Source organism: Henckelia pumila, chromosome 4 (assembly GCF_033568475.1).
Source record: "Henckelia pumila isolate YLH828 chromosome 4, ASM3356847v2, whole genome shotgun sequence".
In the NCBI taxonomy this organism is placed as follows: domain Eukaryota; kingdom Viridiplantae; phylum Streptophyta; class Magnoliopsida; order Lamiales; family Gesneriaceae; genus Henckelia; species Henckelia pumila.
In genome coordinates, this window is record NC_133123.1 from 150,451,603 (window position 1) to 150,523,691 (window position 72,089).

At 34.9% G+C, this 72,089-nt stretch overlaps 4 protein-coding genes and 1 long non-coding RNA gene across 7 annotated transcripts; 4 read left to right on the forward strand and 1 right to left on the reverse strand.

The window, feature by feature from the left end:
* Positions 1 to 2,751: 2,751 nt before the first annotated feature.
* On the reverse strand, positions 2,752 to 10,150 carry LOC140863268 (transcription initiation factor TFIID subunit 5). 2 transcript variants are annotated; one of them, XM_073266576.1, is made up of 19 exons: positions 9,858 to 10,150; positions 9,473 to 9,551; positions 9,054 to 9,132; positions 8,880 to 8,977; positions 8,735 to 8,791; positions 8,110 to 8,197; positions 7,735 to 7,844; positions 6,876 to 6,983; positions 6,626 to 6,774; positions 5,997 to 6,107; positions 5,829 to 5,898; positions 5,715 to 5,754; positions 4,819 to 4,983; positions 4,667 to 4,743; positions 4,063 to 4,179; positions 3,495 to 3,760; positions 3,289 to 3,384; positions 3,133 to 3,211; positions 2,752 to 3,045 (listed from the first exon to the last, which is right to left on the reverse strand). In XM_073266576.1, the coding sequence occupies exons 1-19, from the start codon at positions 10,028 to 10,030 to the stop codon at positions 2,992 to 2,994; spliced, it is 2,016 nt and encodes a 671-aa protein (XP_073122677.1). In that variant the 5' UTR covers positions 10,031 to 10,150; the 3' UTR covers positions 2,752 to 2,991. The 2 variants fall into 2 exon arrangements, with proteins under 2 accessions (XP_073122677.1, XP_073122678.1); XM_073266577.1 differs by having other exon boundaries at positions 3,133 to 3,208; positions 9,858 to 10,149.
* A 963-nt stretch (positions 10,151 to 11,113) lies between these two features.
* LOC140863695 (uncharacterized) lies at positions 11,114 to 16,036 on the forward strand. Its single transcript, XM_073267296.1, has 13 exons — positions 11,114 to 11,409; positions 11,488 to 11,554; positions 11,719 to 11,829; positions 12,141 to 12,336; positions 13,037 to 13,122; positions 13,353 to 13,548; positions 13,759 to 13,870; positions 13,992 to 14,119; positions 14,326 to 14,532; positions 14,651 to 14,760; positions 14,917 to 15,046; positions 15,270 to 15,419; positions 15,503 to 16,036. The coding sequence occupies exons 1-13, from the start codon at positions 11,316 to 11,318 to the stop codon at positions 15,725 to 15,727; spliced, it is 1,812 nt and encodes a 603-aa protein (XP_073123397.1). The 5' UTR covers positions 11,114 to 11,315; the 3' UTR covers positions 15,728 to 16,036.
* Positions 16,037 to 21,389: 5,353 nt separating this feature from the next.
* LOC140862058 (pectinesterase inhibitor 1-like) lies at positions 21,390 to 21,977 on the forward strand. The gene has a single exon (XM_073265063.1). It carries the CDS (start codon positions 21,390 to 21,392, stop codon positions 21,975 to 21,977), a length of 588 nt encoding a protein of 195 aa, XP_073121164.1.
* A 16,278-nt stretch (positions 21,978 to 38,255) lies between these two features.
* On the forward strand, positions 38,256 to 39,778 carry LOC140867561 (uncharacterized). Of its 2 annotated transcripts, none has more exons than XR_012145183.1 (4): positions 38,256 to 38,388; positions 38,781 to 38,842; positions 38,923 to 39,011; positions 39,164 to 39,778. It is a non-coding gene; the product is annotated as an uncharacterized lncRNA (long non-coding RNA). The 2 variants fall into 2 exon arrangements; XR_012145182.1 differs by having other exon boundaries at positions 39,566 to 39,778.
* A 3,146-nt stretch (positions 39,779 to 42,924) lies between these two features.
* On the forward strand, positions 42,925 to 43,443 carry LOC140862059 (pectinesterase inhibitor-like). Its single transcript, XM_073265064.1, has one exon. The coding sequence runs from the start codon at positions 42,925 to 42,927 to the stop codon at positions 43,441 to 43,443; it is 519 nt and encodes a 172-aa protein (XP_073121165.1).
* Positions 43,444 to 72,089: the final 28,646 nt, after the last annotated feature.

Below are 72,089 nucleotides of genomic sequence, written 5' to 3' on the forward strand. Positions count from 1 at the left end.
TAAAATGAATTAAGAAAGATACATGCAAATTATAATATGTTACAATTTAATTGCAGAATAATACATGCAAAATATAATATGTTTTACAATATAAAAATTACATTGTTACATTCTTTTCCCACCAGTACATTTAATCAATATTTTCGAAATCATTCAAAAAGTAGGCAGCATCTAAATTCATTGAACCACTTGCATGGTCAATGTTTTCAGTAAAATTGGTCTCTTTTTCTTTCCCCTTTATTGAATCTTTATAGAGCTTACACAGATGCTCAGGGGCTCGACAAGTTCTTGACCAATGTCCTGGAGTGCCACATCTATAACAAACACTCTCAGTTCTTTTTGGATGATTTTCATTTTCACCCGTATTATCATGCTGCCTCTTTTGTGGGTGGTTCGTGACGTTCCTTTGAGATGAGTTATTGAAATAACTATCTCTTTTATTTTCAAATCCACGGCCTCGACCACGACCGCGATCATTTCTACGCCCACGTCCACGCCCACGTCCTCGTCCACGACCTCGACCAAAATCTTGTCTATATCTTTGATTTTGGTTTTCATTTTTACTTACGACATTTGCTTCAGGAAATGCCGTTGAACCAGTAGGTCTGGACTGATGATTTCTCATGAGCAATTCATTATTCTTTTCCGCCACGAGTAAACATGCGATGAGTTCTGAGTATCTTGAAAATCCACACACTCTATATTGCTGTTGTAGAGTTATATTTGATGCGTGGAATGTGGAAAATGTCTTTTCAAGCATTTTCATCTCAGTAATATTATGCCCACAAAATTTCAGCTGTGAGACAATTCGATACATCGCAGAATTATAATCACTCACCTTTTTAAAATCTTGGAATCTTAAAGTATTTCATTCATCTCGTGCGGTCGGAAGTATAACTTCCCGTATATGCTCAAAACGTTCTTTTAACCCTTTCCACAAAATCATTGGGTCTTTTTCGGTCAAATATTCACATTTCAACCCCTCATCAAGATGTCTGCGTAAAAATATCATCGCTTTTGCTTTATCTTGTGAGGATGATATGTTATTTTCTTTGATAGTTTCGTTAAGACCCAATGACTCGAGATGCATTTCTACATCGAGGGTCCATGGCATATAATTCTTTCCGGTTATATCAAGTGCAATGAATTCGAGTTTCGCCAAGTTCGACATGGTGGTACTAGAAAATAACAATGCATTTTATTAGTTAATTTCCATAAATATGACAATACAAAATAATGGAAGAACGTAAATTACAAGTGCGTATACAAATAGAGAAAAAATATGTGTTGGAAAATCGCTGGTGAGTAAAAGACTCGTGAGCATGATGATCATAGTCGTTATGAAAAATATCCTTATAAATGTCATCATCTCCATCTTCGAAAAAAACCGAGGATAAAATATTTTGAGAGAAAGAATGAATTTGGTGTGATTGAAAATGAGTTTGAGTGAACATATTTATAGGGCAAAAACTAGCCGTTTTGTTACCGTTTGTGACCGTTGGGGGTAAAGAAAAAATTGAGTATGTGTTGAATAAAAATTCGTGATAATCATGTAATGCATATAATGATAATCATAATTAAATAATTATGTATATCATATCACATTATTATAAGGTCAGTGTCGTAGACAGCCTTTTATACAATGTTGTGAAATTATACCAATATAGTTAGTATAAAGTCAGGTATAGTATATCATATCACATTATTATAAGATCGGTGTCGTAGACAGCCTTTTATATAATGTTGTGAAATTATACCAATATAGTTAGTATAAAGTCAGGTATAGTATATCATATCACATTATTATAAGATCGGTGTCGTAGACAGCCTTTTATATAATAACATGAAATTATATATTAATATAGTTAATATATATACATAATAAATATATATCACGTTATTGTTTAAAAACCTTAGAGGCTTTTATACTTGTCGTATCCCTTACCGGGAGTGTGGGATGTCGTCTTAACATCCTCCCAGGATTTATAACAAGTTTTGAAAAAAACTTATTTTTTTTCATAACATGATATTATATATTAATATATACACAATAAAAATATATAAACAGTAAAATAAAAATTCTTACTTGTTGAATATTTTTGACTTCTTCTTGTATTTTGGAGCGTCGGAAAATATAGAGAACCTTCGAGCGATCGTGCTGATAACGTGTTGTGAAAAAGTAAAAATTTACGGTAAAAAGTAAAAACTCAAAAACTCAAAATTCTACACTTTATAAAATTTTTCTCTCTTCACAATTGTGTTTTTCTACACAAATGGAAAGACCTATTTATAGATCTCAATTGGAGATTAGTCAAAAATTAATACATCATTAATTACATCATCACACACTAATTTTCAATATTTTACAACTCAATTTTCAACTTTCAACCTTCAACATTCAACAATAAATAATAATATATATTTATATATATTTTCAACAAAATGCCTATTTTATTTAACACTATTTTTGTTAAGATTGTAGTGAAGCATTTGTAACACGTCGTGGGGTGCGCCCAACTTCGAATTCTTACATCTTTTATAAAGCAAGTTAATGGAAGATCAATGATCATATTGATAATGATGGTTATTTTCCAGAATTTTTTTAATTCATCCTCTATATTTGGCGTATTTGACACTCTTGATTCACATTCTTTATTAAATGCAAAATTATAACATATAAAAGAAGTGATACAAATTCATCCTCTATTTTATCACTGGCTTCCTTTAGTAAGTAAACTTTTGCAAGCACAATGATTCTATAAAGTATAAACCACAAATTCAAAGAATCTTGTTGTATAAAACATAATAAAAACAATTATGCTTCAAGAAAATGAATTAGGCTACGACGCTTCAAACTGAAACTACATCTTTTTAACACTGCATTTATGGTTTGAATTGATACCAAGAGTCGACTAGATTTACAAGAATCGAACCTATTCATTGGAAGAAAAACTCGCTAACCAACGGAATCAGATAAACTTAGCCATGAGATTACGACTGCTTTGAGAGAGCCCCGGCAGCAAATAAAAGATTCCTTCGAGAGAACTGTTTTCAACCATTGACTCAATCGTTAGTTTTTCAAAAACGACTACGTATTTAAAGAGAGGAGAGGTAGAGAGTAGCGTGATTTACCTGCAAAGCATAGACAGGAGTAGATTTGGTAGGCAATGTCTTCAGTGATCTTAGCCTGTTGGCGCTTCCACTTTTGCTGCTACGAAGAGATCACGTGAGGATAATTCATAATCATCACCAGAAAATTTACTTCAAATGAACCCATAGCAAACTTACTTTTCTTCATTTTTTGCCACTTTAGAGCTGGCAGCTACGTCCCATATTTTCACAGTGCAATCGGCAGAACCAGATGCCAAAAGTGAACCTTCGCAGCTGAAATAACAGTTATCGAAATCCAACCATTTATTGGCATGAAAAAAAATGTGCCATTTACTAGCGATAAGACCATAAACGCTAAATGGAATTACAAGGTAATTTTCAACCTGAAAGAAAGTGACCATACGCAAGAGTTGTGACCAACTAAAGGGGAAATGCAGCGACCACTGGCAAGATCCCACATCATTATTGTGCCATCTTCATCACCAGATGCCATGTAACGACCGTCAGATGACATTGCTAAAGATAAAATCATACTCCGGTGACCAACGAAAACTCTAACACATTCTCCACTCTGGACGTCCCACAATCGCACTGTTTTGTCACTAGATCCAGTTGCTATATAGTTGCAATTTGAATGCCATCGCACACACTAGAAGATGGAAAGGTTTTTAAAATCAAAATCTTGTGACTGAATGAAAATTATATAAATGCGACAAAGATGAGGGTGATTAACAGTCCCATTATATCTTGCAAAAGATGAAATTTACTCCCACAACAATGTCAAAACATGTGAATTCGTGCATATGGTGTTTCACGTACACCCAATCCAAACACATAGATATACATACTGGAGTGTAGAGTTCCCTTTTTTTTTTTTTTTTTTTTGTTGGGGGGTGGGGGTTGTGTGTGTGTTGGGTGGGTGAGTTCACATGTTAGAGAATAGTAACTCACATCTACATCAGATAAATGACCTGCCATTATTCGTAAAGGCTGTATTCTCTCCACGGACCAGATCCTTGCCGTCCGATCATGTGAAGCACTAGCAAAATAGTGTCCTACTGGACTAAACTGCAATATAGTGGTGGAAGTATGAGTCGGATGTGTAGGCAAGAGAAGTAAAATATAAAACATGCAAGTATGCATTGAATTTGATGAAGTCTTCCCATTCTGTGGCTCTAACCAGACAAACCATGTAACAGCAAGAGACGTCAACAAGTCATGTAAATGAAATGCGCATTGCAAGGATTAAAAAAAACAAGGACAATTATTACTATAAGCTTCCATGTTCAAATAAAAGAAAAAATGTTAAGGTCAAAGCTGATTTTAATTTCAATAATAAAGCATAATACAAATGAGATCCAAGTTTGCACACTATGCGAGTCATCTCCTCATTTTTGTATACACAGTAAATCTGCAAATTTAATAATCTATACAAAGGTCGACTAATGATCAATGTGAAAGAAGGCAATAAAGTCTATTCATATGCTTCTATCAGTTGAAGCTGTTGATGAACTAAGTTATGCAATAAACATTAAGTTCAACCGAACATTTTTACCTGAACATCCCACACAGGATAATTGTGACCTTTGTAGCAAACAAGATTTGCATTAAAATTCATGCTCCACAATCGAACTGCAATTGGAATCACACTTTCTTATTACAGGTCAAGAAAAACGGATGAAGAAGCATTCGCAAAAGGTATCTTACTCGTTGAATCTGATGACGACGATAGAAGAAAATCTCCAAATGGACTAAATGTGGCGGAATGAACGGGTCCACAATGTCCTCGAAATAAGGTATATGGTCTTTCCCCGGCATTATTGCTACGTATCTGCCCATTGGGAGCTAACTCATTTTCACCCTGCAAAGAAGCTGATATTACTCGAGTTAACAACCTCGGGTTCATTAATAAGCATGTATCCTGATAGATGTATTAAATTGGACAGAAAACAATAAGTTACATTCTAAACTATACTGGTTTCATGGAGAATGTAAAACTCTTCGCTCGATATCTTGCTAAAATCATGCTGAACAATAAATCTTGAATGATTAACCAAAAGCATGGCAAATCACGAAACATCATTTCTTAGACTGGTGAGATATTAGACTGGAGAAAGTAAACATACAGTCACACAATCCTTATCAAATTCAAATGCATAGTATGGATGTCTGGTTATTTTGTCCACCTGTTTGCTTTCCAATTCAAGCAGTTTGGTTGGTAAAAGAGACCATGCATATTCATCAATGAACGAACATTTTGTAATCAAGTACAACCATACAGCTATGACTCTTTTTCCCCTAATCAAATTGTTCTTTTTTGCTAAGCATATGAACCGTTTCTTTCAATGATTCATCAACCAAATAACTGATTCCTGCAACATTAATTTTGGTCCAAGTTCTCATAATTATTTCGACAGAAAATTTTTCAACATTTAAGTGAAACTAATCCAGGTGTAGCCCACAAGCTAAATACTAAGTCAATTGGTTACATACTTTATATACAACTTGGAACAACTCAAGACAAAAACAGTATTAAAAAGCCAAGATAGAAAATAAGATATTTTTGGTTGAAAGTGGAGGGAAACACAAGAAAATCAACTTACAAAACTCATTTGGTTGCCCAAGCTTTGCCATGTCCCAAACCTGGAAATTACAGTGACAGGTTACCAAAGAAAGAGCAATAGTGAATACATAACAAAAACAGAAAAGTAAACAACCTTTAACGATGAGTCTGAGAATCCACCAGCTACCAACGACCCATCATTAGATATCGAAGCACAATTTAAACTGTGTAATACATAATACAGTTTCACAGAAAATAAGTAAATTATAATGAAATTATACCTCGTCAATTAAGTATAAATCTTCAAAAGCAATAAGCATACCCATCATGTGTGTTGATAAACGTATAAAAGCTGACGGAAGGCAATGCCCCACCACTCAACTGCACACGGTTCCTTAAGTCATCAAGAATAGAATGTTCCACCTCTGGTGGTCTAAGAAAAGACATAAAAATAATATAAACAACACTTGCCACACCAAAAACAGCAAACAGCTAGACCTAATTGATAGTTCAATATCATTCCCTTATTGTGCAGGACACAGGCACAGAAGGATGGGTTAATTTAACATCACAATGTTAATCTGACTGGGATCTAACTTATTCTTTCTGAACTCACATTCAGATGATTAACTCTTCCGAGGTAGTATTTTCCCCAAGGAGTAGGGACATGTCCCTGGATAAGTGAATGGGGTTAAACTCCTCTTCTGGCAGAGAGATCATCTCCATAGCCATAACATTTAATACATTGAATATTGAAAATGTGGTTTTTGTATAAAAAAAAAAAGTAACAATCACCCAAATTTTAATTCATGTAATGCACACTGCAACAACGTAACAAGTTAGTAGAAAAAAAGAAGTTAACAAATTACTAAATTGCATCTTTTGAACTCCATTGTCTTCCTATAATCAATAGATCACCATGAAAAACAAAAAGGGTACTCCGGAAAATACATTACTGGCAAGGCTAGCTCTGGTTTGACATGTGGAGCTCCAGATACAGCAGTACTCTCTGAACGAGCCTTTGTTGTTGCACTGCCAGCCTTGTCTTTTTTCAGCTTTTTAAGTGTCGAGGCTTGTTTTCCCCCATCAACAGATTTTTTCTAAAATTGGAGAAGAATATATTTTAAATAGCTATAGTAAAAGAATCAGCCTACTCCGTATCATAATTAAGTGAACTTAGTGGATCCAAAAAATTGACTACCTTATTCTCTTCCAGTTCCCCTTCCCTCAGTTCTCCATCTGCCTTTTCCGAATCCGCATTGGAAACACCATTCTTCTCCAACTTTTCTTCCAAAGAATCTTCAAGCAACTGTGCAATTTGAATGGAATAAGAAAGGTAGGGTTGACACCTTTTATCAATATCTGACAAAAGGCGAAGGGAGAAAAAGAGAAAAAAAAAACTGAAAGAACACAGGTATTAAGAAACAAATCGAAAAATAACTAAATCCAGTTCATTGACTGTCAAATTGCACAACCACTTTGACTTGTATGATATGACAAACAATACATTACAAGGACAATAACAAAATAATTTTTGAAGGATCAAGTTAGAACAGTATCTGTCCTAATTACAAACACAATAATGCAACCATATTTCGTATAACAAAAAGGATAAAGTGACGAGTTCAAGTTCAACCATGAATTTCTAGAATTAAGACTACAATATCTGTAAAAAAAAAAATTAAGCATGGTCTTGTCACATTTTATGCTCATTAGCTAGTGTTTAAGCCAAAGACAACAACAATATCCTACAAAGCAACAAATGATCTTGCATTTATTGACGAAATAGACATGATTCCTGCTACATGTACAACCAAAAGTATATTAGTAGTGGAATATGATTACAATTTCATCTATTCTTAAATGGTCTTGCTAAAAGAGTAACACCAACTACATAACTTTACTTTAGAAGTTGTTTGTTAAGAACATATTAAAGAATTCATTCATGTCATGACCCGACGTTCAAAGATGTAACCTAGAAGACCATACTTACATGGACATACAGTTTGTGTGTGTGTGTGTGTGTGCGTGCTTGTCATCATTCTAACAAATAGACTAACCCCCCAATGGATTTCTTTCTGATTTATCAAATCAGCTGCATCCTGGCCACTTCCATAAAGTGCAACAAATTCAGTATCATCAGCAATCGAGCTTGGTTGTCCGGGAGAAACTGTGCATTGAAACTTCATGTTAATATACCCAGGCGGAAAAAGAAATGAAGAAATGGGATGATAAATGTAAATATAAATTAATCATGCATTCAGGAATTTGTCGACATGAATTGTGACTCAGCTTTGTTTTTTTCTTTTCTTATTAAAGAGGAGTGCTCTCTTCAGTCCTATCCAGTGAGTCGATTGTATGTCTAAAGAGCCTTTTTGGTGATTAAGGAGTCCAATTTCATGAATGAACTATATTATGCTTTGAGAAAATTATACCTTGGAAGTTGATGTGCTCATTGATGATTCCAAGCATAGTAATTGATTGAGACTTGTGTAAATATTGCAGAAGTAGATCATATGAGTACTGTAATTAACAAATGATAATATTTTCAGTCATATAAATCCAAGATATATAATCCAGGTGAGAAGTCATTGACTCTCTTTTTCATATCACTCCCAAAACATCCCAAATTCTGAAAAAAGAGTGTCGGTGCATGAATTAATAACTATAAATCAACTAATATAGATCCATCAATAGGTCAACTCAAGAAATTGAGTTTAAGCACAAAATCATTATCAAAACCCTAACGATTCATAATTGATTCTTCCGTTCTATGTGGGTAAGATTCTTCCACTTTTCTCTTACAAATTAATATCAGATCAGAGTCGTTTGTTCTTGTAAAACTTTAAAAAAGCTGTCTCCTTTACTAATCTTTCATATCATTTTAAAAACATCTGACTTATTGCAAAGTTTACAATTTTCCAGCTTGAACATTTTAACTTCATCAAAGATATTTTAGCTGAGACGTACAGAAACTACTCAGCTTTGTACACTTCGAACTAATGTAGCTCATAATAGATAAGAATAATACGAATGTATTATGAGAGGTAAACAAATTACTTGACATATCTTCATGTTGACTTTGCTCTGTCTTAGGGCACGTGCAAATTCCATTTCCTACACAAATAAGCAATCTTTTAGAGAAGATGGTGTTCTATTCGACGATTGATGAAATTCAGAAATGATCCGAGGAAAGTGGGTGGACCTCCAGATGTGATGGAGAAAGAACACCCTCTAATTTTTGGAGGTCACGCGCATGGATAATCTCATGGTCTCCTCGAAAGCTATTAAAAAAAACTCTGGCTGAAAAAGAATGGAATGGTTTAAGAAGTCACAGTGTAAACATGTTATGCACACTATGAAATATTAATGAACAAACCTTCTGAAATGTGACCTTTACCCACAAGATCCATAAATCCATGAATAAATACTGGAAACAACACGCGAACCAACTCGTGCTGCAAGGCAAACATACATAAGGAATATAAATAAAAGTTTGAAGCTTTTTTGTTTTGAGGCATTTTGGGAAACCACTTATCATTAATGCACCTTATGCTAGGAAAAAATGAAACAAGGCCACAGCACACCAACACATGGAAATCAGTTTAACTATCAACTATTGAAGTCCCTATTGATTTAGAATAACACCGAGGGTGAGTAGCCATTCTCAGAAATAACCATCGTGTTTTGTTATTATTGCTTCGTCAACAAACTAAAAGAAGCACTCGGCCATCAAATAAAGCAAAATGCTTTAAGGCAATGCACTAACAACTATCTATAAAAACAACTGATAATTACCTGGTATTGATCCAATGAACTATACGCCCACGATCGAAGTTTGCTGTAACCTTCTTGGTACTGTGCAGGACCATCCACCCTGAAAAACCATCGGTAAAACAATCAAACCCAATCACGATACACACGAATAAAATTAGATTAAGCACACACCAAGAAAACATGCTGCCCTCTAGTGTTTCTCTCCAAAGTTAAAGCCATCAACAAGGTTCCAACCGTATGAGTTGGTAAAAAAAAGGGCTCTTTACAGTAATTATACATAACCTCAAAATTAATATAAGCAAACATTCAAGAGTTGAATCCTAACTTCTTTCAAAGTTAAAAAAGTAGACATGAAATCAATGAAATTCGGATAAAGGAGTAAAAAAGCGGTAACTTTCGCTCATACTCAGAGAATGCAAGGATTTGCTTGGCAATCTCGGGATCGATTAGTGCAGTTGAGGAGATGTCGCTGCCTTTGCTATTTTGCTGCTTCTCTTGTTGAAAAGCGAGGCCAGCTTGCTTAAAGCCCCTTCTGTCTAAATAAGCCAGAACCACTTTATCTATTTCTTCTTGATCCATTCTCTCAATGTTAAGAACCCTAAACCCCAACTTCAGTTTACTCTCCCCCGAAGTTATTTGTATGTGATGTGGTAAACGGTGAAGAAGAAGAAGATGTGTTCTTTGTTTCCAGTGCCGAACTTGATTCCGCCAGACCAGGTTTGCCCGTCTTGACAACTTTGCCCTCCGTGCCGTAACAAATAAGATTTTTTTTATTTTTTTTAAATAAACTATTTATAAAAATTGAAGCTTATATTTACTCAATTTTAATTTTTATCCTATTTTTATATAGAAATTAATTAATTAATTAATTTTCATTTTTTAACATTAATTAATTTTCAAAAAAACACAACTAAATGTAAGTAAGTTTAAAACGAGTTTAAGTGTAAAAAATTGAATACTATGAAAATTTTTTAATAAATATTTACGTTTAATGTAATTACGCATATTTAATATACACTTACGGCGATTAAATATAGTTTCCCCGTTTTTATGGCTTTTTTTTAATCAAATCAAAAATTTCAAGGTATTAATAAAGATAATATAATCAAACCAAATAAATCGATTTCGTTCCTAACTAACTATCTTGTTTTTTATGAGTTAAAAGAGCTGAAATAGTCGGTTTTAATTGAATTAGTTTGTTTTGTTTTTTCATAAAAAAAATGGTAGTAAGTTCATTTAAAAATCGAATATAAAAATATTGAGTTCGTTACAAATTCGATTTAACTGATCAAAACCAATCATAAATTTTTATTTAAACCCATGATAACTTTTTTCATCTATAATTGTAATAATATTATAATTTTTTTTTTGACAAGAATAATATTATAATTTATTATTACTATTTAAAATTTTAACATTAATTTATTATGATTTATTTATTCTTATTTTGTTAGGGGTGATTTATTGTTTTTTTTCAATATCTTGTTTAAACAATTTAAACAATATTTTTTTCCTTTTTTTTTAGAATCATAATAATAGGATAAACAATAATTATATTCACAAACCCCGGTTCTTTATATTTAATATTTTTAATTAATTCATTTTTTTGGTATTATATTATTTAATTAATTAAAAAACCCTCCAATTGTAGTCCATGTAACAAGCAATCCAAAAATCGAAGAAAAAACGGCCGGCCACGAGAAGTACGAGCTAAAACCTCTGCGCCGCCGTGCGATCCGAGCATCCGCCGCAGCCGGAACTTTTGGAGTATTATTTGTCTTCTTTTTGTACTAATCCATTCGGTTCCCATTCTTGTAAACGCCTCCGGTATTCAGATCTCAAGTTCGTTTTACGAATTATTTTAATGGCGAAGGGAAATGATGCGGCCGCTATGGAGATCGACGATCAGAATTCATCCCTATCTGATCAAACTAATAACCCTAAATTCTCGATTAATGGTATTTTTAATCTTTTGTGCGAGGCAATCTATTTTTGCTTCGGTGTTGAATAATTTTATGTTTTTCGGGGATATACAGTATTGCAGCTACTGAAATCGGCTCAAATGCAGCATGGATTACGCTTTGGTGATTATACTCGCTACAGGTATAATACATGAAATGTGCATTGTTTGATTTATATGCAATTCTGCATGTGCGTGCTTTTTTTATTTTGATGATTGTGTTAGGGGAGTTTGGTTGGGAATAGGTTGACTTTGTGCTGGAATTGGCGCCATTTTGATTGTGATGTTTGTGCCAATTGAATTTTAGGAGGTACTGCGGTGCACGTTTGAGAAGATTGTACAAGTCACTGAAGTTCACTCATGGCCGTGGGAAATATACGAAGAGAGCTATTACGGTAGCTATTGTCACTGAAGTCAGGTAGGTATTTGTGGGCATATATTTTCTCATTGTCTGTGCAATTAGCTTTACTCGGATAAATGTTCTCTGGGGATTCTTCTTCTTTGTTCCTTACAAGAGAGCATTTAATGTCTGAATTAGGTGCAAAATATGCATGCAGGTGTGTGAGTTGTGATTCTTTTCCATTTTGTTAAAAGTTTGCAGCTTCTGAATGTATGAAGGAGAAAGAATGAAATTTTTGTTGCCTCACAAAAACTATTATTTATTTGGCCGTATCTACTGCCACAAGGATATGCCAATTAGATAGATTGATGCTCGTGAAATCAAATCAGGTTTCTCCATTTGGTTCTGTATACTGCTGAAAGAGCATGGAGCCATGCGATGGAGAAGAAAACGTTGCCGGATGGTCCAAATGCACGTCAAAGGTGTTACCTCATTGGCAGACTGAGGAAGGCAGTGAAATGGGCTACCCTTTTCCAAGAGTTGTGCTCCATCAAGGGAGATTCAAGGACATCTCTTGAAGCAGAGGTTTGATCTCATTAGCTTCTAAGGCTTGAAGTATTGCTATCTGGTGTCCTACAATTGGAAACAGTTTAATGACTTTACATCGACCGACAAAATTAATTCTTTTGCTAGCACACCGCTACTTATTTATTGCTGTAGAATTCCTTCTCTTATGATAGCTTTCCTTTTTGTCATCCATGAATTAAATTTGGTCCCTGCTTTTTTGCAGCTGTAAAATGGTGAAAAACAAAAAAAAAATGTATTGTCTGCGTTGTGATCTCTCTTTGAAAAGCTGTAGATGCTCATGTAGCTATGTTGAAACAATCTGAGGTATCTGAGATATAAAAGTGGATATTAGAATGTTCGTCCATCGACAACCACCAAGCGATTCATTTGAGATGCAGTCTTTTGGTGAAACATATCCAAGTAGTCCTTTTATAACATTATAATAACATTATAATAAAATATAATTGCCATTATGCCAATAGCATCATGATGAATTGTGCGTGCACGATATGTTGACAGAGGTACTTAGCAGCATGTTATGACAGTGACACACCATCATCTTTGTCTGTGTCAACATTTCTAGGGATTCCAAAATCTTCGATAATTTTCTCCATTTGTGGTATTAATGCTTTAAGCCACAAAATTTTCTCATACTTGGAGAGTTAAATTTTACAAAATCTGATATTTCTGATAGAGCTGATCGTGTTCCTATTCTTAGGCCTATGCTTCATATATGAAAGGGAATTTGTTATTTGAACAAGATCGGCACTGGGACATTGCACTGAAGAGTTTCAAAAGCTCCAGGTACATTCTAGTCTTTAAAGATGTAACTTTCTGATGATATGTAAAACAATAGGGTTAGTTTTCTTCAACTTATGCAAATATGGAAGTCAGCTCTATAACTAATTCTGTTCCTTCTCTCTCATTTCCATATTCGTTTATGTTCTTTGTCACTCAGTTTAAACTATTCCTAGAAACATCAGTGGTCCTAATTTATGCTCGTTGTGTTCGCATAACTAAATTGATTTTAATAGAGCGGTTTATGAGGAACTTGGCAAGTATGGGGATGCAGAGAATCAAATCCTTTGCCGCGAGCGGGTTGAGGAGCTTGAGCCTAGTTTACGATATTGCATGCACAAAATTGGGGAGTCGAATTTCCAAACTTCCGAGCTTGTCCAGATAGGAGAAATGGAAGGGCCTGCTCTGGATCTTTTTAAATCCAAACTGGAGGTTCGTTTGTTCTTTTGAGTAGGCAATGCTCAATGCATATGCAATGCCTTTAATTTGATAACAATGGCAATGTATACGAAGTGTTACTTCTTTTCCTGAGTTATATATTTATTGTTACGTAACTTTTACTATGAATGGATAATTCCATAGATGGGTATCTCTGCATGGTTTTTGTGACGTATATTTTGTTATTTTCGCTGTCTATGGCAGGCTGTAATGGCTGAAGCTCGATCTCAGCAGGCCGCATCTATGACAGAATTTCATTGGCTCGGTCACAAATTTCCTATTTCTAATGCAAAGACTCGTGTTTCCATCCTGAAAGGTCAAGTTTTACCCGAGAACATTATATGAAGATTTCGAGGGATTTACCTTTCGCTCCCACCCCCCCAAATATTCTTGTGTGAAACATGTCTAAAGCTGTCTGTGTATTGCAAATTTATCAGCCCAAGAGTTGGAGAAAGATATTAATGGTCCGACAGCAGATTCACTTCCCGGGGAGAAAAAGCTTGCCATATTTGACAAAATTTTTGCAGCCTATAATGAAGCCAGGAGCTGCATAAGAAATGACTTGGTAAGATTCCATGAGGAATTATTGTTGTCTTGTCTGTTTTTTTTTTTCTTTTGTAACACGCCTGAAAAAAATCAGTGTGTTATTTGGGGGAAGAGATGATAGTGTCTGGCTATTTGTCTTAGGAGATTTTGGTTTTGTCCGGGATTTGCATCCCAACTGTCAATTTACTTTTAAGGAGTCTGATTCGTGTATTTTGGATGCAATAGGCTACTGCAGGTAATACCGAGAACATGAAGGATGATCTTAGCGGCCTTGATAAAGCAATTGGTGCTGTTTTAGGACAGCGGACGATTGAACGAAATCAGATGTTGGTGAGCATGGCGAAAAGTAAACTCAGTAAGAGTGGGGATGACAAAAGTGAAAAAGTCACCAAGCCTGAGGAACTTGTCCGGTTGTACGATCTCCTTATACAGGTAATGATTTTTTATTTTCTTGTTAATTTTGATTCTGACATTCATTGCACCGTTGTTGTTCTTAATATCTAGGCTAAAAAGCATGATAGACAAAAGTAAATGTTTCTGATTCTTTTAGAATACCTCCGACCTCACGGATTTGGTTAGTTCGGGAAGAGATAGAAAAACCGAAGAAGTTAACTTTGCCGAGGAATGTGAACTCAAAAGCTCTGTATTCCAAGCCGAAAGGTTCTCCCCTTGTGCCTTTTTTACTTCTATTCTGCTTGATTCCAGTCTTTAAAGTATTATTTGCACACTCCATTAATTTTAAGTTTTGTTTCTTAATTTCCTAAAGGTGGACTTATCTCGAATTAGATTGAAGACTTCTTTACCAATTTATTGCAGGTGCTTTTACTTGGCTAAATCCTACAGTTCGGCTGGAAAGAGGGCAGAAGCATATGCTTTATTCTGCCGAGCTCGATCTCTGGCTGATACCGCTCTTAAGAAGCTTCAGAGTTCAAAAAGTGTTGATCAGGTATGCCAAGCGTTTTACTCTTCTCCAAACGTTCTTGTACTTGCTTCATGTAGATTTCCTGCCACCAATGCCTTACTCATGCTGTCACTTTGCATGTGAAAGGTTAATGCATATTGTTCTCGTGGTAAACTGGAGATGGTAAAGCTTGAGAGTTGGTAATGCTCCACTTCACAGAGACATCGTGTTTGACCTTGTACTCGACTTGTTTCTTGATTATCTGTAGGTTGCTGTCAAGGATTTGAAGATTCTTTATGATGATTGTCGAGCCAACAGTTGCGTAGAGCATGCAAATGGGGTTATGGAGGAGGAGAGGGCTCCAGAGACTCTTTCAAAAAAGATTTCTAATGTATCATTAACCAAAAATCAAAACAAGGTATTACTTGCAGGTTTTTCCTTTTGTCTGCAATTTTAAAACTGCAGAGTATGCTTACAAGCTTACCCGTGCGTCTGCCTCAGGTAGAGAAACTGCTCACGGATAAATTGGACTCCTATGAATCGGCAGTTGGCGATCCGACCACAAAGTCAATACCTCACATTGAAACTTTCCCACCTCTCTTTCAAGTGGTTCCCCGTAATCCCATCGTTCTTGATCTCGCCTATAATTTAATCGATTTCCCATCACTCGAAAACCGGATGAAGAAAGACAACAAAAAGGGTTTCATCAGTAGGCTTTGGGGATAAAATCGGTTTAAGGTCACTGTGAAACCGATGAGCTTGATGACAGATTTTGGCAGTTTTGCTCATGTAGTGCATGCATTCCAACTTCGCTTATTTTTTCGTGTTTACTTTAAGGTTTAAACTTTTTTTTTTTCACAAATTTGGTCAGTGAACCTGGATAGAACAATTTACTGAGGTTGAGAAAATAGGAAGACTTTATCTGAAATGCATCTAATTTTTGCTGTTGTGCCATATTCCCCACCTTGGTCTCGCTGAAAAATTATAGGCTAAGGGCAAAATTTCCCAGTTTAAAGGAAAGGGTGAACAAGGAAAGCAATTCCCTATGATTAGCTTTAAAGCAATTATCTTGATTTTATAAAAAGTTTGGATAACACCTTTTGGTTGGATTGACAGGATGAGTGATTATTTATTATTCGCTTGTATTAATTGATAAATAAAAATGTCCACATTTTTGTGAAGACTTGGGTACTATCCTAAGGGTAATATCTCATCTCCCTGAATATATGTATATATATGAACTTTATATTTGGAACTTAGATAAACAAATTTCACCCAAGAGAGTAAAGACATGAAGATTTTTATTGATATCCACAAGACCACAACTATTTACAAGGGCCATGGCCCCTCTTCGGTATAAAATAATCGATGATAAAGTTAAGGGCAACTCATCTACAAACATTCACATGCTATGGTCCCATTTTTCATTTTGTTACATACAATTTAGTATTTATATCATCCACACAAATCTAGTAGCCACCAAAATCTTCAAGGATTCGACTAGACCTACCTAATTATTACTATTCGCAAAGCCTGAGCTCCAACTTTGAATTTGAATATTAGAGTGTGACTTTTTGTTATGATATCAAGAAAATACAATTAGAATTGTCTTTTTTTTCTTTTTTTACAACTTTTTTTCCATTTGGCTACATATTGAACAATTATGAATATAAATTGTTGAACAATATCTGTTCTGGTTACAAAAATATTTTTATTTTAAATACCATAAACAATTAATCCATTTATTAGAAATTTGATAGGAATGTACCGGAACTCAAATATTTGTCCATATATATATATGCATGTGTTTCTTGATTTGTTTTCTTTTTTCTTTTTCTTTTTTTTTTTGAAACTAATCTTGATTTGTTTTCTTTTACATGTAAGTTGGTGCATGGTCCCTTTGGCCCATTAATGGTATGCTACTCCCTACTATGGGTTAGTTGCCACACATTAACTCAAAGACAACGCAATGCATTATTTAACATTATATATATATTTATTCAAAACAAAAACATTATATATATATTTATATTATATATAATAAGTTGAGCACCTTAGAAGTAAAACACCATCTTTTTTTTTTCAAAATTACCCTTTATATTATTATTATATATATATAAATAAGTAAAATAGATTTTATTTATATATTTACATATGTTTTTCAACTTACCATTATAGATAGGATAAAATGATAAGTAATTTTTAAATTTATTTTTATATTATTTTAGATATGAGAAAACATAATTTTAAAAATTATTGAAAATAATATAATATTTATATATAACATATATATTAAGTATATTGTATTATTTCATACACACGCAATGCGTGTGCGGCTATACTTGTATATATAAACACACATATATAGATATAGATTTTTTATTTTATTTTATTTTTTGAAACTTATATAGATATAGCTATTCACAAGAAATGATTGATCAAACATTGCGTGATAAAAGGACGTGATATTTGTGCCTTTCCGGGGGCGTGATTGCACAAAATCAATAATGCACTATGTGCAATGTTGAAGAGATATTTTCTTTTATATATTCACACAATATTTATTTAATTCACAAATCACACATATATCTTAGAATACAAGTTTTGTTTCATTTAAGTGAACAAAACCCTTCTTTCTTTCTTTTTTGTTTTAAAATCCAATGTATGGATGCATTCCTTGATGGGACTTGAGAGTTGAGAAAGCTTTCTTTTACTTGCAACTTTAAATGCCCATCGGTGTGGCGCAAATGTTACTCTCCTTATTTTGTGGATCTTGTACAATGTCCGAATACATCAATTCATGTAATAAAAGTTCTAAATAGGACGTAGGGCCTAAACCAGGATATCCGACAACGAATTTAAATAACAATATAAAAAAAAATGCTCGTGAAAGGTCTCATAAATCAATTTTTTATAAGTATCTTTGATCCAAATTAATGAAAAATATTATTATTAAGTATTATCCACAAATATGAATCGACTCGACACATCTCAAAAATATAGATTAGTCAGACCGTCTCATAACTCACGGAGCTATACTCTTATCAAAAAATTATAGTCATATGCTATATTGTTCTAACAGAAATGCAAGATAAGGACAACCAATCCGATTTAGTTTCGATAGCCCTTTTATTTGATAAATAAATGTGCTATTACCACATGAAATAATACACGTGATCAAACAAGTTAATGAGTTATGGGCTTGGAATAGGTAATGTGGTCCATTAACAAGTGTATACTTTGTATCTATCAAGTGTTTGTGTGTTGTTTTGACTTTTGTGTGTTTTTTAAATACGGACAGAAATTGTATTTTTTTTTGTGTTGTGGGAATAATATAAATATGTAATATAAGTAATTAAATTTTTTTATATATAGATTATGCAGTATGATTAACTATATGGTGTTTGGTCTGTAGGTTAAATGAGAGTCCGGTGATCAATTATAATCTTATCGACTATTCCAAATCGCGAAAAAGGTTAAATCTAGATTAACTTCAATAGATTATGAGAATAAATTGAAGTGTTTAATTTTTATTAGAATGAAAAATTTTAGATAAAAAGGAAAAAAAATCATTCTTAATTGAAATCACACAAGATATAACTATTGTCCCATGGAATAGACTAGTATTTAATTTCATTGACATATTATGTACTATAAAAAGCGTGACCAACGAATCTCTGGCGGTGGAAACTGGAAACTACACGTTGGAATAAATTTTTTTAAAAAAAATCCCCTTTTTTACAATAAAATTGACGAAGCAAATTAGTCACATAATTGAACGATGACAAATTAAATCACAAGAATAATGAAAAATAACGATACTTTTTTTTAGCATATGAAAAACTCTCAAATCGAGCTAAAAATCACGGGACTCGTACGTCGCTTAAATCATCCACTAATCAAATTTAATGGGTACACAAAATTCCAATAATAATAATAATAATAATAATAACAACAACAACAACAACAACAACAACTATAAAATTTAGCACGTGGAAAAGTAGGTCACTTAAATCAGGATCCCGATCCTCTGGAGAGAGAAACAGCACAAAATACTGTGCATTAAATAGTATTCTGTAATTCATATCACATGATTAATTAATTAATTAATTACACACATGGAATATTAAAATCATGCTCATTTCAATGCATAGTATCCTATGCTATTTTTTTCACCACAGCAGATGATCTTTTTCCCTTAAATCATCATCCCCTCGTATCAGTTCAAAATTATCGTATTTATCGAGATTTTTAATAAATTAGTATCGGGATGTGTCTTATGCATGATGGTATTATTAATAAGGAAAAATTGATTTTTTGATCTTGTATGTTTGTTATTTTGTGATTTCAGTCTTTTATATTTTCCGATTTCAGTTTTAGTCTGCTATCTTTATTTTTTTTTGGCAATTTTAGTTTTTTTTTTCCGACGTGGCGCTGACGTGGCACCAATTCAGTGCTGATGTGGAGCTGACGTGTATAGTGCCACGTAAACATTTTCGAATAAAAAGGATCGAAATTTCCAAAAATCGAAACACATGCAGGACTAAAACTGAAATATGGAAACATAAAGAACCAAAATCGCAAAGTGACAAACATATAGGACCAAATTTACAGTTTTTCCTATTAATAAATCAAAGAATTTTAAATTTATCCCATTAGGATTAATTAAACTAGGGAGGTTAGCTTATCCTAACCCCCGAATTATTATTTTATAATGAAAATTATAGTTAAATATGATTATAATAGTGACATAAGATGCCATGAGGAGACACATCACAATCCATGTCTGTGTATTGTATATCACATCATTACCTTGTATTTATCCCACCTAATCAACCTTTAATTGTCCCCCTAATCCTATTATTTTGCTAGCCTCTTCGAGATTGAGACATGTGAGATTCTTTAATTAAATTTCTTAATTATATATGTCTTATGAAATTTATTTTGATTCCATTTTCAACTTATATACGAACATATTATATGCTATTACAATATTTCCATTAAATTCTATTTTAAATTTACAATTTTTTAAAATTGTTTCAATTTGAACTATGAATATTTCTTTTCATATGTTTTAGTCATAAGTGTAGATTTGAGGGGTTAATGAGATCCTATCATATGGGTAATATAAAAATCATTCATCAAAGGGTCTATATCTCAATACATATGTATAATTAATATTATCGAGTTGACATGAAAAATCATGGGTTGTTAGATCGGGTGATACCTTATGAAAGAATTTTGAATTTAAGTTTTGAAAGAGTATAGATTTATGAGAGTTTACAAATGAGTCATAACTCATAACTTAGATTTTAGAATATTAAATTTCAATCTTAACTCAAATATATTTACAATGAATTCTATGCTTTGATTTTTTTCCCCTGTAGAGTATTACATTTATTTTTGGGAATTGTGATTGGTAATTATAAAAAAAAGCATTGTTTTAATTTTAGACATGGTTTTGTAAATTATTGTTGGCAATTCCAATATTAATTTACATGAATTTTTTTTTAAAAAAATGAGTAAATTTCAAATTATTTAAATTCATCGTAGCGATGTAAATATAATTAAAACTATGTTTATATAAAGTTAAATCATTCATTCTCAAATAATATACATTTAAAAATTATCCAACCATGGCAAGATTATATATGTACACTTGGAATCTATGATTCCTATTCCAAATTTACCAAATTATTCAATAATTATATATACACCATCAACTTATTTGGAACTTGGAAGAATTTAAATGATCATGTGAATTTCGAATTTATGTATTTGAGTTTGTGCACTTTAAAATTTTGGTATTTCTAATTTCATTCATTTCGTAACGATTCTATTTAATCTTGGGTTGACCTCATACGTACAATTTAAGGAAATTAATTATGATTTATTAATTATATCTTATTTAATAAATACAAATTCAACGTATAATATAATGAACCATAAATCATTAAATAAAGACCTTAAATATATTATAGTAAATAAATATGATATTGTACTTACATATGATGTCAATCATATAACACGAGTCTTAAATTATTGTGTGTGCATATTATATATACACGCGTCTACACATAATATATCCATATATATAGATGCATACATACATATATATTAGTATACAATTTAAGGAAATTTATTGTGAGTTATTAATTATATCTTATTCAATAAATACAAATTCAACGAATAATATAATATTCAATAAATCTTTGAATAATTATTGTTTGAATGATCGAGCAAACTGCAAATCCCATCGAATGCTTCTCTATAATTATATATATCAGAAAACAAAAATTGAAACCCATAAAAATAAACCACAAATCAAGAACAACATTTCATTTTATTTTTTTTAATCAAAAAACAGATTTTTTTTTTAATAAAAAAAATGCCATTTTCACTTGATCACAAGATGATATTTCTCCTACTCCTAGAATATTCAATAGTTGTTGTTCTTCTTCATGCAGGCTTATTCGCAACAACAAATGCCACACTCCTCGAAACCGAATGCAGCAAAGCTAATGATCCAGAGTTCTGCCTCCACGTATTCGGGTCGGATCCCGCCTCCCGCGCAGCCTCCTCCCTGGTGGCGCTGGCTCGGATGGGAATCGATAAAGCCACCATCCACGCCGTGAAAACCAGGGAAGATGCCAGCGAGCGATGGTTTTTCTCGACGGAGCCGAAAGAGAGGAACATTATGGGCTATTGCGTGGATGAGTACGACCACGCACTGGCGGCGCTGAAGGCGGCGCCGGTTTCCCTGGGGAAAAAATTCTACATCGACCTGTATCTGCGGGCCATCATGAGAGCGCAAACGGCGGCTACGAATTGCGAGCAGATGTTCATCAGCAGCTCTTTGCCGTCTCCGATCACCAGAGCTAACGTGCAGTTTCGGGACTTCTGTGATATTCTTCAGGTGGTGGCTAATGATTTATACGTAGGTGGCCGGTTCGTGATCATGAAGAAATTATATTGATGACGAAGGGAAAATTTGTTAGAGTAGATGTCCTAAAAACGAATAGTTGGTTAGAGATTTTATTGACTCAAGCGTATTAATAAATCATCTTTATTTTAAATATGATTATATTTTATTCATTTTTTGGTATTTACTTTGTCTGTGTATCCATGCAAGCAGTTACATAGATAAAAAATTTGAATATACTATAGTAAATAAATATAGGATTGTACATATGATTACAAACATATAACACCAGTCTTAAATTACTGTATATATTAAAATGAGTTCCTAGTCGATTGGACCCATCCAAAAGACAGATAAGGATCGCTCGAGTTCGAGACTAGAATATGTGATGATGTGTACCGCGTGTTATTGTTATGGACATGCATGGAGATGTTCAATTATACACGTTGTTGATCATACGATGAGTTCACTGAACTATCCTCCCTAGACTTCTCAAGTGGTTATCATTTATCGAGTTGATAAGTCTGTAGTTATGATTTTACACTATTAGTCTTTACGACCCCGAGACAACACTGAGATTTTACATGTTAGGACTATGTTTTGACTCGTTTATCGACTCCATGATGGTCATCAGGTGGCGAGATTGGGTGTTGTTGCAACATATGTAGGAGTCAGTACTACGTCGTAGTCGGGAATTCATCGTTCGCCTACGGATTTGGTTATCCTATTTGATCCAATCAAATAATAGTACATGAAATCTCTCGCCATATTATGAGATGTGCATTAGGGTAAAGTTGTTCCCTAGTTGCACATGAGATGCCACTATGCATTCTCAAAGATGCATAACATTTTTATCGAACTTCACACACAACTGTCAATGAACCAATGGTTGCAGATTCGACCGAGCTAGATATATAAGATGAAGAGACTGTACTGTACGATGACCATAATTGGTTGGTTCTAGCAGAGACTCTCAGTGATACATAGAAAATCATGAGACGATACTATCAGCCATGATATGTTTCACGATGAGAATCGACAACAATTAATTTATTATTGCAAGTTTAGTTTTGAAATAAAAGTCGACAATATATTGAAATTAATTTAACTGTGCGGTTAATGGGGAAATTTGCAATTTTCTCACTTTTGGTTTTGTGACAATGAATTTGTATCTTTAGTCTTATAACTTGTTTTTATTTTGTTTTGTTTTTTTACAAGAGTTCAGCGTGCGAAAATTGTTTGTGTAACGATCGCGTATGTTGATATGAATTTTTAGAAAGAAACTTGCATGTGTCATGAATTTTTTTCTTAAATATTATGTGACATTTGGATCAGATCATGATGACCCGAGCCGTAATATAAAGACCAAAAATGTGGAGAAAAAGCAAATAAACATGCTAATTACCATTACAAAAAAATCTGGTTTTTGCGACGGTTCTTGTCTAGCGTTGCAAAAATTATCGTCGCATTTATTTTCAACGGTTGAGTCAAAACGTGGCAATATTTTGTCACGCTTTACTGCTACCATGGCAATATATTGCAATGGTTTAAAAGTAACCGTAGCGAATTTTTGTCGCGTTTCTAAATAAACCGTTGCAAAAAATGCGACGCTTTTAGAAAAAGCGTGGCAAACATTTTGTCACGTTTTTATTCAACCGTCGTCAATTTTACCACGGTTTAAAATAACCGTGACAAATTTTGCCACAGTTGTTAATAAACCGTTGCAAATATAAATAAATGTATAAAAAAATAATTTTATATTAATATATTAATATTAGTAAAATATACTAATTAATAAAGAAACAAATTTATACATAAAATTTATCCAAATTTCTAATCCAAATATTAAACCAAAGCACACATAAAATATTCAAATCTCAATACAACCGTCGCAAATTTCGACGGTTTGTACAACCGTCGCTTTAATTTTGTCATGATGATAAAAAACCGTCGCAAATTACCACGGTTATAACAAACCAATTTGCGACGCTTAAGAAAAACCGTGGCAAATAGCCGATTTTTTTTTTTGTAGTGTACAAAATTTAAAAAAATCAAATTTTCTTTCAACATAACTTAAAAAAAATATAAATTACATGACTAATCATACAAATTCGTCATTATCATGCATGATTGAAAATAAACAAAGGTCAAAATTACACGGAAAAAATGCAATTTTTTGAAGAAAACAATTGAATTCCATCTTTCAAACAGAAAAATCCATCAATTCTATCCAACTCTCAAGAATAATAATCAGAACTGCGAAAGCGTACCAGAATCCATGATTTAGTGAATGATTATGGGTAATGATCTTCAATTTTGCAGTTTCCTTCCAAACCAGATTGTTCTGTCGATGGGAAACAGAAAGTATGTGTTTCTGCAAAATTGGGACCATAACCGTTTTATAATTAAATAAGTTTTCACTATTTTAATTTGGCCCTTCAACAAATCAGAAATATCATATATGGTATCCACACAATAATATCATGACAATTAAGTCCTTAAGTCAATTTTTTAATTCTAAATTAGACCACATTAATTTATAACTTATTTAATTGATGACATTTAAACATTTACAATTACAGTTATGACCCTAATAAAATTTCAACAATCTTCCATTGGGCCATATATGTAAACTTATAAATGTGTTAAACTAAATGAGCTCAAAACTTTTGTCATCATAAATGTAGGACTTCTTAAACAATCTCGTCCATCAATTATATTGACATATGATCAATGTAGTCTTTGTTGTATTTATCACAACTAAACCATCCATGGTCACTTACATCAATACAATCAAATGGCATAGATCAATCACATATGTGCGGCATGAAAATTACATGCAAGGTGATCTATTCATGTCAATTTTCAACTGGTCCTTCTTTACCAAAGTGAGATCAAAACTTTAACTTCAGTTAGACAAAGTGTAATGAAGTAAATAATGAATTTTATATCTGATCAGAAAATATCCAAATACATACATAGAACCAAAAATAACATATATAGTACAAACTCCCACTAGATCTACACTTCATCAAATTGAATAACACCCATATGAGTTGTGTGCTCATAAAAAAACATTGGGTGGCAAACCTTTCGTAAAAGGATCTGCTATCATGGAGTTTGTGCCTATGTGTTCTATCGAAATATGTCCACTTTGTACTCTTTCTTTCACAACAAGGAACTTGATGTCGATGTGCTTCGATTTTGTCGAGCTCCTATTATTGTTGGAATACAATACATCTGATCTATTGTCACAAAACAATTTCAATGGTCTTTCAACACCTTCCAGAATACGCAGCCCAGTGACAAAATTCTTCAACCATATTGCATGATTAGATGCTTCGTAACACGCTATAAATTCAGCCGCCATGGTGGAAGAAGTTGTTAGTGTTTGTTTGGCAAGAGATAGCTCCGCCAGCAAACAGAAATACATAGCCTGAAGTGGATCTCATGCTATCTTGGCATCCAGCGAAATCAGAGTCAGAATATCCTATGATCTCAAGATTATTCGACCTCTTATATGTGAGCATGTAATCACAAGTCGTCTTTAGATATCTCATTACCCTTTTGGCTGCTTTCCAGTGATCCATTCTTGGGTTGCCTAAATATCTGCCCAACACTCCAACAATATACGCAATATCCGGACGCGTACAAACTTGAGCATACATAAGACTTCCTAAAGCTGAAGCATAAGGAATCTTTTGCTTTTTTTGAATTTTGAGGCTTCCTTTAGGGCACTGTTTATGACTAAACTTGTCTCTTCTAGCGATTGGAGTGTTACCTGGCTTACAATCTTGCATGCCAAATCTTTTAAGCACCCTATTGATATAGCTCTTTTGCAACAATCCAAGAATACCTCGAGAACGATCTCGATGTATTTGGATTCCTAGTACAAAATAGGCGTTACCAAGATCTTTCATTTCAAAATGTCTAGAGAGAAATCTCTTGGTATCATTTAACATACCTATATCGTTTGTGGCAAGCAAAATGTCATCTACATACAAAACCAAGAAGATATGCTTACTCCCACTGAACTTATGATACACACAATCATCCACTACATTTACCTCAAAGCCAAATGAGTTAATTATTTGATGAAACTTGTGGTACCATTGACGAGAAGCTTGTTTTAACCCATAGATGGACTTCTTAAGTTTGCAAACCATATTTTTTGGATTTCCCAACACAAAGTGTTCTGGTTGCACCATATAGATTGTTTCCTCAATGTCTCCATTGAGAAAAGTTGTCTTGACATCCATCTGATGTAGTTCCATATCGAAATGTGGGACAAGTGTCATGATTGTCCTAAAAAAGTCCTTCGATGAAACTGGAGAGAAGGTCTCTTTAAAGTCAATCTCATACTTTTGAGTATAACCTTTAGCTACAAGACGTGCTTTGTATCTTTCCACGTTACCTTTTGAATCCCGTTTGGTTTTGAAAATCCACTTACAACCAATGGGTTTCATGCCTTCTGGTAATGGGACAAGTTCCCAAACTTTATTATCTTGCATTGACTTATACTCTTCATTCATTGTCTCGGCCCACTTTTGAGAATTTGAATCTTGCATGGCTTGACGAAAGTTGATTGGATCATCCTCCGCCATACCATTATTTTCCTCATGTTCTTGGAGTATCACTATGTAATCATCCGGAATAGCGCTTTTCCTTTCTCTAGTGGACCTCCGTAAAGACAATTGTTCTTCAGACACTGGTTCTTGAGGTTGTTGAGTTTGTTCACTTGGGAGTTGATTGACAATGTCTTGATGTTCTTATGTCACATCCTGATCAATGACAGGAATACATTCCTGAACATTATCAGTATCAATCATAGGAATATGAACCATGTCCTCTTGAAGAGTAGCTGGAACACATTCTTCCTCAAATACAAAATCTGTTACTTTATTCTTCCCCCCAAACTCAATATCCTCAAAAAATACTGCAGTTCCCATCTCAAATATTTTCTTTATTTTGGGATCATAAAATTTATAGCCCCGCAATCGCTCAGAATACCCAATAAAGTAGCTACTAACTGTTCTGGAGTCCAGTTTCTTTTCATATGGTCGATATGGCCTAGCCTCAGCTGAACAACCCCAAATATGAAAATGTTTTGACTTGGATTTCGCACTGTCCAAAGCTCATAAGGTGTTTTAGTAGCTGCTTTAGTTGGTACTCTATTTAGAATGTAAGAAAGACTGTTTTTTCTGCAATAAGGATGATAATGTTAAGAAAGAATCTCCCAAGTACCGTGCATGGCGTGCAAATAAAGGTACTTTCTCAAGTTTGGTATGTTCTGAAGTAAATTTAGCTTCGGTACCAAGAAACACTTGGTGGTTAGATTCCGGTGCAACTACTAATATAAGTGTTTCAATGTAAGGTTGCCTGAACTGTCGAAAGCCAAGTGATGCTGTGTAGTAATCCAGATTCCATTTTAAGATAATAATATGTTAAACATAATTAAAGGTTAGTAATTAACCAATTCGGAGTGTAATTGGACTTCAGAAGGAAATTTGGGCTTTTGACTTTGGGCCGGATCGGAAGCTCCGAACCCAGATCGGAAGCTCCGATCCCAGCCACTTCATAAGCCGATCGGAAGCACAGAGATCGGAAGCTCCGATCCAGGAACGGAAGTTCCGATCTCCAGCTGCCAACAATGCTCGATGACTCAGCCGCGAGTTTTGACAAGTATCGAACGGAGAGCAGATCGGAAGCTCCGATCGTCGGATCGGAAGTTTCGATCCTGGCGTGTCAAGCATGCACACAGTGAGCTAGATCGGAAGCTCCGATCCCGAAATCGGAAGTTCCGATCCTGGCTGGGAATTTTGCCTATAAATAGGGCTTGTCTGATTTCATTTGAATTACGAATTCCCGAGTTTCTTTCTTCAGTTATATAGTGTGAGTTATACATTTGAGGGCCCTATCGATTATAATAGAGGTTCTGGAATAACCAAGATGTGGTTATAGTCATCCGGGACTAGCGACTCCAAAGGGCTTACTACGGACGAAGGTATGGTTCGAGAATCTATTTAAAGTTTTGGGAGTACTTATTAGCTTAGTAAAGGCTTATAGAACTTGTGTAGTGATACGGTGAATTTTTGAATATAGGCTTGAAACCTAGGATCCTACTATACTTGAACTAGCCTAGAAGTACGTACACATTGACTGAAATTGCCAGCGAGTATACATGTTTAAATGTTGCATTTATTTGGCATTATTATATAGCATGATATATGATTTACCGTTTTCCATATTCATATGTCATGTGCATATACACATTGAGCCTATATCTTGTTATACCTGATTATAGAGCAGCTCAGCTCTATATTCGATAGTCTGTCACTGAGAGTACCGCGACGGCGGGGGCATTTATGTCTGACTACTCTGGTGTACTAGACGAGTGTGGTTGCACCCAGAGGTTGATCCGTGCGGTGGCAGAACTCATGTGGCACCGGTACTGAGCATGACTTTTCAGATGACCCTTTACCAGTCATCATGTTGCATGCATCGTATATATATGTTTACTCATGTTTATGTACTGGGTGTTAGCGCTCACATCCTAGTTGTTATCTTGGACACCCTATTCCATGGGGCAGGTCGCAGGATGGACGGAGCCGGTAGTTCGAGGCAGGACTAGGGAGTCGGAGCTTGCCAGGAGATTTTTTACAGCAGGATTTGTTTTAGCTGTAATCATGTTTTAATACTGTTTACGTTAAGTTCTTCGATATGGTTGTATCACTACAGATTTAAGCTTGGAATTGTTTTACTAAGCTGATATGTAAATCTTGGATTATGTTTCCGCACGTTTTACTCTGTTAAGCGTTATTGCTTTATTAAGTTTAATGCATGCTATTAGTTGTCAGTTAGTAGGTGATACCATGCAAGGTCACTATATTTTTGGTATCAAAGCATGCTTACATTTTGGGATTAGTACTTGGGATCTAGTCTAGTCTTGAGTAATTCTTGCGCATTTGGGATTTTAATGTGCAATTCATTTCAGGATATGGCTGACGAGAGTCACGGTAGTGTTGGCCAAGGAGGTGGTCATCATCATCGTCACCACCACCATCATGTTGATCAACATCATCATCATGAGGGTAAACGTCGCTACACTATTAATAAATTCATGCAAGTAGGACCAAAACCTTTGGTGGGAGGCGAAAATCCTGAGCAAGCAAGAAGTTGGATGTCTAAACTCGAAAGTACTTTTCGTGCTTTCGATTGCACTGAGGATCAGAAATTGGAAGTTCTAATATTTGTTCTAGAGGATCGAGCACGTTTTTGGTGGGATTCCAAAGCTGCTTAGGCACGTACTGAGAGAGGACTGTTGACTTGGGGAGATTTCTGTCAGCAGTTCTAGAAACTGTATTTTCCTCTAGCTGTTCGTCAGGCACGATCGATAGAGTTGCTTACTTTGAGGCAAGGATCAATGACTATTGATCAATATCAGCAACGATTTCTTGATCTGCTACCTTTCAGTCCTCATATCAGTGACAGTGATGCATCGAAGTATGATATCTTTCTACAAGGTCTGAATCAAGATATCTATTCACAAGTTGTCGTGTGTGATGATTCGACATCTTATGAGACTTTGGTGAACCGTTGTCGTCTTGTGGAGACCAGCAATAGGCGGGCATAGTTGTTGATGTCAGCACAGCCTAGTGGATCTTTTGAGCCTAGAGCTCAATCTGTTGTGCAATCTGGACCTATGTCTTCTTTTACTCCTACTACTTTGTCTGGTTCTCACGGTTCAAGAGGTATGTTCCGTTTTGGAAAGAAAAAGAAGAAGGAGGAGTTTTGTAGCCATTGTGGAGGAAAGCATCCTGCTGCTTCATGTCGGAGAGCTACTGGTGCTTGTTATATTTGCGGTCAGCAGGGACATCTGCGGAGAGATTGTCCTCAGCGCATGGGTTCTGCTAGTGGATCGGGATCACAGGTTGGATCTCAGACTTCTACTTTTCCACGTCAACAGCCAGCACCATAGAGTTCTTCTGGTTACCGTCCACAGACTCAAGGGCAGGTATTCACTCTGTCTCAAGAACAGGCTACTGAGGGAAGCGATCGCATGTTGGCAGGTACCTTTTTGTTATGTGGTATTCCTGCACTTGTTTTAATTGATACTGGAGCATCGCATTTCTTTATTTCTAGTCGTTTTGTTAAGAGACATAGATTACCTTATGTATAATTAGATATGGATTTAGTTGTATCTACTCCGCTGGAGCAGGAGGTAGTAACTAAGCGTCTAGTGATGGGTTGCCTTCTAGAGTTTGAGGGTAATACATTATCGGCTAATTTGATGATATTAGCGATGGCAGATTTTGACTGTATTTTGGGAATAGATATGCTGACTTTGTATCACGCTACTGTGGATTGTTATCAGCGTCTGGTACAGTTTCATCCTGCTGAGGGTGATAGCTGGTATTTTTATGGTAAGGGTACGCGACCTGCGATGCCACTTGTTTCGGCTCTGAAGGCATGTCATGTCTTAGAGTCAGGTGGGGAGGGCTACCTCATCTATGCAGTTGATATGTCCATGAGTAGTACGGGTATTGATCAGTTACCGGTTGTCAGCGAGTTTCTTGATGTATTCCCTGATGAGATTCCTGGTTTTCCTCCGGTGCGAGAGGTTGAATTTGGTATTGATCTAGTACCAGGAACTACGCATATATTCCTAGCACCTTATCGTCTGGCACCATCAGAGATGAGGGAATTGAAACAGCAGTTACAGGATTTGCTTGATAAGGGATATATTCGTCCGAGTGTTTCTCCGTGGGGAGCACCTGTTTTATTTGTCAAGAAGAAGGATGGATCGATGCGATTATGTATTGACTACAGACAGTTGAATTGTGTCACCATCAAGAATAAGTATCTTTTGCCGGGGATTGATGATCTGTTCGATCAACTACAGGATACTTCTGTCTACTCCAAGATAGATCTGAGATCTGGATACCATCAGATGCGGGTACGAGACTCAGATATTTCTACGACTGCTTTTAGGACCAGATATGGACATTATGAATTTCTGGTTATGCCATTTGGTTTGACGAATGCACCGGCAGTCTTTATGAATCTGATGAATCAAATATTTTGAGAATATCTAGATAGATTTGTCATCGTCTTCATTGATGATATTCTTGTCTATTCTCATGACAAGAATGAGCATGCACAGCATCTGAGGATTGTGTTGCAGACATTACGAGATAAGCAGTTGTATGAAAAATTGAGCAAGTGTGAATTCTGGCTTGATCGGGTAGTTTTTCTCGGTCATGTGATTTCTAGTGAATGGATATCTATTGATCCTAGTAAGATAGAGGCAGTGCTGAACTGGTCTCGTCCGACGATGGTTGCTGAGATTCGTAGTTTCTTGGGTCTAGCTGGATATTACCGTCGGTTCATCGAGAATTTTTCACAGTTGGCCAGGCCTTTGACTCAGCTTACTCGGAAAGATGTTACCTTCATATGGTCCTCGGATTGTGAGGAGTCATTTCATGAGCTGCGGAGACATCTTACTACTGCACCTGTGCTAGCTCTATCTTCTGGATCAGGAGGATATGTTGTTTTCACTGATGCCTCTGGTCAGGGGTTAGGATGTGTTTTGACACAACATGGACATGTTATTGCCTATGCTTCTCGACAGTTGAAGGCGCATGAGAATAATTATCTAGTGCATGATCTCGAGTTAGCCGCCATTATATTTGCGCTCAAGATCTGGAGGCATTATCTTTATGGCGAGAAATTTGAGATATTTACGGATCACAAGAGTTTGAAGTATTTATTCACTCAGGCGAAGTTGAATATGCGACAGAGACGCTGGATGGATCTTCTGAAGGATTATTATTGTGAAATCAAATATCATCCAGGTTCTGCTAATCTTACTGCAGATGCTTTGAGTCGGCAGGTGAGACTGTCTGCACTTCAGACTAATGAAATATCTCATATGATACAAGGGTGTTGTTCATTGAGTTTTACGCTTAAGCACAAGAAAGGGAGAAATGGGATTCGATTGTATAATATTTTATCCGAGCCAGCATTGTATTCTCGGATCAGAGATGCTCAGATATCTGATGTTAAGACTCAGCGTTTGGCACGTCTAGCCAATGGGGTTAATACATCTGGATTCCATTTTCAGGCAGATGGATTATTATGCTTATCTAATCGAGTGGTTGTACCTAATATTGCGGAGCTCAGGAATGATATTCTTTCTCAAGCTCACAGGAGTCGATTATCAGTTCATCCTGGAAGCATGAAAATGTATAAGGACTTGCGAACTAGATTTTGGTGGAAAGGGATGAAGCGGAGTGTGTACCAATTTGTTTCTAGATGTTTGGTTTGTCAACAGGTCAAGGCTGAACACCGACGACCAGGTGGATTACTGCAGAATCTTGAGATTTCCGAATGGAAGTGGGAGCACGTGACTATGGATTTTGTCACCCACTTGCCTATGACATCACGTCAATGTGATGCTATCTGGGTCGTTGTTGACCATTTGACGAAATCAGCACACTTTATTCCTTACAACCGGGAGTATTCTTATGATCGCATGGCACGCTTATATGTCCAGGAGATAGTGCGATTGCATGGGATTCCAGTGAGCATAGTCAGTGATAGAGACCTGCGATTTACCTCACGTTTTTGGGGTAGTTTTTAGCAGGCGTTGGGTACCACTATGAGTTTAAGCACTGCATATCATCCAGAGACTGACGGGCAGTCAGAGCGGACGATTCGTACATTGGAGGATATGCTACGTTCTTCTGTCATGGACTTTGGCTTATCTTGGCAGGATCAATTACCTTTGATCGAATTTGCCTACAATAACAGTTATCATCGTAGTATTGATATGACACCTTTTGAGGCATTGTATGGTCGACGGTGTCGTACTTCGTTATTCTGGGATGAAGTCGGGGAACGACAAGTCGAGGGTCCTGAGTTGGTGCAGCAGATTGTAGACAAGGTGGATTTGATCAAACGGAGGATCAAAATTGCTCAAGATCGACAAGCCAGTTATGCTAATATTCACCGCAGGCCACTTCAATTTGAGTCTGGTAAATATGTGTTCCTACGAGTATCACCTTTCAGGAAGGTGATGAGATTCGGTGTAAAAGGCAAGTTGTCTCCTCGTTTCATTGGGCCTTTCCAGATACTGAAAAAGATCGGAGATGTTGCATATCATTTGGCATTACCGCCAATTCTTTCCAGTATACATAATGTTTTTCATGTCTCGCTACTTCGACAGTATATAGCTGATGAATCTCATGTGATTCAGTCTACTGATATTCAGCTAGAGCCAGATCTGTCTTTTGTTGAATGACCACTCCGTATCCTAGACAGGAAGGAGAAAGTTCTTCGGAACAAGGTTATACCACTTGTGATGGTGCAATGGCAACGCCGAGGCGTTGAAGAAGCAACTTGGGAAACTGAGAGTCGTATGCAAGCAGAATATCCTGAGTTGTTTACTTTGTACTTTTGATTACCATGTAAAGATGTAATTACAGTTATTGTAATAAAACGTGGTTTGATGTTTCATATTGTTATCTTAATTTGTTTTTAGATTTTATTTCGCGGACGAAATATCTAAAGGTGGGGAGAATGTTGTAATCCAGATTCCATTTTAAGATAATAATATGTTAAACATGATTAAGGGTTAGTAATTAACCAATTTCGGAGTGTAATTGGACTTCAGAAGGAAATTTGGGCTTTTGACTTTGGGCCGGATCGGAAGCTCCGAACCCAGATCGGAAGCTCCGATCCCAGCCACTTCGGAAGCCGATCGGAAGCACAGGGATCGGAAGCTCCGATCCAGGAACGAAAGTTTCGATCTCCAGCTGCCAGCAATGCTCGATGACTCAGCCGCGAGTTTTGACAAGTGTCGAACGGAGGGCAGATCGGAAGCTCCGATCGTCGGATCGGAAGTTCCGATCCTGGCGTGTCAAGCATGCACGCAGTGAGCTGGATCGGAAGCTCCGATCCCGAAATCGGAATTTCCGATCCTGACCGGAAATTTTGCCTATAAATAGGGCTTGTCTGATTTCATTTGAATTACGAATTTCTTTCTTCAGTTATATAGTGTGAGTTATACACTTGAGGGCCCTATCGGTTATAATAGAGGTTCTGGAATAACCAAGATGTGGTTATAGTCATCCGGGACTAGCGACTCCAAAGGGCTTACTACGGACGAAGGTATGGTCCGAGAATCTATTTAAAATTTTGGGAGTACTTATTAGCTTAGTAAAGGCGTATAGAACTTGTGTAGTGATACGGTGAACTTTTGAATATAGGCTTGAAACCTAGGATCCTACTATACTTGAACTAGCCTAGAGGTACGTACACATTGACTGAGATTACCAGCGAGTATACATGTTTAAATGTTGCATTTTTTTGGCATTATTATATGGCATGATATATGATTTACCGTTTTCCATATTCATATGTCATGTGCATATACACGTTGAGCCTATATCTTGTTATACCTGATTATAGAGCCGCTCAGCTTTATATTTGATAGTCTGTAACTGAGAGTACCTCGACGGCGGGGGCATTTATGTCTGACTACTCTGTTGTACTAGACGAGTGTGGTTGCACCCAGAGGTTGATCCGTGCGGTGGCAGCACTCATGTGGCACCGGTACTGAGCATGACTTTTCAGATGACCCTTTACCAGTCATCATGTTGCATGCATCGTATATATATGTTTACTCATGTTTATGTACTGGGCGTTAGCGCTCACGTCCTAGTTGTTATCTTGGACACCCTATTCCATGAGGCAGGTCGCAGGATGGACGGAGCCGGTAGTTCGAGGCAGGACTAGGGAGTCGGAGCTTGTCAGGAGATTTTATACAGCAGGATTTGTTTTAGCTGTAATCATGTTTTAATACTGTTTACGTTAAGTTCTTCGATATGGTTGTATCACTACAGATTTAAGCTTGGAATTGTTTTACTAAGCTGATATGTAAATCTTGGATTATGTTTCCGCACGTTTTACTCTGTTAAGCGTTATTGCTTTATTAAGTTTAATGCATGCTATTAGTTGCCAGTTAGTAGGTGATACCATGCAGGGTCACTACATGCTGAAAGCACATAGCAAATGTGATTTGCTCCCATTTTTAACAATCAAAAATATCAAACTCAACATTTATCAGAGTTTTAACCGACGCACCGATCAACATAGTCAAATTGAAAGAAAAATTATTGCCCAGATCATGATTAGCCTTTCATTAATTCCCACTCATCATATAAAATACAGAATCCATGCATCAGCCCAGAATCATATTCAATAAGCATTATCGAAAATTCACAATGATTATGACCAAATGTAATTTGAGAAACAACAAAATTGGACACGATTGTTTAATCAAAAATCATCATGGTTACAGAATCGGCAAAGAAAAAAGCAGATTCGTAAGCAACATAGATTCATAAATCTCAATTCGGCAGACGAACAGATTTCATAAACCGGAGGAAAATCAAAATAATTAATACAAACAACATAGTTTCTTAAGAATTTGAAATAGATGGCTCTGATACCAATTGAAGAAAACAATTGGATTCCATCTTTCAAACAGAAAAATCCATCAATTCTATCAAACTCTCAAGAATAATAATCAGAACTGCGGAAGCGTACCAGAATCCATGATTTAACGAATGATTATGGGTGATGATCTTCAATTTTGCAGTTTCCTTCCAAACCAGATTGTTCTGTCGATGGAAAATAGAAAGTATGCGTTGTTCTGCAAAATTGGGACCATAACCATTTTATAATTAAATAAGTTTTCACTATTTTTAATTTGGCCCTTCAACAAATCAGAAATATCATATATGTTATCCACACAATAATATCATGACAATTAAGTCCTTAAGTCAATTCTTTAATTCTAAATTAGACCACATTAATTTATAACTTATTTAATTGATGACATTTAAACATTTACAATTACAGTTATGGCCCTAATAAAATTCCAACATTTTCCCCCTGTAATTTATGATGCATAAATTTGTGCAATTTTTTTAAAAAATAAATAATCTCTTTTCAAAAAAAAATAATAATCTTTGAATTTATGTAAAGATTGGTATGATAGGTGACAAGCGAGTGTAAATTATAAGCCAATAGAACGATGGTTAAAAGTGAAAAATATGCGTATAAAAATACATTGATTTGAAGTACGAAAAGAGTTATTAGAATTGATTTTTTAAAAAGCATTATGCTGATTCTATTTCCCATATTAATTTAGATTTTTGTTAAAGATCTAGTTGGATAAAACTTTGGGGGATCAAAGTTGTTTAGTGAATCCAAAATCCTAATGTTGATGACAAAGAGAAAGCTAAAAAGTTATTGCTCCTTTTTATTGTAAAAACATATTGATCAAGAGATCTTTAATTGAATTTGATATTTTTGCTAAATAAATAATTTTATTAAAATGTTCTCCTATAACTATCAGTATCACATCATAAGTGTCGTGTAGAACGATTAAAATGGATTGTCGCACACGAGTTAGAGGGTGTTTGACTAAACTTATTAAAAACAGATTATAAGTTTTATGAATTTATAAGCGGTTAGATCTTAAGGTTGTTTGGCTAAACTTATTAAAAATAACTTACAAGCTTCTAGAGCTTATAAGCAATTTTTGGAGCTTATAAACTGTTATATCTTATTTTAAAAATAAATTGTTAAAGTGTTTGGATGAACTTATTTTAAACAACTTAAAGATATTGATGTGTTTGATATTATAAGATTTTTTTATTGTTGAAATTATCAAAAAAGATATAATATTATGAAAGTAATATAAATAATTATAGACATACAAAAATAGTTGTAAATTTATCATAAATGTTAAACATATATTAAAAAAATAAAATTATTTTTTATTTAATTTAGAAAAAAATGTTGATACATTATCTACAAAAAAATGAGCAGAGGGTGTGGTGAGAATTTAATAAAATATATAAGAATGATATAGAGAAGTAAAATATCAAAATAAGATCTTTTCTAAAAACGTAAAACTGATCTTATTTTTTAAAAAACAACTTATAAACCCTATATATCATGATTAATTATATAACCTACGGAGGTTAGCCCCTGTATTATTATGCATTTTATAAAGACGGTCATAATTAATGATGATATAATATTAGGAGACACATCAGAATCGGTGTCTCTATGTTATGGATCATGTTTATCACATCATAACCTTGTTTCTATCACCCCTAATCAACCCCTAATCCTATTATTTTCCTAACTCCTTTTCCTTAAACATGGTTAAAAAGTGAGTCGTTACATGACTAAAAATTAAATTATTAATTATTACACCTAAAATGTTTATCACATCATTAGCCATATCTTATCTCATTAAACTAGCTTTCGATTATAATTTGCAATAAACCTTCATATTTATATCATCTAAAGCTGATTGATTTAGAAATATTGAGCAAATTAATAGGATGATCATGATATTCATATTGAGTTTATTACACCAAACCCCCCTGTAAAATATTTAAAATGCACACTTCTCCCCTGTGAAATTTTAATAGGCATCTCAGCCCTTAACCTTTTGTGACAGTTGCACGTTTAACCCTTGTCACGATAATTTTGTTAAATATGCGTTGCTTTTGCGCCAAAATAACTATTTTTTTAGGATATTAGGATTATGGTACGACAATGAAGTTTTATTATTGTAATAATATTCATATCTACTCATATGGGCTAATTGCATCAATATCCCCTGTGAAAAGTCTAAATGACATAAAACACCCTGTGTAAATTAATAGCATGTTAGACCTTATGTTTTAAAAACATTAGCATGAAAACCCCTATGAAATGGTATAAATACGCTTGATGTATTTGAGTAAATTAATATGGTTATTAAGGATCGATTTCAAGGAAATCTTGGAAACAAAAAGGACTCTTACAGAAAATTATGCAGACAAAATCGATAAAAATGCAATTTCAATCGATAATAAGCACTCTTCATCTAAGCGGTTTGTATTTGGTGCTAAAAGTTTACAATGTCATCGACCACATGGGGATAAACTTCATACTTCACGGAAACCAGACAAACTCGAAGAATTGACTAGAAATCACCCAAAATCACAAAGTAATTTATGAGTCGATGATAATTGTAAGGCCCGTGATTATTTAATTTTAATTCGAGAATATTTAATTTGAGAATATTTAGATTTTAGAATTAAATTCTAATATTCTGAAATGAATAAGGATTGAAATTGAATTAAATAGCTTTTTCGGGGACTGAATTGCAAATAGCCAAAAGTTTAGGGACTAAACTGAAATTTAGCTAATATATATCTAAAATCACACTTATATTCAGCCATTTTCACGTGAAGAGCAGAAAGAAAAGGGAGAATATCAGATTCCAAACCTCACGCCATTTTTGTCCACAAAAGCTCCGATAACTTGCGATCCGGCCGTCAGAAATTCGAAAGAAATATATATCTGCGATCACTGCTCCGAGACCTTCGTTTTGGTACAACTTTTATTGAGCTTTCTCATACTTTATTTTTATGTTGAAGATGGGTTGATATTCTTTTTGAATATATATGTGATGGAGCTAGTACCGGTTATGTATTCGCAGATGGTTCGGAAAAAGACTGTCGTTCGGATTTTATATGAATTTGGAAAGAACAAGTCGAACACTACCATGTCTAAATGTTACTGATTTTGATGTTATTGAGATGATATGTTAGAGATTATGAGTTATATTGCTTGTTGGATTGATTGTGATATTGATTCGGTTGCCGGTTTTTAGCCGTTATGCCGTTGATTTGCAAAATGTCAAGACTTTGATATTGTTGATTGAACGAAGCATGGTTTGAATGGCATCTGATCTTGTTAGTTATTCGATATGTAATTTATCAGCTTTCTATCGAAGTTGCCGAACTCGAGATCTCCGAGTCAAACCGAGAAGGATTTGAAGCAAGGTTTGCTAGCATTTGCACTTGAAATTGAGTTGAGAAGTGGTGCAACCTTTTGATATGAATTCTCATTGATGTACTTGCAGATTTGAAGTACTTTCAGACGTGACATAGAAATGTATAAATGACAGCAAATCCAGATGGGATAGAACGCTTGAAATAGCTTTCATTTCAAGTATTCCCATGTCAATCACATACTTGTTTCTTTATATTTCTTATGTGATTATTTGTTTGTACTGCTTTGTTTGCTTATATGCTTAGTTGTTCAAGATGTGTTTTATAGCTTTTAATGCATACAGCTTATGTTGTATTCATCTTGAACTCCAGCCTTAATAGCACAGAGGGCAGCCATCGCCTAGAGTGCAGATGACGTTTGGAGAGCTGTAGTGAGTGGCATGGACTGTAGATTTATTTCTAGAGTCAGCTTGACTCATGGCACAGAATATGGATTTATGTTCAGAGCCAGAAGACTCACTATAGTTGTACCAAAGTCAGAGGACTAAAATACTTGATGCCGCCTCGAATGGAAGTATCGGTGGTTTGATAGTTATTTTATTCCTCGGGATCCCAAAGAACTAAGTTTTATTGATATCAGCTTGATAGCCTTCCTTTGCCATTTGCATTGCATTCACGTTTATTATCTCGTGTTTAAAGTTGTTTATACTGGGATTTTATTCTCACCGGAGTTATCCGGCTATTGCTTTGTTTTGTATGTGTGCATGGCAATAGGTGGGGCAGGAGCTAGTCAGAAAAGACAAGGATAGCTCGAGATAGAGGCATAGCAAGTGAGGACACGGGCTTAAGTAGCACGACTTGTACTTTATGTTGTTGAACCATGCTAGAAGTGATACAAGAACTTTGTATATTATGGCTTGAATATATGCTAGTTTATGTTTATTATGTTTAGAAGCTTGTAAGACGTTATAAGATAGCATGTATTTGATTTTGTAGCATGTATAAAAGATTATGACTTGTTTATCCATTCTTTGGCAGCAGATTTTTGACAGCATATTCCCCGATCGAGCGAGACCCTGCCTTTTAAACAAAAATTTTTTTTTTAGCTCTTGTTTCTTTAATTCTTTTAAGTACTTGTTTAATTGTTAATTACAATAAATTGCCCTAAGATAAGATTAGCAACCCGGGTCCCCACAATAATATACCTCGATGATGGTGCGATATAATCAAAGAATTCGAATATTTTAAATTGAATGGTTAAAATCTCACTTCCGTGCAGCCTACTACCATTGCGATCAAGGCTGGAAACTGTTCAAAGTCGAGTGTATCCTAAGGTGGAACCCGAAGTGCTGCTATAAAAATTTCGGAATGACCTTCCCGTAAGTAGGACTTCTATCTTCCTCCTTTGTTCGTTTTTGAGACACGAGAATACAAAACACCAGTCGATAAGTTCCGAGGCTATATTGCACATATCTTATACATATCCAAGACAACAATATCAAAAAATGGTTGGGCTGAAAAGAAAAGTATACTTCATTTCAAAGGATTTAATGTCACGAGCAAGCTGCTCAGCATGTAATAACCTACAAATACATCACAACAATATTCCGATAACAAAGAAAGAAAAGCAGAAAATGACCATATATAAGCAGTTCGATGTTGCATTAATCGTTAAAGAGATGCCATGAGGACCAAAAACGTTATTGCTCTGTAGTAAAGCAACTAAATGTTCTAACAGGTAATGACAGTATATTTCAAAATCTAAACATTCAAAAACTGGGAGAAAGACAACAACTTTGAACTACATAGTATTAACACTTTCTATTTTATGCATAAAAAGGCAGATATTGTTCGATAAAATAATATGGAAAAAAAACTGGCAAAATTAGATGCATACATTACACCAGTAAAATTTCAAGACTAATTAAAACATCAATCTTCATTCACCTTGTGGCAGCAATGGATTGAGAAGGAGCTTCAGCTTGCAAAGTTTTTGCCTTCAACTTCTTCGACAAGGCTTAGCCACGATTTTAAGATACTGTGGTTAATTAACCATGATTAAAAAAGTGTGGCTAAGTTTAGCCATGATTTTATACAACCATGGCTAAGTTTAGCCACAGATTAAAAAACCATGGCTATTTTAGCCACGGTGTTTTCAAAACCGTGGCTAAATTTAGCCAAGGTTTGTTAATCTGTGGTTAGTTAACCATGGTTTTGTAAATACCGTAGCTAAACTTAGCCACGGTTTGATAATTTCGTGGCTATTTAGCCACGGATTTTTCAAAACCGTGGCTACTTTTGCCATTTTTTTCAAAAACCATGGCTTAATTGCTTATTTTCTTGTAGTGATTTTTTGTTGTTACCTCAATTGTGCTAATTGAAGTTGATGGCGAAAATTCGGAAAATTCATTAAGATGGTCCTATAGCTTTTATGACTCATTTAAGGTAGTGTTTGATAGAGTTTTTAGAAATCATTTCTTAGATTTTTTTTTACAAATTTTTAAAATTTTGTGAAAAAAAACTGAAAAGTGCTTTCTAGAAGCTCTTTCAAACACTACTTAAATATCTTCATCGATTTTGTAAATTTTTTTTTAAAGATAATCTTCTTGGAGTAGTGCTAGAATGCATGCATTAAGATATGTTGTCGCGATAGTCGACTCACAGAATAATATTCAGTATCACATTAATGTTACATTGAAAACTCTTACAAATCAAAATGTAGAACTATTTAGCCGAGGTAACTTATAACTTTTTTTAAAAATCTTTATGACAAAAAATAAGAAAATGAACGCTCAATCAAACACATGTAAAATCATTGCGCCTAATTCAAGTACAAAATAATATTAAATATCAATAAAAAAATTTGATTATTTATTAGGAAATTAAATTCCTAAAAAAATAAATAATTAATTAATTACTATTTTAATATATTTTATGAGCAAATCAAGATTTTAAATCAAGATTGCATTTGACACAAATTTAAAAAAATACTAATATTTTTAGTATTTAAAATCAAATCGTGCATCAAATTGGAAGGAAATACTAATATTTTTTAGTATTTGAGATCAAATCTTGTAATTAATGGATGATAATCACCAAATAAATCTCGAAAAGCCAATCAAATTGCGACACATTGTCCAATGAAAATGGTAGGAATCTCCATCTTTCAGCTATAAATAGGAGACAGATGATTCATCCACATATAATTCGTCCCTCAATCATTATTTCAATCCCAAAATTAATCACTCAAAATAAACATATTATTATTTATCCATCAATATTCCACACCCTTCAAAATTATTTTAATAATTCTAATATAATTCATCCACATGTAACAACATATCACTAACCCCTTATATTGCTAACCTGTTTTCCTTATTTATGGTTTATTAATATGTTTGATAAGGGCATGCTATTATTATATGTCAAAGCCCACGTGTGATCGAATTTTCATGTAAACGTGGCACTGTTTGATTGGGCAAATATTATATTTTCATTTTATTCCATTTTCATATAACAAGTGAATATTTACATGATTTAAAATGTACCTATAATTTTTGTCACATCATTAGCCGTATCTTATTTCATTAAACTAGCATTCAATTATGATTAATTTGCAATAAATCTTAACTTTTATATATATATATATATATATAAATAAAGTTTCTTTCAAGTGCCCACCTACTATACCCACCACCATGTCCACCAATGATGTGGCACTATTCTATTGGATGTGATAAAGATGTGATAAACTGTAGGTCCAATAAAATAGTGCCACATCATTGGTGAACATGATAGGTGGGCACTTGAAAAAAACTATATATATATATCATCTAAAGCAGATTGATTTAGATAGATTGAGCAAATTAATAGGATGAGATTACCCCAAATTCACAAGATGTCGTATTTAATATATATACACACGGTATAATAATAATCTACTTACCAAACAATGAAAATTATGTGACAATCATATTATACCATATATATTAATAATTTTAATTTCCTACAAATCCACTTACTTTGATAGAACGATTAAATTTGCATAATTATAAATATCCAATTTTCAATTTTTTAAAAAACCAAAAGCCACAAATCGAACTTTCTTTTCCTTTCTTCTTGAAAAAAGAAGAATGGCATTCCAAGTTAATCACAACATTACATTTATCCTTGTTATCAATGGATATCTATTTGTCATGACAAATGCTACGCCTACACTTCTCGAAACGGTATGCAGCAAAACCACAGACATAGAATTCTGCTTGAACGTGTTCGGGTCCGATCCAGCCACCCGGACCGCCTCCCTCCGGGGGCTAGCGCAAATCGCCATCGATAAAGCCACGGAGAAAGCGATGAAAACCCGCACAGATGTCGAGAAACGATCGTTTTTCGTACCAGATCCTAAATTAAAATATGTGTTAATTCAATGTGTACATGAGTACGATGGTGCATTGACCGCCCTACGTATAGCACCGGTCGACCTGAGAGAAGCCCGTTACGCCGACCTTTATCGGCATGCAAGCGACGCGGCTCGGGGAGCTGTTGCTTGCGAGAGAGGGTTTATCGATAAATCATTGCCTTCTCCTCTTACGAGAGCTAATCTGCAGTTGGGTGACTATTGTAATATTATTGAAGTAGTAGCTTTTTCTTAACATATATATATATATATTAAATAATTTGCAAAAACTTTATTATATTAGGGTACATTAAGAAAATGATGAGATGAGATGCAATTTTTTACTATCCTATGTTTGTCTCATTTTTTGTTGACTTAATTTTATCTTATGTCTCGTGATATTGATGCATATAAGTTAGATAAGGTACCACTCGACTTGATATGGGCAGAATTTTACAAATATATTTATATTCCTTACAATTGTCTGCAATAAACAAGCTCTAACTTGATCATTATTTTTAATTGTTCGGATTAAAAATTATTATATCATTTGTGTTTGTATGTAACTTGAAATTTAATGTAGTTTTTTTAAAAAAAATGTTCTTTGATGTAGGATTTTCTTCCCTAGGCCGTATTTGGCCCTTCGAGGGCATTGGTATTGCTCCATTTTAAATATTTTTATGATTGTAATTTTTAGAGTGTGTTTGGATTAATATATAAGGATCAAAAAGAAAAGAAATAGTGTTTTTATTGTTTAATAAAATGTGTTTGAATAGATTTGAAGTGCTTTTAAAAGCATTTAATTAAGCCAAAATAAATGTTTTTTTAAAAGCTCATATTTATAACTTTTCAATTTTTTTTAAATTCAACTTAAAAAAGTATTTTCAATCTATTTATTTAAACTCAAAATTATTGCGGTGCATTTACTTAAAAATTATTTTGAAAAGTCAACTTTAAAAAAAACACTTTTTAAAGTAAAATACTTATGTATTCAAAATGAAACAATATAATTAAATTTATCTTCTCATCATATTTTAAAACTCCTATGTGTCTGTTCGAAAAAAATAATATTTTTATCCACTAACTTATTTTATTATGGTTTTTGTTCCATTAAATTTTTTAAAAGTTGGTTAAGATACAATGATTTTTAATTTTTAGCTGTCATATTTTTTATGTGGTATTGGAAAAGTTAGCAACTTTCGATACCACGTCATTATTTTTTGATGTCACATCAGTTTCTGATAAATGAAATATATCATGAATTAATGAAATCTCAATATCTTACTCATTAAACACGTATTCAACCTAGCTATAATTTACATTAATCACTATGATCCGAGCTAATCGTTCTAGAGATATTGAGCAAATCCCATTAAATCAAATTAGCTTGATAGAACGATTTGTATAATTCTATATCTATCTATATATATATATATATATATATATATATATATCCTAACATAAAAACAAAAAAATTCCCATAATCCACAACTAAATAATCTTGAGAAAAGAACAATGGCATCCGCACTTAAATATTACAAGATGATCATATTTCTCCTTGTTATCAATGGATATCTATTTCTAACACCACATGCTAGTGCTACGCCTACACTTCTCGAAAAGGTATGCAATAAAACTAGAGACATAGAATTCTGCTTGAACGTGTTCGGATCCAATCCGACCACCCGAACCTCTTTCTTGCCGGAGCTAGGAAAAATCGCCATCGATAAAGCCACGGATAAAGCGGGGGAAACAAGGACAGAGATCAAAAATTATTATTTTTCGCATCCGATCCGAAACTAAAAGGTGCGTTGACACAATGCTTGCATGCCTACTACGGTGCATTGGCTGCTCTACGAATAGCGCCGAAGGATCTGAGAAAGGCGCATTACGCGGACCTTTATCGGCATGCGGATGACGCGGGTCGGGGCGCTACCGCTTGCGAGCAAGCGTTTGTTGATGTCTCGTTGCCTTCACCTCTTACGAGAGATAATGTGCGGTTGGGTGACTATTGTAATATCATTCAAGTGATACTAATGCTTCGTTGTAGAGACTATATATATTATGCTACATCGAAGGTGTTACGTCGTGTGGACAACAAACTCTTGTGCTCAGAATAAATTGTATTAGTTTTTATATAAATGGTTTCTTTTCTTTGTAGTTGTTACCTCAATTGTGCTGATTGATGTTGATGGCGAAAATTCGGAAAAATCATTAAGATGGTCCTATAGCTTTTATGACTCGTTTAAAGTAGTGTTTGATAGAGCTTTTAGAAATCATTTTTTAGTTTTTTTTTTTCTTTCAAAAAGTTCTTAAAATTTCAAAATTTTATGAAGAACCACTACCTAATTAAATATCTTCATCAATTTTGTAATTTTTTTTTAAAGATAATCTCCTTTGAGTAGTTTTGGGAATGCATGCAATGTATGATGCCGCAATAGTCGACTCACAAAAAATATTCAGTATCACATCAATGCTACATTGCAAATTCTAACAAATCAAAATGTAGAATATTGAATGAATTAACCCATTTGGCCCAGGTAACTTATAATTTTTTTTTAAAATCTTTATGACAAAAAAAATAAGAAAAATAACGCTCAATCAAATACATGTAAAATCATAGCGCCTAATTCAAGCGTCCCCCTTTTTTTCTCCTTTTTCCTTTTTCACATTATGCCCCAAATCAGAACTGATCTAAGGTGAGCTCTAGAAGATAGTAGGCATTAATATATATTAATACAAACCCAAAAAAAAAAAACAAGAGGGTAAATATCAATTCAAGTTGATAAAGACTTATCTCCCATCAATTTATATATACATATTAAATGGATTGTGATACCCCGTGAAATTATTTTAACCCGAATCCGTTCGTTATGGGTTTATGAGGGTTGGCCCAATTATTGAATTATAATCATTAGGTAAGGTCCAGCCCAGTTTTACACCTGTTAGGGCTTTACTTAAACTGAGCTGTTATTTATGGGCCGACCAGAGCTGGTCCCTAATGGGATGGATGGACTTCTCTTACATGCATTGTGGATAAGTTTGACCATCTCGAGATATTTATGAGATAGGGATAAACTTGAAGGCGGTCCAATGGATGAAGAGTCCCAGTACAGGACATGTTATAATTCGACTAGGTAACTTACTCTATTTTTTCTATAAATACAGGTATTGTTATGGTTGTATTATTGATTATTCATCACACATTCACTCTCACTTTTATATTCACGCACTCATATCTCTCAGTTTTTGCATTAATCATACCCTCTGCCTTCAAGACACTGACTTAGGCATCGGAGGGGTCACGCCGAAAACACTTTCGGCGCCCCTTGACCTAGCTGTTGCTTGCGCAGATTTCATTGATACCCGACCCGACCTACTCTATAAAGGAATTGGAGGATCCATTCTACCAGACCGAACCCGAGGTAAAATTTCGACATCATCAATTGGCACCGTCTGTGGGAATTTGAAAGAAAAAGATTTTCGATGGCTAATCAGAATGGAAATCACCCAAATTTAGAGGAGTTAGTAACTCAAGCTGTTCAGAGGGCTTTGGCAGAAAGAGATAAGGCCAACCCTCCGCACCCCGATCATAATGCCCACCTCGAGGAGATCAAAAAGTTGAAGGAGGAGATGGAGCAGTTAAGGAAGAAGCAGGCCGGGTACCTAGCTACCACAACCAGAAACATTCCTTTTACTCAGGAGATATTGGATGCCGACCTCCCCAATCAGTTAAAATTGCCTCATGTTGGGGAGTATGATGGCAAAGGGGATCCCGAAGACCATTTGGCACGTTTTGAGAATGCAGCTCTGTTGCATAAATATTCTGATCAGATTAAGTGTTGGTCTTTCCTTACTACTCTCATAGGACCAGCCCAGCAATGGTTCAATATGCTACGTCCTGGGGAGATCAAGGAGTTCAAGGATTTCAGCAAATCCTTTTTGCATCACTTTGCTAGCAGCAAAAAGCATCCTACCACTACTTTCAGCCTATTTGCAACCAAGCAACGAGAACATGAAAATTTGAGAGCATACATCCGCAGGTTTAGTGCCTTAGCTCTCGAGGTACCTATGGCTACTCCAGACCTGCTCATCAGTGCCTTCATGCAAGGGCTGGATACAAAAGATTTTCTTAAATCTCTAATAAAGAGGCCGCCAGAAACATATGAAGAATTACTTGCCCGAGCTGAAAAATATGTCAACATGGAAGAGATACAGGTTTTGCGGGCAGCGGTGAAGAGGGAACGGCCAAAAAGTCCAAAGAACAATAGGGTTCCAAACAATAATTCAGGGATGGGACAGCCATTCCGACCTGCATTGTTGGGAGAATTCACCTCTTTCACTCCTTTACGCATGAGTAAAGTCCGAGCCCTACAAATTTGTGACGATCGAAAACTCACACAAAGGCCCCCGTGGACGGAAAATGGACCTCGAAACAGGCAATAAGATAAATATTGTCACTTTCATAATGAATATGGGCATACTACAGAAGACTGCCGACAATTAGATCATGAGATTGAGAGGATAATACAACAACATTCTGAAATAAAAAATATTTTGATCCGACAAGAGGGGTACCGTCCGAAAAGGAAACAACGAGGAAGATCGAGGCAGAGAGCCAGGACTACTCCTCCTCAGGAGGATTTCAATCGCCCAAATCAGGACTAGCCTAGGGATGACCGAGCTCATCAAAGATCGGCTCCGCCTGCTCGGGGAATTATCAATATGATTTCAGGAGGCCCTACTGATGGATATTCCAATCGAGCTAGAAAAACTAGCAGCCGAAAATTAGTAAATATGGAAATTGACAATCAAACTGTCAACATTGGCCCGACCCTTTCTTTTGGGCCGGAAGATTTAAAAGGGGTTGCTAACAACCATAATGATGCACTGGTAATAAGGGCCATGGTAGCGAATTACGATGTGGCCCGGATATTTGTGGATTCAGGCAGTTCTGTCAATGTTCTATTTCAAGAAGCTATCAATCAAATGGACCTGGGATAGTATAGAATAGAGCTCGTTGTCACATCACTCTTTGGTTTCACGGGTCATGCAATCCGGCCTGTGGGGTTAGTAAATCTGCCCCTAACTCTTGGGAAAGGCAACGGTCGCAAGACCAGGATTGTGATTTTTATTATAGTAGACGCTCCGTCTGCCTATAACGCTATACTGGGTAGACCTGCCATGACCACTTTCATGGCCGTCGCATCAGCTCTGCATCAGAAAATTAAGTTCCCAGTGGGTAATCAGGTCGGTGAGGTGCAAGGTGATCAAGTTATTGCACGAAAGTGTTATGTGGAGGAGGTCAGAATATAGCAAAAAGTAGCCAGGATTGATAATGTTGACAGACCTGGATTTGCTGGCATGGAAAAAGTCAACTTGATAGAAGACACATCTGTCACCGCTGAAGAAGAAATTGAAGAAATAATTATCTCCCCTCCTTCGGGGATGGTAAAAATTGCCCGTACCCTTGAAGCAGAGGTGAAGCAACTACTACTGAAATGCTTGCAAAAAAAATAAAGACGTCTTCGCGTGGTCAGTTTCAGACCTGGTAGGGGTTCATCGGAAAATTGCAGAGCACAAGCTCAATGTAATAAAGGGATGTCGCCCTATTATTCAAAAAAAAAGGCACTTCGGTCCTGAAAAAGATGCAGTAATAAAAGAGCAGGTGGACGAGCTACTCAGGGCTGGGCATATTGAAGAAATCCACTTCCCGACCTGGTTGTCTAACATAGTCTTAGTCCCGAAATCTACGGGAAAATGGCGTATGTGTGTAGATTTTTGAGATTTGAATAAAGCATGTCCTAAAGATTGCTACCCCCTACCTAGAATAGACCAGCTTGTCGATTCCACTGCAGGGCATGAATTACTTAGCTTTTTGGATGCTTACCAAGGATATCACCAAATTCCCTTGGCAAAAGAGGACAAAGACAAGGTCAGTTTTGTCACATCAACAGGAACTTATTCCTATGTGGTCATGCCGTTTGGACTCAAAAATGCAGGGGCTACATACCAAAGGTTGATGGATAGAGTATTCGAGCAGCAAATTGGAAAAAATATCGAGGTCTATGTAGATGATATCCTGGTCAAGACCCGGACTACGGACCAGTTCATTACCGACCTAACTCAAACTTTTCAGACTTTAAAGCACTATCGGCTTAAGCTAAACCCCAGCAAGTATACTTTCGGAGTCCGAGCTGGAAAGTTTCTGGGTTATATGGTTACAAGAAGGGGAATCGAAGATAATCCCGAAAAGGTCCAAGCCATCATTACTATGAGCTCCCCCAAGAATATACAGGAAGCACAGAGATTAACAGAAAGAATTACAGCATTGGCCCGGTTTATAAGCAGATCAGCAGATAAAAGCCTTCCTTTCTTTAAGGCACTACGAAAAACGAAAAATTTCGAATGGGATAATGAAAGTGAGAAAGCTTTCCAGGACTTGAAAGCTTACTTACAGCAGTTGCCCGTGCTGAATAAGCCTATCCAAGGGGAAGAATTGTTCTTATATCTGGCGGTGACCAACCGAGCAGCCAGTTCAGTCCTAGTCAGGAAGGACGGAATAAATCATCAGCATGTGTACTTTGTGAGTCATGCCTTGAAGGGAGCTGAACTCAACTATTTAATGCAGGAAAAACTAGCCTTAGCTTTAGTTATCACTGCGAGAAAATTGCGTCCTTATTTTTTGTCACACCGCATCACGGTGCTCACCAATAGCGTTTTGGGAAAAATTGCAGCTAATCCAGATGCATCAGGGAGACTTATCAGATGGATTACAGAATTGTGTGAGTATGACATCAAATTCGAGCCCCGGACAGCCATAAAAGCTCAAGCCCTAGCTGATTTCTTAGCAGAGACAGTACAACTAGAACAAGAAGAATTATGGAAGATTTTCGTAGATGGGTCATCATGTCAGTCCGGATGCGGGGCTGGAATTGTGATCATCTCGCCTTGGGGGAAAGAAACTAATATTTCAATCAGGTTAGACTTCAAGGCCTCAAACAATGAAGCAGAATATGAGGCATTATTGCTCGGGCTCAAAGCAGCACGAAACTTGGGCATCTCCCGAGCTAATCTGTATTCCGATTCCCAATTAGCAATCCAACGGAGCAACGGAAGATTTGAATGTAAAGATGAGAAGATGTTGAGATATATCAAAGCATTAGACAAAGCCAAAGAAGGGTTCACCGAGTTGAACTTAGAGCTCATCCCCCGGGCTGAAAATATGAAGGCAGACCACTTGGCCCGCTTAGCCAGTGCTCTGAGTAACCGATCTGATCCCATTGTCGCAGGTCGGGTACTTGTTTCGCAACTAGAAACTCTGGATGAAATTATAGCTCAGGTACCGGAAGGAGACTGGCGATATGATATGCACAAATATCTAATCAAGAAAGAATTACCGAGTGATAATAAGAAAGCAAAGGAAGTTAAGAGAAAGGCTCTCCGTTTTGTCGTGATCGATCAAATTCTGTTTAAACGATCTTTCTCTCAGCCTTTGTTAAAATGTTTGGGTCCTGATGAGGCCAATTATGTCTTACGAGAAATTCATGAAGGGTCTTGTGGCAGTCACCTGGGCAGTCTGACCCTAGCTCGAAAAGCACTTTTGGCAGGATTCTTCTGGCCAACCATGCGGAAAGACTCAGCAGATCTGGTTAATTCTTGTTATAATTGCCAGAGACATGCTAACCTACAATGGAGGCCGGCAGAATACATGAAGGCAGTGGTGGCTGCTTGTCCTTTCGATCAATGGGGAATGGATATTGTGGGGCCATTCCCTGTTAGCACAGGACAAAGAAAATTTTTGTTGGTCGCAGTCGATTATTTTTCCAAGTGGGTTAAAGCCGAGCCCTTAGCCAAAATTACAGAAAATGAAGTGCTCAATTTTCTATGGAAAAATATAGTGTGCCGCTTCGGAATCCCTCGCAGGTTGGCATCAGATAATGGGAGACAGTTCTGTGGATCCAAAGTTCGGGCATGGTGCCAGGAAATGAAGATCGAACAAGTTTTCACCTCTGTAGCATACCCTCAAGGGAATGGACAAGTCGAAGTTACCAACAGAACGATAGTCCAAGCCCTTAAGACACGTTTGGATGCAGCCAAGGGCAAGTGGGCAGACGAGCTCCCTTCAGTATTGTGGTCTTACCGAACTACAACTCGATCCGGTACGGGTGAAACCCCTTTCAGCATGGTGTATGGGACTGAAGCTGTCCTCCCAGCAGAGATCGGACAAGAGAGTGCCAGGATCATGGCATACGGCCCAAACAATCAAGAACTGCGAGCAATGGATTTGGATTTACTTGAGGAGCACAGGTCCCGATCTGCAATTAGGCTCGCAGCCTATCGCAAACGAATGACCCAGGCCTATAACAAAAGAGTATACCCTAAGGTTTTCCAGGAGGGAGATCTGGTTATGCGAAAGATACAACATCCAGGGGAAAGAGGAAAGCTAGAGGCCAATTATGAAGGCCCATTCAAGGTGATAGGAAAAGCTGGCATAGCTGCATATTACTTGGAAGATGCCCAAGGCAAGAGGGTAAAAGGCCATGGAATGCTCAACACTTGAAAAAATACTATCCCTAGTAGCTCAGCTTGGGCCTCATCATGCTATAGCTCTCTAAGCTGGATAACCACTTAGTCATTCTCTTTTTGCTATTTATTTTTCAATCTTTTGCAAAAGTCAGTCCTGGTTTATTTACTTTACGGTCAGTCCTGTTTAGCGTCAATTTTTGGGAACAATTTAAATGCAAAAGTCAATTTTGTTTTATGGAACTTACCACTCAAAGTCCACTTCAGTGGCCCACATCAGTGGAATTCAAAGCCCAGGCAGGTCTGGCACCCAAAGTCCACCTCAGTGGCCCACATCAGTGGAATTCAAAGCCCAGGCAGGTATGGCGCCCAAAGTCCACCTCGGTGGCCCACATCAATGGAATTCAAAGCCCAGGCAGGTATGGCACCCAAAGTCCACCTCAGTGGCCCACATCAGTGGAATTCAAAGCCCAGGCAGATCTGGCACCCAAAGTCCACCTCAGTGGCCCAAATCAGTGGAATTCAAAGCCCAGGCAGGTCTGGCACCCAAAGTCCACCTCAGTGGCCCAAATCAGTGGAATTCAAAGCCCAGGCAGGTCTGGCACACAAAGTCCACCTCAGTGGCCCACATCAGTGGAATTCAAAGCCCAGGCAGGTCTGGCACCCAAAGTCCACCTCGGCCACCTGGCACACAAAGTCCACCTCAGTGGCCCACATCAGTGGAATTCAAAGCCCAGGCAGGTCTGGCACCCAAAGTCCACCTCAGTGGCCCACATCAGTGGAACTAAAAGCCCAGGCAGGTATGGCACACAAAGTCCACCTCAGTGGCCCACATCAGTGGAATTCAAAGCCAAGGCAGGTCTGGCACTCAAAGTCCGCTTCAGTGGCACGCAAGGACCACATCAGTGGAACTAAAGGCCCAGACAGGTCTGGCACTCAAAGTTCACCTCGGGGGCCCACATCAAGGGAATTCATAGCCCAAACAGGGTTGTCATACAAACTTCATCAGTCTTATTAAATGGTCAAGCAGGACTGGTTAAACAACACGGATAAAAAATTCATAGGGGTTCTGATTTCCAGGAATGTACCTGGACCCTTGAAAATTTTCAATCAATTTTATGGTTTCTTATATATATTGGACAGTTCGGGTGTAAGAGGTCGGGATTTTAATAAAGTATATTGCATGAGTTCCCGCCAAGCTCTTAACCCGGTCCAGGCACAGGAAGGTCATGTCTTCAAGATTTCATCATTTAATCAGCTCGGTCACATATAGGACGGGTGTGTAACTTCTTACACTTGGTAAAAAATCGTGGCGTAATTGTTATTTGCATTCATAGCAAGCATATAAAAAACCTGAGTTGGGCAAAAACATGCATAACAAGCAGAGATGGGCAAAAACATTTCATTGAATAACATTGTATCAGCCCGATCTGGGCAACAACAAAACTAAATGATCGCGCAGGGTCTACCATATAGGTCATGTTTTAAACAGGTATTACAGAAATAATCAGGGGGCGGGGGCGTCTTAGGGCTTAGAGCTTTGTTCGGGATCCGAGGGTTTTTCTTGCTCAGCCTCCTCAGAATCCTCTTCGGGCATGTCATCAAGAGCTTTGGAGCAATCCAGGAAAGAAGCGGGGTGCTCGGCCTCGGAATATCCATTAGCCCTGAACTGGGCAAGACATCCCTTGAAGCCCTCGTCAAAAAAGGTTGCTGCCTTCTCAGCTACTGCATTAGCAAAGTCCGCGGAGTCCAAAAACTCCTTTTTTCCAAGCTCCTTGGCAGCTTTCAGTTCTTGGTTCAAGGCCCGCACTTGGACCTCCAGCTCGATCTTCTCCACCTCCAGCTCGGAACATTTGGTGGTGACAGCCTCCAGAGCTGTGCGGCAGGACTCAGCTTCAGCACGGAGACCGAGCTGTTCCTCTTCATACTCTTTTTTCATCTCACGGGTTTTTCGCGTGAGTTCGGAAATCCGAGCTACGAAGGCTTCTTGATTCAGGGCATGGTCTTCTCATTCCTGGGAAGCTCGACTGGTGATATCCCCGCCCCAAGCTAAAGCCTGTGATAATATGAAAGGATGAACACTAGCTCGGTGTATAAGCTAGGAATTAAAACACAGTAACATACCTGCATGAAGGCCAAAGCAAAGTTTTGTTCAGCCTCAAGATGAGTTACAGCTTGTAGAATTTTTACGTCACCTCGGGAGATCAAGTTTTGCATTATGCCCAGGGTCCCTTGGGGATCGGGCTTTGAGAAAAAGGACAGGTCAGGTAGCCCGGGCTGAGCCGCCGTACCCCGGCGCTCCATGTCCTGAAGAGATCCAAAATCCTCTACCGGGCTTTTGCCATGAGGTCGGGATGATAAGGAGGAAGGTGGTGGTGGAAGTTCGGAAGCCGTAGTATGCCCTTGCTCCTTAGCCTTGGAGGATTTTTTCTTAGGCGGTGCAATCAGTCCAGCCTCGGGTTTTGAGCTAGCCTCCGCGTCCTCTGATTTTTTCCTTTTCAGATTCTTCAAGGCAGCTTTGAAATTTGCAGGCATGGTGGCGGATCTGATTCTGTCATCTAAACAAATAAAAGTGCAATGAATAAATAAATTGTATGTCTCAATTAGTCTAAATATTGGTAGTACGGGAACAGGGGTACTACCTACATCCCCTTCGATCTCTACTCCTTTCCCACTGAAGCCGTAATGGCAGAGCAGATCATCCCCGATCAGGTTCTCGATGTCAAAAATTTGAACAGACATGGTATTGAGAAAATTGGTAAAATTATGGGATGGTAGAGCCGGGGGGTCAGGAGTGGTGAAATTCATAGCCCAGTTACCTCGACACTCCCAGGCCTGGGTAGGCTTAACATAGAAATATCTATTGGTCCAACCTTTGTGAGAGCTTGGCTTTCCCCTTAAAAAGGGGTATTCGGGTCGCATGGAAATGTAAAAACGGCCCGGGGCAGTCTTCTTAATTTGAAGGAATTGAATAAAATTTCCTATGTCTAAGGGAATTCTGAAAAAACAAAATAGAACAGCTAAGGATAAGATCAAACTAAACGAGTTCGGGGACAATTGACTTGGGCACACACAAAAATATTGACAGAGCTGAGATACGCAGCTCGGGATTGGGAATCTCAAACCCATTCTTACTTGATCTATGCTGAAACTTAAAAAACCAGTAGGTGGTTTGTGAGCTCGGTCTTTACGGCCCGGGATTATGAGCTCATAGCCCTCAGGCATTCCCGATCTCTCTCTAATACTAGGACCCAGGTCAGGGCTCAGGTGGGAGGCCAAGACCTCATACCATTGTCTACCCTTAGCAGATAAACGGGTCTCATCCGACCTAAGTTTGTGTAGTCGCTTTAACTTTTCTATACGAGTCTCCGATAAATCCAACTCGAAGCTTGGATTATTGGAATCAGAGGGCTCGGGGTTGTTAGAGGGAGAGTTGGGTGCTTCGATAAAAGATACTACTTCTTTAACGAAAGTTTCGTCGGGGGAAGACATGTTAATCAACCTAGTGTAAAGGTGGGAGGACTTACAGGTGAGAGAGTTGTAGCGCGGGATTGACAGAAACGATAAAGGCAGCTCGGGATTGCGCAGTCCAGGTCGGGAGGGCTCTCGAAATTCTTGCAGTGTAACAGTACAAAAGTAAAAAGTAACAAACAAAATTTTACCGATTCATATATATAGAGATGGTGAATCGATCTGGACCGTTGATTTTTTACTGGATCTACGGCTCGGGACGGGACAAGTCAAGGTTTTTGGCTTCGATAAATGAACCGTCAGGGGACATCTGAGTCGTTCATGAAAAACACATCACGCGGATTCTGATCTGGACCGTCCAAAAGAAACACATTTCATGAATAAAATGCTGGACTGTTCTAGGGACACATTTACAGTGCAGGGACCAGACTCCATTCTTAGTCTAAACTCATTCTTCTTTTAGACCAGTTCGGGAGGTACTATTGATACCCCGTGAAATTATTTTAACCCGAATCCGTTCGTTATGGGTTTATGAGGGTTGGCCCAATTATTGAATTATAATCATTAGGTAAGGTCCAGCCCAGTTTTACACCTGTTAGGGCTTTACTTAAACTGGGCTGTTATTTATGGGCCGACCAGAGCTGGTCCCTAATGGGCTGGATGGACTTCTCTTACATGCATTGTGGATAAGTTTGACTATCTCGAGATATTTATGAGATGGGGATAAACTTGAAGGCGGTCTAATGGATGAAGAGTCCCAGTACAGGACATGTTATAATTCGACTAGGTAACTTACTCTATTTTTCCTATAAATACAGGTATTGTTATGGTTGTATTATTGATTATTCATCACACATTCACTCTCACTTTTATATTCACGCACTCATATCTCTCAGTTTTCGCATTAATCATACCCTCTGCCTTCAAGACACTGACTTAGGCATCGGAGGGGTCACGCTGAAAACACTTTCGGCGCCCCTTGACCTAGCTGTTGCTTGCGCAGATTTCATTAATATCCGACCCGACCTACTCTATAAAGGAATTGAAGGATCCATTCTACCAGACCGAACCCAAAGTAAAATTCATCAGATTGATTATACCATAACATCATGTGGTTGAATGTCTTGAGTTTGCGAGTTAATATATTTAATATCAAAAACATACAATTATTCGTCACATATTATTTTGTTTCGAAAGAGTAACACTTTCGATGCATCGTGGACTGAATGAGAAATTAGTCGTCAAGTATTCGATTGCCGCGTGTCATTGAAAACTAAGAAAGAAACTACACGTGGCAGTGGTGTATCGGTTTGTCTAATGAATTTTTATCGTTTTATTTACTACCAAAGGAAAAATACAAATGGGATTGAATAAGGATTTGGAATCCGCAATGGTGCTCCATTGGAAACCCGTTTCAAGTCCGCAAAGGGCACCCCGTTAACGGAATGAGTGACGGTCACATCAAATTACAAATTCTAACGGGGAACGGCGTTGAATCCCTCGATTCTTAATTTGATTAAAGGTGGAAAAAAACACCTAAATATCGAAATATCGAAAAATCGTATCGAAAAAATTACCGAAATTACCTAAAAAATCGGTATATAGAAAATTTCGGTAAGGTATGATTTTCGGTATCGATATCGGTATGATAAATTTTTTTTTCGGTATACCGGTATATACCGAAATACCGAAAAATAATTTTTAAAAAATATATATATATGAAAATTTTCGGTATACCAACTTTTTCTACTTTTGCACGTGTCCTCTTTTGATATAAAGATATTTTAAATTTATATGGAATTAAATAGTTGGCATTGTTTGTAATGATCTATATATGATTTTTGAGTTGTAGTTTAAAGGATTTGAATTGTTAAAATACGATCGATTTTTTTCATGGTAATCTATGTTATATAATTAGTTTATATTTGTCTATTTCAAAAAAATAATTATAGTAATAATTAGTTTATATTTGTTGGTGGCATGCGTTGCACACATGTATATAAAAGAATAGTATCGAAAGTTTATAAAAATCAATTAAAATAAAAAATCATATACATTATTTTTATGTGGTTCGAGGGTTTTTTTTAACAATATAGTGAACTAATAAATTTACGATAATATAATTTTTTTGAATAATGAATTTTAAATTAAATAAAGATAAATTTGATTTTAAATAAAATGACAGATCATGACACCAGATTTTGTTGTTATATGACGTTCTCAAATTTAGTAATCTCTATTATTTTATTAAAGTTGAGATATGTATAATAATCGTTTTTCTCACCTAATGTGAGGATACCAAGTTTTTTGCCTATTTTACCCTTTGGACCCCACCTTCCCCAAAAAGTGGAATTCAGTCACTGAATCATCAACATTTCTTAAAAAAAAAAATTGAACAACCAACACGTTTATTCATATTTTCACACGCAACGCGTGTGCCTATCCCACTAGTATAGTATAAATAGTGAATAGTGATAATTTGATCGAATTAAGTCCATCCGTGCCAAAAGATGATAGAATACCCTTATAAAAATGTAAGTTCGATGATACCTTTATTTAAATACACGATATGAAAATAACTCTTCCATAAACTATTCGAAAATTTCATGAATTTTCCTTGTGAAAGATGCATTCTATCATTCTTTTATCGATTCGATCTTAATTTAACACCGTAATTGATTTTTTTTTTTCAAATGAATCAAACCACCATCTATGTATAGAGATGTTAAAATGGGTTAGGTCTGTCGGGTTGCCCGCCCCGCCATACAAAATTGGTAGGTTGGGTTGACAATTTCCCAACCCCCTTAAAAATGGGTCGGCCCGCACCGCTCCGCCTAAAGGTGGGTTGTGGTGGGTTGCGGATTGGCCAGCAAAAACCCGCCAATTTACACGTGAGATCGTCGGGTTGACCCGTCCCGCCACCTAAAATAGGTGGGTTGGGTTGGTGTTTTTCCAACCCGCCTAAAAGGTGGGCCGCCCCACCCCGCCAAATGGTAGATTATGACGGATTGTGAACCGATCCGCACCGTTGACCGTTTTGATATCTCTATCGATGTAGACGAAAAAGATTAGCAAGTGTCTCATAGAGGCGAGCTAATCTCACTAATGGTGTATAACCCCGATTATTGTCTTCAAATTTGGAAACAAATTCCTGGTCCAACTTAAGAATTAGTACATATTTAAAATATTATTATTATTGAATATTGACTTCAAAAAAAAATATTATTATTATTATTTTGTCGGCTTTTTCTAAACATATATTATCAAAGTAATTAAATTATACGATACGCCGTAAAACATTAATATTATCAACATCACTATGTTTTCATAACATGTATTTTTAATCATCTTAGATACCGTTCTGTTCACGGTATTACTAATATTAGTATTTTCACCTGTGCGATGCACAGAATGTTATTTTTATGCAATTATTATTAACATAATATGAGTGCTTGAATAAATAATTAAAATATAAATAAATTAAGGTTGAATTGGATTAAAAAATTTGAAATCTATAGATATAAATATATCTTCATTGCTTAGATAGCTTTTTTAAAAAAATTCAACTTGATATTTATTACATCAAAATTGAGGTCATCACAACGGATTTCAAATCCTTAGATTATTGGAATCAAGTTAAATTCATTGTAATTGGAGTAGGGTTTAACAGAGTTTAAAACTTTTGTAAATTTATTTGGAAAAATTTTTAGAAAACATTGTCAAGCAATTGATATAAGTTATTTGACATCTTCTATTGAAATAAGTTATTTGACATCTTCTAATATTATATATATATATATAAGTTATCAACCCCTATTTTTTTTATAAATGTCTAATTTTAATATTTTAATTTTTCATATTATATTTGTATTAAAAAAATTGTTATTTTCTAAGGGATTTATTTACCCAATAATTATAACATTGATGCATGCAATATTTGTATTCTATACAAAAGAAAAATATAATTTTTTTTTAAATTTTAAAGTAAATTTTAAAATTTCAAAGTTGAAAATATAAAAATATAAATATAATAAAATATATAATATAAATATAATATAAATATAATAAAATATAGATACATAATATTTTAATAATATAAATTACATTAAACTTTTTACAATTAGTATAAAATGTTTTTTATATTAAGAAAAAATTAATATATAAATTATATAAAATTAAATAAACAAAAAAATTATAAGTATTATAATGAAAACAATTTAAAATTAAATCGTATATTTATATATATTTAAAAAAAATAATTAAATAATATATCACTCAAATCAAAATAATATTTTCTTAATATCCTATATAATCTCTATCTATAGTTTTAAATTCAATCATATCTTATTTGAATTTTTAAATTTGATGATAATGTCTTCACTATTTTCATTAATTTTTCGATTGAAAATACTATAGTTTCTATTTTAGAAATCTTTTCATCTTATATATATAAACAAAAATTAATTTTTTTTATCACAAAAAAATTTATTTTTAATTTAGTTTAACTCCAGGAATATTTTTATCTATATTTTAAAATTTTATATTAAATAATATATCGCTCATAACATCATATTTTTATGAATATTTTTGTTGTGTATATCTACATATGCATATAGACAAACCAATCATCCTATAAAAAATAATATTATATTTTATTTGATAAAAAAAATATTTTAATTTTTTTCAATCGTATTTTTATGTATATTTAAAATTTTTAGATTAAATAGAATATCACTAATTTTTATTAAATTTTATTTAATAATGAAATTTTTTTTATCAAACTTTGATTAAATTTTGTTTAATAATGAAAAATATTTTTTAAAAAAATATATATGTCGGTTTTTTATAAAAAGAGGAAAAAGTTAAATTTTGTAGAGAGACTATTTTGATTTTTGTTTTTAATTCAATCATATTTTTTAATTATATTTTCAAAATTTTAGTTTAAATATTTGCATATGAGTTTTATGTTTTGATATGTAAAAATTATTAAAGGTATAACAAATATCATCTACAATTATATCTAAAATATTAATATCTTGAAATTTTGCTATTTTATCGCGATATTTTGTATCTAATTTATCATGATATTTTTTATGTATTAAATTCCTGTATAATTTTTTGTGTTGTAAAATTTGGTGTACAAATTTCGTTTTATTGGGCAAAACAACCATCGCTAAAAGCAAAAAATTAAATTTTTTTTTGATCAAGATAAAATATATTTTAATTTTTTAAAATTAAATTGTATTTTTATCTTTATTTTAAAATTTTTAGATCAAATATTTTATCATTTATAATATCATCTTATTTTTTGAATATTCAATATTTTCTCTATCTATAATTTTAAATTAAATAATATATTATTTTTATTTTTTAATTTTATGATATATTTATTATTTTTGAAAATATTTTTTGACGTGAAATTTGTTTTATTTTTATTTATGTGAATTATATATATATATATATATATATATATATATATATAAAACAACCACATTATTAAAAATAAAAATTAAATTTTGTTTGATCACTATAAATAGTACTTTAATTTAACCATATTTTATTTTCAAATTTAATGATTAATGATAATGTTTTTACTATTTTTATAAATTACTTTTGGACGGAAAACTATTTTTAGCAGATTTTTTGTTTTTATATAGATATAAATTAATAATATTATTTTTTAATCTTTGTTGTGTATATACATAATTGCTAGTTAAAACACGAGCTATTAGAAAAAAAATTCAATTTTGTTGAATCAAGAAAAATAATATTTTAATTTTTTTTAAAAAATCACTCGTATTTTAACTGTATTTTTAAATTTTTGGATAACATATTTTATCACTTATAATATAATATTTATTTTATTTTGAATATTATATTTACCTAGTTTAAATTCAACAATATATTTATTTTTATCTATGCAATATTTTTACTAATTTTAGAATAAACTTTAGGCGAGAAAATGCTTGTTTTTTTCTTTTTTAGCATACTTTCTTGTTTTTATATATATATAGATATGTATAACTCATCACATCTCATCTCACGTTCTTCTCATCATATTATTTATCTATATATTAACTATTTATTTTACATCAATCAAATCATTAATTATTTATCTCACATCAATCAAATCATTAAATTCAAATTACTATATTACCACTTATAAATAATATAATTTTTATTTTATTTATTGTTAAAAGGACAAAATAATCTTTTAACATTTTTATATAAAATTTAATAAATCAAATCAAATAAACCATAATCTATCAATCAAATCCAATACAATTTTAACTATCATTTCTTATTTATTTTTTATTATATTATACTACTTATCTATATATTACTTATATCATACCTCAAACCTCAAACCAAACGGTGCCTTATTATCTATCTTATAAATTTTCAATACTCTATATAAAAAAAAAGAAAAAAGAAAACTCCTTTGATCCGACATTACCAATATCGAATTCCATATAAAACACTGAAATATTTTCAATTTTGTCTCCAACATTCTATGTACAAAAATCTTATATACGTTTAGTATTTTAACTCATCTCAATCTTTTTTCGCCACTTTTTCTCTTAGCTAATTCTAAAGATTTAGTAAATAATTTTTTAATATATTTAGCCACCATTTAAACAATAAAAAAATATTATGTTATTATATATATACAGTAAATAATTTTTACATATTATAAATATTAGCCGTCAATTAACCATACGTTGTGCATGAAAATGATATATATATATATATATATATAATAAAATATTTTTATTATAATTTCTAATAATATTTAATTAATTTATTTTGAATAAAAAATAACATAAATATATGATTAGTTGTAACTATGTTATCTATTAAAAATTTACCCTTATTTGGTTGAATAGCTGTTTAAGAAATTAAATTAAAGAGATAAATGTAATATAGAGATAAATTAAGAGGAGTGAAATGGGGATAAGTATTTCAACTTTAATAATAACTAGTTACCGACACACACATTAATATTTAATTTAATAATAATAAGAGATAACAGATCGATGTATGTATCACTCAACGAGTTTTAATTTATATAATCTCTCACCATAAACATAATCACCATATATGATCCATTATTGAGCTAATTAATTTTCACGTATAGGAAGCCACTCTATTACTTGTTATATATTGATGCTTAAATTACCATCAATCTAGAATTTCAAAAATGATAAGGTAGTGTTCGCAACCTTTAAAATTCGTGAAAATCAAATATATTTAGATTCGCGAGACTATCTCACCAAAATATGTAATTTGTAATTATATATATCAAATTACACATAATTCATACATAATTATATAATTACAAATTTAATATTTTGTAAACTAAAATCAAATATTTAGTACTCTTCAAAAAATTCACCAAAAAACTTGCCCTTCATTTTTCAATATATTTCGATGAAACTAGAAAGCTTAATGTTCGATGTTTTTTTATTATTAACAAAATAAAAACACATACACACACATACAATTTCAAATGAAAAAAGGAAAAAAAAAAAATTGCCCTCTTTCAATATCAATTATTTGAGTATATCCTTAATTTGGATGTGAGTGTAAAGTAACAGTAGATATTACAACACATGTTGGTGGGCAAGGTCCAAGAAATTATGGTGTATTAGACAAGTCGATGTTGAGGTCACAAATAAGTTGGGGGGGGGGGGCACATTTTTTGCTCTATTCACGAAAAATTCTTTTTCACGTGTTGCCTCCCATGATGGCTCATTTGCGTCTTTTGGGGCAAAAGACATCATCTACATTATGTCGATTGCAATACACATGTGTATCATATAGACATATACGCCGTCGCGAGTACATGTCTGCGCAAGTATGACTGTGTTATGAACTCTTATATCAATTACTTTGAATTTTTCATTGTTTGATAAAAATCTGTTAACCCAAATTGACGTAGAAGTTCTTTATACCATTTAATTAATAATTTTAAACATCGTTTAATAAATTCAATTTGGACAAAAAAATTATCTGTGATTTTTCATGATGTGCCGGTGCATGAATCTATGACCATTGTTGTGTGGAAAGTTAACCACGAGTTGTATGCCTTGTCATGTCGAAGTAGTCTTTTGATTCATGCATTTGAATTTCTACATTATTCAAAATACTAACACTAATGCGTATACGAATAAATGATGCGCGTGAGTCAATTTTGTAAAATAGATATTTGCGAATCGAATTTTTTTATACCAAATATATTAAAATCATCACATATATAGATCGAATCGATATGTTGATATATATAGATTCGCGAGACTATCTTATAAGAAACCTACTAATAATTTATTAGGTTATTTTCAAAATTTCCCCTTCATTATCCACTTAATCTCGATGGTTCATGAAATCATTTATTTATAATTTTTAAAATAACTTAATTGATAAAAAAAAATTGTAATCTATACTATTAATTAAGGGAGAAGGATGTAACTGAATTTTGGTCAGAGTCTTTTTTTAATATATCAATAATGCCTTTGGTTAGTTTTTTTTACTTTCCAAACTTAATTTTATTTATTTTTTTTTTGTTTTTTTACATAACTTATTTTATAATTTAATTACAAAAACTATGAAACAAAAATAAATTTAAAACAAATGCATGTAATATGAGCACGCAACGTGTATTTCGATACACTAATAGTATATTGTAGCAATGACTATAATATGATAGTCGAACTTAAAATCCTAATAGTGAGCAATCCTAAAGAAATTATATTATGGGCAAATTATTTAAAACTCCCCATTATCAAACTTCTCTTTAACTTAACTCCCTACCCACCCTTTTCTTTGTTTTCACTTCCTAATGGTCCCCATTTTTGAATATTTTTGAATTAACAATTAATTAAAACTAATCCTTTGTACGTGGCTTTGTTATACCTATCAAACCAGTCCCGGCCATGCAAGACTATCGGTTATGCAAGGTTTCCAGCCGATATACTCTAAATTAGGATCCAACATGCTTCCGTAAGATAAATTAAATTCAAATACCTCTTTGACCATATGTCGTCGGGTCATACCTGCCGAGTTTTACGAAGTGCTCCTCACACTCCAACCACGCAATCGCAACAGATGGTTTCTGCACAATCTCCTTCAACGACACCCAGCACAGCCTTAATTCGTTTTCTACCTTAAGACGTATGATATATAAATTTAATTATAAAATATGAGCATGAAAGAACAAGAGGCTTTAAAAAAATTATTCAGACATAATATTATTACATAAATCAACTCCTTTGAAGAGGAGAAGACAACTTGTTTAGCTACTCATAGTAACCTTGTTCTTGAAATACATAAAGAAAACTTAATACAATAGAAAGAGAAATATTACAACAATTTATTTGTAAGAAAACTGAAGGGAATGATCGATGTCTTCAGCTTCCTCAAATGCATGTATTTATAGCTGTAGTTCCACTCGTTTCACCGAGAAACTTCAGGGAATCTTACAGCTGTCTTGTATTTCTTTATGTCATTATTGATGACATCTTTTACTAGTGGAGGAGGCAGTTGTCTTGAATTTTTTATGCCATTATTGATGGCATCTTTTACTAGTGGAGAAATCACATGTCTGCCACTTTTTTTTGGCTTTATTCTCCTCACATGTCTGCTTTATTGTTATCGGGGCATCTTTTGCTTTTGAAGTAGACCCCTGTGAAAACGCATCTTTGGTGGTCCTTGTCCACCTTTTCTTGTCTCGGAAAAATCCTTTCGATTCATTCGGGGTCTAAAGGTTTTTCCAAATTCTGGCTCCTTCTGATTTGGGCATTTTGGGCAGATATTCTCTGACCATCGTCCAATATGAGCCATGTTACAAAATTTTTGGCGAGTTTCTTTACTCCCTGGCAGCTTGTTGTTCCACAAAAGATTTCTCTTTTTTTCGAAGAGTTCTTCCGCAAATGCTGTAGTTTTTTCTGTCATTGTGTTCAACAGGAACGATTCGTTCACAGAATTCTGATAAAATTTGAATAGAAACTTGACTTTGTCCATCTCAGTAAGACAGACCCAAATACCCCATGCCCTTCTGGTTGAGATCTCATTTTCCCCGAAAGTGGACACCAAAAGTATTTCTTCAGTTTTAGGATCCTTGATAAATTTATGACTGTTTATATCAGGTCTCCTCAGCTTGATAAAAAGAAAGGGTTCGTGTGATCCTTTCACCGTTGGTTTTGGAGCTGCACTGAAAAAATATAACTCAAGCACATCTCCTCTGAACAAATGATCATTATTTGCCCATGTTTTTTGGACTACTTCCTGAATCCATTTTGGTAACTATGATATCTCCAGAAAGCTTGGTGACGTTATATAAACTGAGGCCAAATCCCCAAATTCATATCAGAGTTTTACATCTTTAGGATTGACATTGTTTCAAACCCTTAGATATATTCCTGCAACATCAACCCTGCAAGTGTTCGGGTTGATTTCATTCCTTGTATTCAATTTCTCCCACTTCTGTTGATAAATCTGGAATGGAGAAATAATAGATGGATTAGTATCAATCTTAGATTTGCCCTTGTCAGTGTTGGGCCTAAGATTGATCTCTTCCTCTTTTACCCCAGAGGCGGAGGGTTGACTTGATGAGTTATCCTCATCAATTGTTGCTTCATCCAGATCATCAAAGGCTGATGATAGATTAGCGCTTGTTTCTTGAGTTTTAGATTCCTCAACATCTTGTTTCACAACCGGTGTTTATATTTCTTGTTCTTGTAAAACCAATGGTTTTAGTATATCTTGTTTATGAGAAGCCAATGGTTTCTCTATAGCCTTCACAATTGGCCCTTGAATAGCAGCCCATAGTTGTGTTTGAGCTTGCATACATCCTGTAATTCGATTAGATACTTTGATCCGATCAGCTTGTTGTAACCTGTCGGCCATTTCAGCATTAATGGATAACTGGTTGAACTCGTTTTGAAGCAACCCAAGGTGTTCCCTGGGATGCCTCTGCATTTTCAGGATGGAATCCACGTCACTGCCTTCCATCTCTTGTTAAAAAATCTGCAAGAATATTTTCATGAGATTTAATAATAACAATATCAAAAATATAATTTTGACATAATGCTTGCCATCTTAATAACCTAGCTTTCTCAGGTTTAGATTCAATCTTATTCTTTAGGAAAGCTTTTACCTGGGTGTTATCAACCTTCAGAGTGAATTTTTTAGCAAGTAAAAATAATGGCCATTTTTCAAAAGCCCTTTTAACCGCATAAAATTTCTTCTCGTTGATATGCCATCTAATGGCCTCAGATTTTGAAAAAAGATCGCTACAGTATCTGCATGGTATTTCCCCATTTGGAGTGATTTTGGTAAGGACTGCCGCCCACCAATCGTCGCTGGCATCCGTAAATAATACCAGATCATCTTCATCTACGGGTATAGCCATTTTTGGGAGATTCTTCATATCTCTTTTAATTGGTTTACCCCTTTAGTATGGTCATCGGTCCATATAAACCTAGCATCCTTTTTTAACAAAGGACTGAACACCTTTTTGTACATTGCTAGATTGTTAATGAACATCCCTGCAAAATTAACTACTCCAAGAAAACTCTGGAGTTGTTTTATATCTTTGAGTTTATCTGGAAAATTCTTTACCTTTTCCACAATATGGGGTTGTAGAATTATTCCAGTTTCATCAATCTCAATACCGAGGAATTTAATTTTCCTCGTTGCTATGACTGCTTTCTTTTCAGATAACACCAGTCCTTCTTGTTTACAAATTTTAGAGAAAATCTTTAAGTGTTTAACGTGTTCGTCTATATTTTTTGATGCTATAAGAATATCATCAATATAAACAAACATAAAGTTGAAATAATCTTTAAAAAGGTTATCCATCTTTCTTTGAAATATCTGGGGTGCATTAGCCAATCCCATAGGCATAACTTCCCAAATATAGTGTCCTTGTGGAGTAGAAAAGGCTGTGAATTTTTTACTTCCTTCTTCCATTCGAATCTGGTAAAATCCAGACTTGCAATCAAATTTGAGAACACTTTAGCATTTCGTACACAACTAATTAGGTGTTCTCTACTTGATATGAAGTACCCATCAAACTCCAAGATTTTATTAATACCTTGGTAGTTGATAACTAACCTGGGTTTCCCTCTTTTTATTTCACCATGATTTCTGACCAGAAATCCTGGGCTGCTATATGGTGAAACTCCTTCTTTGATTAGACCAAGGTCCAAATGTTCCTTGATAATTATTCTCATATCCCTTTGATCTGTTATGTTCATCGGGATAGGCTTATATCTGACGAATTCATACTCTTTGCCTTCCTTTAGAGTAAGGCTGACTTTGAGTTGATTTCTATCTCACCATGCCAAAGGATGCTCGTTGTAACTTTCCTTGAGCCTCTTTTTGACATCTTCAAGTGATACCTTATTCTCTAACTCTATATCTCTGTGATTTAGAGTTACCTTGAGAAGCTCCATATCATCCGTATGGAGTTCTTGTTCTGTTGTTATTTTCAACATGATTTCTCCAAACCTTCTTGGATCTTTCATTTTTGGGTGAAAAAGTTGTCCTTTATCACCACGCTGGCTGCGAAATATTATCGGCAATTGTCGATAAAAAGCAACCTTGAGTCTTTGAATGATAATTTTATGATCACAAATTGTAGTGAACATAAGTCTTCTTGACTCATTGTCTTGTGTGTACTTCTTAAACATTTGTAAGAAGTTATTTCCTAACAGGATATCAGCTCCTGTATCATGGAAATAAATTGGTGGTGTCTTTATCTTGTACCAATGTGTCTGACTTGCTCCTCCCATAAGGATCTCTGCTTGTTTTATTCCTTTGCAAAGAATTAAAATTCTTCGAGAGAAATCTCTTCCAGCAATTTTTGGCAATTCTTCTTCACATTCTTCAGGGAAGACTCCTCTTTTTGCTGTACAAATTTCTGCTCCTGAATCAATATAAGCTGCAAAGTATTCAGCCTTATATTGTTCATACAACATTCCTATCGGAATGTATATGGAGAAAGGACTTGTTGTCATTTTTTAAAGGGATTACTAAATGGCCCTGCCATTTTTAACAGACTGTGTTGCAACTCAGTAATCCGATTAAGACTATTCACCTTTAGTATTTTTAAAGCTTCAAAAGGTAGAGTATGGTTAATCCTTTCTACCTCTTCAATACGTTCTAGTAAATCATGTTCATGACTTACTAATTTCAACAGTTTCTTATTCCTCTGTTTATAAACAGAGTTTTCGAATCTGATTAAGGGATTGTCCCTTATCCAATTCTCTTGGTTTTCCATCTTGCAGAATTTTTATTGATTCCTCCAAGTCTTCTCTTTTTCCATGAACTCTATTCCTTTTTCAAGGCGTTTCCATGGTTTATGGTTCTCCAGAAATTCTAGGCCAAGAATGAGCTGATCCATTTCTTTTCCTGGAATTCCAGTGATTTGAACTTCCAATTCTCCAATATTTATCACTCCTTGGTAAGTTCCTTTTTCTTGTTGTTCCAAATAGTAAATCGAGTTACAAGGGAACTGATTCCGATGGCTTGTAATTTCGAATACTATTTTCACTTCTTTCCATCCTTCTGGAGATCTAAGTTTTCCTATTATAGAAAACTCCTTTTCTTCTGATGGAATTTCTTGAATAGGAGATTTGTCCCATCTCCTACTTGTCATTCGGTCTCCTTGGAACGATAACCTTCGGGGTTCTATTTTAAGATCTCTGTATAGAACAGGTTTGTCTTGAATTTGAATGTCTGTTTCCTGAATTAAAGGAAACTCAATTCTTTCCGGGTATATTGCATGAGAAACTTTCCCAAATATCTCTGGAATTTCAATGAACTCATTTCTAATAAATAATTCAGAATGATGAGTATTAGAAAGAGCATATGAAATTTGATATGTAATAGAATATGGTCTATTACCTTCCTTCATTAGTTTTTTTTCCTTGAAGTTTTGATATAACGTCAAGGCTCGACTAAAATCTCTATCAGCTAAATTATAGGCTATTCTTGGATAAATAACTCCCATAATTTTTCCTGCGCACAAATTTCCCGAGATAGTTCCTAGAACCGCATCTTGTATATTCCCCATCCTTTTATCGCATACTACGATGTCTATGGGTGAATCTATTCCTTCTTTAAAAGTAGCTTTGATCATAATCTGGATTGCTCCAATATGAATCCAAGACATTGTCTTTGCTACTTCTGCTTTTAATTTCTGTAATTCCTCTCGAATTTCTTCAAAGGGAATTAACTGCATCTCAATTTGATTACTGGTTAATTCCATAGGAATCGTCATTTCTCTTTTGGATACCTTATAAATCAAATTATGTCTTCTTTGTCTTAGCCCTAGGTTTCCTAAGACTCTTTCAACTTGTCCTGCCGAAAATCCTTGGTACTTTTGTAATGTTGGATTTTCTCTCATAATCCTTTGGACCATATTATGAGATATCGTGATTTGACTAAAGAACCCAGCCAAACTTTCATGTGTTTCATGTCGAAACACCTCCTCTTTACTCTGATTCTGATTCTGATTCATCCTCAGAAACTTCTTGACTAAATAATATCTCTTCTTCGTATATGCTTTCATCTGAGGGGATATCCTCAAATTGATATACTTGGACTAGATCTTGAAAGAAAACCGCATCATCCATATCTGGTGTTGCTTCAAAGAGTTTGACTCCTTTTTTCTCATTTTCTGAACAATTTGTAGATATATGTCCTCTTGCTCCACATGTCCAGCAGTTGCAATCCTTGAAACTTTCACTTGCTCTTGTATGAGTTCTTCTTAAAGTTTTTCTTGATGGTGTTCTTTTCCTGCTTTGTGATGAGCTTGTTACTGGGGATGTTTTTGTAGGTCCACTTCTTCTTCCTGATCAATAAGATCTGGCCTTTTGTTTGGACCAAAATGTTCTTGGTTTCCAAGAACTTCTCATTCTTTTATTATAGGGATTATTTCTGAATTTCTTCCTTTTAAATCCCTGTGATCTGTTTCCAATGATCGTTGGAAGATCATTTTCTCTACAACATAAAGGTGTACGTTTGTCTATACCCCTTATTTTCTTGTAGTTCTTCTGTAATGCTGTCATATGACACCATTCTGCCAATTTTCCTTTCAAAAAGGACGCGCATCTTGCCAATGTATCAAGATGATCTGGAACGTATTCTTTAATCAGCATTTCTCTCCAGGGACTTGGCATTTTTGCGAAAAATAGCTGAATAGCTACATTTTTCTCGACTCCTGAATTTTATCTGTATTTAGTGAATAACATAATGTATTCATCAACTAAACAGATATCATGTAACTCGAGGCTATACAAAGCTTGAGTATATCTTCTCTTTTTCTTTGTATCTTGATTATTGAAATAGTCTACCCCTATGAATTGAGCTTTAAATAGGGTGGTCATTCTTTCTCCAATCTCGCTGAGGGATTCTCCTGCTAAGATTGATTCCTTCGTATCTGGCATAGTCATCTCCCATGCAATTTTGACTGATCCCATTAGACTCATTTCTAGAAGTTTAATGAATCCTTCTTTATTGAGATCTAATGTTTCTGCTGCAATTCTCATAGCTGACGTCCAATCATCTATAAGATCTTCTCTGTTTTTGAAGTCCAAAACATCAAGGTTTAACATAACCCCGTAAGGATGTATTGGATCTAAAACAGTTTTTCCGTAAGGAGTTTGATGGAGTGGGATTTTACTCCTTCTTGATCTGGTTCCTGCTGGATGTGAATTTTCTCCAACCTGGAACTCACTATGTGGTTCTTCTGTTTTAACCACATATCTTGGGGGATTCCCTATGGGTTGTTCACCCTCAGGAGAATTTATTTTTAGATCTACTACTTTAAGATTCGCAAAAGAATCCGCAAGATCTTGTAGATCCTCGAGATTTAATCTTTCTAAAGTAGTCATCAGATAGTGGTTTTCTTTGATACTGATTTTATAAGATTAATCATCCTTTCATCATCAGTTAAAGGTTTTTGAACCATTTTGGTTTTACCTTTCTGATGTAACAAAGGTTCGGTACCAAATGAGAGTGGTAACCTTCCTCCTGTATTACCTTTTCTAGGACCAGAAGTGTGTTCTAGATTTATGATTTTATTTTGAAGATCCTTTAGAGTCCCAAGAATTTCTTCTTATTTCTTAAGGATTTCTTCAATTTGCCGAGGTATTTCATACAGCTGATTGCTGTAATATTGTACCGTCTTTTGAATTTTTCTAAGATCTGGAGAGTTTAGAGGAATCTGGGGTAATCTCTAAAAATTTAGAGTTAGAAATCATCTTTCTTTATCTCTTCAAAATTGAGAGTATTTGAAACGACCCTAACTCTATAATAAATAAATATGCGGAATTTTTTTTTTTTTTTATACTACTAAATAAAATATGTACATATATGCCCATACATATATGCACAGGATAAAATATTTAAAATAAATACATGGCTAAATAAATAAACAATTAAATACTTAAGAAAAAATGCATTCTTTAAAATAATTAAACATCTGAGTCAACCCTAGAATTAAAAATATACTGCATAAATAAAATAATTAAAATATGTGCATGCACTAAAACATTTAATAAAATATTCCCATAAACCTCAACCACTAAAAATATAATAAAATGTTTCACATGAAATCATGCACGGTGACTCAGAAGCTGTCACGGTCACGGGGCTACTGCAGCGCTGCTCATACGTCCTCACCACCGGTAGGAGTAACCTGCTCCTCTACGTACTCACCTGCACCATATCAGTGTAGTGAGCCTAGAGGCCCAACATGCATACTAACAAGGGTTCAAAATAATTTAAAACAATTTAATACTAATACATACATATACATGAATGAGCATGCTTAAAAATTACATAACATAACTTACTTAAATAAACATAAATACATAATACATAACATACATACTTGAG

Coding starts and splice junctions, on each gene's coding strand:
- LOC140863268 (XM_073266576.1), bottom strand. CDS start 10,030: ATGGATCAAGAAGAAATAGATAAAGTGGTTCTGGCTTATTTAGACAGA. Junction 4,744..4,818: donor GTCGTCATCAGATTCAACGA/GTAAGATACCTT, acceptor TTCCAATTGCAG/TTCGATTGTGGAGCATGAAT. Junction 3,761..4,062: donor GTCATTTATCTGATGTAGAT/GTGAGTTACTAT, acceptor TCCATCTTCTAG/TGTGTGCGATGGCATTCAAA.
- LOC140863695 (XM_073267296.1), top strand. CDS start 11,316: ATGGCGAAGGGAAATGATGCGGCCGCTATGGAGATCGACGATCAGAAT. Junction 12,337..13,036: donor GGACATCTCTTGAAGCAGAG/GTTTGATCTCAT, acceptor TCCTATTCTTAG/GCCTATGCTTCATATATGAA. Junction 13,871..13,991: donor TCGTGTTTCCATCCTGAAAG/GTCAAGTTTTAC, acceptor CAAATTTATCAG/CCCAAGAGTTGGAGAAAGAT.
- LOC140862058 (XM_073265063.1), top strand. CDS start 21,390: ATGCCATTTTCACTTGATCACAAGATGATATTTCTCCTACTCCTAGAA.
- LOC140862059 (XM_073265064.1), top strand. CDS start 42,925: ATGGCATTCCAAGTTAATCACAACATTACATTTATCCTTGTTATCAAT.